Genomic DNA, 71,358 nt, shown 5'->3' on the forward strand with positions numbered 1-71,358 from the left:
TACGCATAAAAGGTGGAACATCAATGGGTTGACTGACTGCAGGTGGAACCACTACATTTTCCATGACTGCCTCACCTGCCCCATCACCATCCTCACTCTCATAATTGCTTCGTGGTTAGCTTCGAAGTCCTCTTTGCTATCACTATTCGTTCATTCGTACACTTCAACTCTATCATCTTCTATGTCTGAGTCATGTTGAATCTCATCTGTAGCTATATGTTCAAATTCAATATACAACTTAATCTTCGGCTGTTGCACCTGAGTTTGCTGGTGAATATAAAATATATGCTACATACTATATATTAGACCGCCAAATACGATAATGGGATTCTTGTATAAAATATTGCTCACCTTCTTTAAGATATCACTCTCTTTGCTTTGACAAAGATTGCACTGTACCTTTGTAAACGTCGTAGTGCAAGGATTCACAAACAAAATCGGATTCTCACACACAAAAGTCACCCTCATATTTATTTCGTATAATCTTACTATTGTAATATACGAGTATATTGCGGTACCCTCTATGATACCACTAACACACTAAAACAACTCTCCTAACAATAAAGTAAAATGGCAAATAAACTTTATATTTATAGACAGACCACTCAACACAAGTCACATGTTGAAATTACATCAAATTAATACATGACACGTGCCCAACACGCCCTATGCGTGCTAGATGAGAGCTTGCCATTGTTTAACACGCGTCCTGCTTGCTAGTGCAACACACTATTTGGGTGTTGGACATACTTCCCCTGCAGCTTTCACCCACTTACAATTACACAAAATTGACCCATTTTTAGTAAAAACATACTCAATATTTCCATACGTAAAAAAATAGCCTAAAAACAACCTAAGTTTGAAATTGAAGAGTAGTACATAGCTAGAAATGACAAATTCAAAGTTTGGGTTTCTCTTCCAAGCTCTGCAGTCACATGACAAAATAGAATTTTGAATTTCAGGATTGGAAAGAATTTGGAATTTTCAATTGGATTTTCTTCTTTTTTGTGCACGTGCTATGCTTACTGAAAATTTACGTTTGATTTTCCTGCACTAAAATACGTAGGAGGACCTTTTATCAATACTCAACGATGAGATACCACAGAGCTAATTTGATTTTCTTTTGGACTTGACCACAGAGCTAATTGAACCGTGGAAATGGTCGTTCTTGAAAGAGAATGACATAATAACCTTTTTTTAGTTGCTTTTCCTTCATTGAGTCAGAGCGACAAAAATGAAATACTGATTTGCATGATGGGCTTTTTTTCTTTGGATCTCATACTGGGCTAAATTATACACTAGGTTATTGCTAAAAAAATTTTCATAAGTTGTTTGTTCGGTTTTACCGATGCACCGAAATTTTGTGCAATAATAGAATCCGCAACAATAAGAAAAAGTGGATGGGTGGGGCCAGGGGCTTAGATGGAGAAGGAAGAGAGAGAACGTGGGTGGGGTAGAAGTAATGAAGTATGCGTTGGGCATAGTTGGTGCCCGTACCATACCTTCAAGAATGAACGGCACACGACACCACACTTGAAAACAAAATATCCCGCCCTTCCATTATTACCATCCTATCCTCCTCCCATTCATTTTCTCCAATAAAAATCTCAAATCTTCTCTTCTCAATTCTCATTCACTCACTCACTCACTCACTCACTCTATCTCGTTCCTAATTCACCAAACCTAAATCTCTCTCTCAGAGAAGTAACCGCCACAGCAATGAGAGAGATCTTGCACGTGCAGGGAGGTCAATGTGGGAACCAAATCGGCTCCAAGTTCTGGGAGGTGATCTGCGACGAGCACGGCATCGATCCTACTGGAAAGTACAACGGCCAAGCCTCCTCCGATATCCAGCTCGAGAGGATCAATGTCTACTACAATGAAGCTTCTGGTGGAAGGTACGTTCCCAGGGCTGTGCTCATGGATCTTGAGCCTGGTACCATGGACAGCATCAGATCTGGTCCATACGGTAAGATCTTTCGACCTGATAACTTCGTCTTTGGCCAGTCCGGTGCCGGAAACAACTGGGCGAAAGGTCACTACACCGAAGGTGCTGAGTTGATTGACGCCGTTCTCGACGTCGTTCGCAAAGAGGCCGAGAACTGCGACTGCTTGCAAGGTACTTTCATTTCCTTCGCTGTGCTTCTCTGCTTTTAGCTCAGTTTCTCTGTCTTTTGTTTGAACGATCTTCACTATTAAGCTCCCTTGAATGTGATTCGTTTTGAGTAATGTGTGTGATACGATGTCCTTTTAGATTTGTTAAATTTCGATGTAGATATTTCTAGCCATTGTTATCGATGGATTTGCTTGATGTGAAAGTTTCATTTTATCAGTATAGTAATGCTCGAGAATTGATCTGGTAAGTTCTAACCGAGACTGTGAAATTCGACTACTAAGTTTGACTTAATCCGCAAAGAAATCGCTGAATTACTTATACGCCATAAACCATATTTCCTAGGTGTATTAATCATTTGTACTTGTTTGACAGAATGATAGAACACTTCTAAGAGATCCGATTCTCTTTTGTAGAATAAATTATTTTTGGCATTAATGAATACTATGGGGATCTTGATAAATGGACACCATGAATCGAAAGTAATTGCATCACAAATGACATCTCACTCGGCTTGTTTTCTGGATTGTTTATTCTCTATGTTATCCGTAGATCTATCACAAGAAAAGAAAAAGAAACAGAGCGAATAATAGTAGGTCCAGAACTGTTAGCATCAGTTTTTTTTTTTTTTTTTCCTGACATCTTTCCACTACAATAATTGGTACTCAATCATTTTTCTCAAGTTGGTGAGGCTGAGTTGTTAACATGGCCTCAGTTGTCAGGACTCGTAACAAGGGATGACCAGGGAGGGATCACATTATCTTTTTATGCTAGTGCATGGTTTGTTTCTTCTTCCATTAGTCTATTACCACTACTACAGTTTTTTTGTTCCATTGTCGAAAGAGGGTTCTTTTGTGTAAATAAACCATGGAACTAAGTTGGATGAATAATTAAATTAAAAGGAGTATGAAACAAACTGATCTGCCTCCGAAAAGAGTTAGAATTGAAATCCACTTGGAACTACATGATAAAGAGTTTATACTATGTCGAATGTGGAGATGTGGCTCAAACTCCGAACCTACTGCTAGAGATTCGTTATTCGAATTTTAATATTTTAATTTTGTTTGAGATTTCAGTATTTTTTTTGAACTTATGGATATCTGTTGCCCTTTATTCTAAATATAATATTTGATTTTATCAGGTTTTCAAGTTTGCCACTCGCTAGGAGGAGGCACTGGTTCTGGCATGGGAACACTTCTGATCTCGAAGATTAGGGAGGAATACCCAGATAGAATGATGCTCACATTCTCTGTTTTTCCATCTCCAAAGGTCTCAGACACTGTTGTGGAGCCATACAATGCAACTTTATCGATACACCAGTTGGTGGAAAATGCAGACGAATGCATGGTTCTTGATAATGAAGCACTTTATGACATTTGCTTCAGGACCTTGAAGCTCAGTACGCCAAGCTGTAAGTATTATCTCATCTGTTCCATATGCTTTAAAAGATTATGCATATAACCAAACAATAATAACCTCTGTTAATTTCTTTTCCTTCGTGGTGTACCTACAGTTGGTGATCTGAACCATCTGATTTCTGCAACTATGAGTGGGGTAACGTGCTGCTTAAGGTTCCCTGGTCAACTGAATTCTGACCTCAGGAAGCTGGCAGTCAATCTGATCCCATTCCCACGTCTTCACTTCTTCATGGTGGGGTTTGCGCCTCTCACATCTCGTGGGTCGCAGCAGTATGTCTCCCTCACTGTTCCAGAACTGACTCAGCAGATGTGGGACGCCAAAAATATGATGTGTGCTGCTGATCCTCGACATGGCCGTTACCTGACGGCTTCAGCAATGTTCAGGGGAAAGATGAGCACGAAAGAGGTGGATGAGCAAATGATCAATGTGCAGAACAAGAACTCGTCGTACTTCGTGGAATGGATTCCCAACAATGTGAAGTCCAGTGTGTGTGATATTCCACCCAAGAATCTGAAGATGTCGTCCACCTTTATTGGAAACTCGACATCAATTCAAGAGATGTTCAGGAGGGTCAGTGAGCAGTTCACGGCAATGTTCAGGCGCAAGGCTTTCTTGCACTGGTACACTGGGGAAGGAATGGACGAGATGGAGTTCACCGAAGCAGAGAGTAACATGAATGATCTAGTTGCGGAGTACCAGCAATACCAGGATGCAACAGCCGAGGATGAGGAGGAGGAGCTCTATGAAGATGATGGTGAAGAGGCCTATAACGAGTAGAATCAAGAATGTTTGCTACCTAAGAGATCATGTCTCCATTGTAGCCACCTAAATCAATATACAAAGCTTTACCGCTCATCGTATATCTACTGCCATATGCAATTCTGTATCTCCTTATATTTTTGCTGATTTACTCGTTCAAATGTATTACATTTCTGGCCTGTCAAACAAAGACAATAGTTTATTCATATATACTTCTATTTCGATTTAATAATATCAAGCATGCAAGTTCATTAGTTTGGTATCATTCCAATTCACATTGCATTTAGTAAACTTGTGGGATTCTGTCATCCTAAAATTGAAAGAAAAGCCACTCCCATGGTCTAGAGGAAGCCAAACTTGTACTTAGAAGTTAGAACCTCTCACCAGGCCAAAAGATGGGTATCCTTTATTTGTTGCTGTTCCATATTAAGATGTACAGTTTGGTGATGCTTGTGGGTCGCTAAAACATAACCGATTTAAAGATCGATATTCTACAAACAAATAGGTGAAAAACACCAGGTGAAACTACTGATTTGTTGGGCTGTTAATCATTAATTTTTTGAATTAAGAAATCATGCCCTAAAGTCTTGGATCCGTGTTTGTTAATAGTGGTTATTTAATAGAGTAATTAATAACAAGAAAATAGATATTTATAGTAAGAATTAGTAGGTTAATTAGCTGAAGCAGTAAAGGGTTGTATGAGTTTGTTAGTGAGTGGGAATACATATGCAAGTAACGTATAGTGTAAAATGTGAGTACTCATTGGTGATATGAATAGAGTGTTCATGGATCAGATTTGATTCGCATATCTGCAGTATTTATCTGAATTTGATTTAAAAATTGCGGATATCGATCCGATTCGTACACTAATAGGATCGGATTGCGAATTTTATGTAGGTATTTGCATATCTGACTTGTGTATCCGCAAAAATAAATAAATAAATAAGTAAATATTCTTTTTTTGTTTTATTTCATCTAATAATTATCATATATATTATATTATTTTATTTTTATTATTTAAAAAAAATATGTTTAACAATATTTTAAAAGTAAACATGTTTAAAAAGGTAAAAAAAATTATTTTTATTAATATTTTTTAATAAAAATAAACTTTTTAAAATATTTATATATTTTGCGGATATATCCGATATTCAATCCGCAAATGTGCGGATCAGATCCAAGCTTAAAAGTCGGGGATATTGGATCCGATGATTTTAGTGTGGATCGGATCGAGATTTATGCCAAATCCGATTCGATCCGATCCGCGTTCACCCCTAGATATAATGTTACTTGTTTAAGGTTTTGTTCTATCCATAGAAGTTTGACCGAGTTATAACATCTCCTCGCCAACCGCTGACGGATCCTTTGAGGAGCTATATGTCAACCTGAATGAGCACGATGAGATGGAACGTCTATAGAAGGCATTCTAACGCTCAAGTCAACATATCAGAATATCAAAAAAGAAAAGCTTAAGATATTAGAGTATTGTTCCAAATTGACCTGCCTTGCTTAGTATCACCTTCCTTGCTTATATAGGAGAGGGATTGAGTTTAATTGATGGAGTTCAGCATACTTTTCTGATTCTCGGTAGAATCTGTTACTGTGAATATTGCTATTTCACGTTTGGATTACTGTCTCGTTTATTTTGACTTAGTCTATATAGGTTCGTTATATCCGAGTTTGTTGCGTTTGTGGCAGAGGTGATAGGGATAGTGGCCAAATTATAATGTCCATATCATAGTTCCCAAGCTTAACTTGTTCCGATGTAAGGAGGTAGGTCGAGCTTTGTATACCTCGGCTACTTGTATAGCGTGTGTTGAGGGTATAAGCCCCTAAGCGCGACCGGTCATTGCTCATGGGGAATCAGAACAATTTTTTATTTCTCTCTCTTAATTAAAGTGGAGACGTTTCTTTTATCCACGATGAGTTAATGTATGTGACATGTGGTGTAAATTTCTATGTTCTCCTATCCTAATTAAAGTGGAGACATTTTTTCTATCCACGACGAGTTAATGTATGTGACATGTGGCGCAAATTTTGATGTTCTCCTATCTGTTAGATGAAAAGTATTGTGATAATTTTAAGTCAATGGCATGGATTTAATACAATGGTGAGCTAGAAGTGTAACTGTTTGGATTTTTGATTTGATGTCTTAATGGTCCTTTCGAACTTTCCCCAAGTTTTTATTTGTGGTTTTAGTGAGGTAATAGTTTTGTAATATTGGTGAAAAATATGAGTTAGAAAGGTAAGTTTTCTTTTCTCCTTTTTCGAGGGTTACCTGAAACTAGATTGTTTTTGGGCCTGAACGTGAGGTTCAAAGTCTTTTTGGGCATCGTTTGATTTTCGTTGATGTCGAGGTGTCGCTGTCTAAGTTTCTCGTGAGAAGGTGGGGGTGATACTTGCAAGGGATTCTAATACTTAAGTTAGTAAGAGTTTTAGACATGTTTTTAGTAGATTGGGTCCTGAATATACCTGAAGATGTTAGTGTATTTATAATAGAATAGATAACTACCTTTTAGTGTAGTTTCACCTTTGATGGTGGATAACCATTCTTTTTTTTCTTGGAACGTTGTTGACATCTCCTTTCTAAATGAGTGAGAGATATTTTAGGAGTTAGTTACTTATCTAGATAAGTAGGGTTGAACTGCTGTCGTCACGCTCGACCTATATGAAGTCAAATGGTTGTAGAGGAGGCCAGCTCTCTTGGGTGGACTTTGATTCATTTTGGGCCTGGCTATGCTTTTGGGTCAGGGTATGAACAGTGTCACTGCTTGAATCCGAGCTTGACAAGGTTGGCCTCAAGCATTTGTAGATCATGTTGCTTCCTTATGCGCTTAATAGATCGTGTCGGACACACCGACTTTTTGGGGACTAAGTCGGATACTCTATGTGTTTTTGTGAAAATTTTGAAACGTAATGTCTTTTTATTGTCTTTGTACGTTACTTCTGCAGTTACCTTGGTAACCATGTGTGCTATAAATGAGGGGGTAAAAAATTACTCCTTTGTCCCTAGCATCTTATAAATACCAAAATTCTTTCTCTTTCTTCATTTTTTATTCTTACCTTGGCATGGATTGAAATTAACCCTGATAAATGTAGAGCGGTCCTGAAAATGAAGAGTCCGACCTGTTTAAAGGAAGTTCAGCAGCTGAACGGCCGACTTGCAGCTCTGTCTAGGTTTTTAGCAGGATTAGCATTAAGATCCTTAGCACTTTTTGCCCTACTGAGAAAAGGATGCCAGTTCGAATGGACTTCTGAATGTGAAGAAGCCTTTCAGAAGTTCAAAAGGTTTCTAAGCATTAATACGGGAAGATGAGGTCGGGCAGCATCCTGTCTACTTCACAAGTAAGGTACTATAAGGCCTTGAACTAAGGTATCAAAAACTCGAGAAGTTCGCATCCGCCTTAGTCGTAGCATCTAGAAGGCTTCGGCCTTATTTTCAAACTCATACTATAAGAGTTCGGACGAACCAACCCATGAAGCAAATCCTTTAGAAAACGGATGTTGCGAGCATAATGGTTCAATGGCCTATAGAGTTATCCAAATTCGACTTGAAATACGAAAATCGGACAGCTATCAAAGCCCAATGCCTCACCGACTTCATGGCCGAATACGCAGGAGATCAATAGGAGGCCTTCACAACCTGGGAATTATACGTGGATGGCTCCTCCAACAAAGTCGGAAGTGGTGCAGGCATAATACTGGTTAATCAAGAAGGAACTCAAATAGAAGTCTCCTTGAAATTTGAATTTCCGGCCTCCAATAATCAGGCAGAATATGAAGCCCTTGATTACTGGGCTAAAGCTAGCCAAAGAAGTCAGAGTGACCAAAGTAGTAGCCTTCAGTGACTTTCAAGTCGTGATTTCTCAGATTAATGGAGAGTACTAGGCAAAAGATCCCAACATGAAGAGGTACTTGGAAAGAACACTCGAGCTTCTTAGGCAGTTCCTCGAAACGGAAGTCAGACACATAACAAGGGAGCTCAACAGCAGAGCCGATGCCTTTCCAAACTGGGAAGTACCAAGCCGGGAGGAAATAATAGAAGTCTGATATAAGAAACTCTCCAGGAACCTTCGGTCACAAAGGCAGATAACAGGCTGGACATCTTGCCAGTCTCCGGCCTAGTCCTCGGATGAATGACACCTCTGATTGAATACTTAAAATTTGACATCCTTCCCGAAGAACAAAAGGAGGCTCAAAAACTTATAAGGGAGGCTCAGAACTATACCTTGGTGCAAAATGTCCTTTATAGAAGAGGGATATCTAAACCATTGCTGAAGTGCGTCCCAACCTCTAAGACGGCAGAAGTCTTGGAAGAAATACACAATGGCATCTGCGGAAACCATCTCGGAGCTAGATCCCTAGCTAGGAAAGTAATCCGAGCCGGGTTCTTTTGGCTAACCCTACAAAGAGATGACATCGACTTTGTGAAAAAGTGTCAACCTTGTCAGATGCATGCAAATTTCCACGTCGCTCCCCCAGAAGAGCTCATTAGTGTGACTTCTCCATGGCCATTTGCAAAGTGGGGACTGAACCTACTCAGACCTTTCCCTCAAACGCCAGGAAAAGTAAAGTTTCTCATTGTGGGAGTAGATTACTTCACTAAGTGGATAGAAGCAGAGCCATTAGCTACTATTACGGCACAGAGAAGTCGAAAATTTTTGTATAGAAATATTACTACCCGATTTGGAGTCCCACACTCCATCCCAACTGATAATGGTACACAATTTACTGACTCTACATTCAGAAACTTGATGGCTAGCATGAAAATCAAGCATCAATTCACCTTGGTCGAGCATCCCCAAGCAAATGGACAAGCAGAGGCAGGCAATAAAATTATATTAGTAGGGTTAAGGAAAAGGCTTCAAGAAGCAAATGGAGCTTGGGCTGAAGAGCTTTCTCAGGTATTATAGGCCTACCGAACCACACCTCATTCAACTATTGGCAAAACACCTTTCCGACTTGCTTACGGCATCGAAGCCATGATCCCCATAGAGGTCAATGAGCAAAGCCTAGGGGTGAGATTTTACAATGAGGTCGGAAACGTCCAAGCACACAAAGAGGAGCTTGAATTGCTCCCAGAAATCCGAGAACAAGCCTAGATAAGAGAAGCAACGATAAAACAAAGGATGGCAACAAGGTACAACCAAAAGGTCATTCGAAGAAGCTTCGCCTCAGACGACTTAGTGCTCATCTGAAATGACATCGGAGTGAACAAGTCGGGAGAAGGAAAACTCGCTGCAAAATGGAAAGGACCCTACAAGATAGTTGAGGTCTTTGGAAAGGCTACTATAAAGTGTCCGATCTAGGAGGATCCGAGCTTCCAAGGTCATGGCACGCTTGCAATATGAAGAGATATTACAGCTAGAAGCGAACCTCGCTCCTTGATGTACTCTTTTTCCTGACTTCATGGTTTTTTCCCAAAAAGGGTTTTCCTGGATGGGGTTTTAATGAGGCATCAAAGCGAGGGCTAGTGGCAAAAAATTCAATCCTTTAGTAGCAAAATCACCCTTGTAAAGCCACAGTGCATTAGTAATAATATCTCTCTTCTAACTCTTTATCTTTCTCTTTAGAAATTCCATTATTACTCTATGATACGCACTGACTTAAGCTCGAAAAAGTACGAAAATTCGTTGACCAACCTAACATAGTTGGCTAGATAAAGCGACGAAGTACAGGTCGGTGTAAAGAGGTTATAAAATTCGATCATAAATAGCACATAAACAATATAGCTAACGACTTATAAGTCGGAAAGCCCAAGTAAAATAAAATGCATCACAAGAATAACCTAAGTCATGAAAACAATTCAATAAATTAAGTAAAATTGAACGTATAAGGTCCAAATAATGGAAGCTAAGAGATTCGAAGATTCTTTAAGAATTCAAAGGAAAAAGGATTCCTTGGAGAAACTTTTATCAAAATCACTCAAGAAAAAGTTTTCTCAAAAACTTTATTGAGCAGCGAAAACATTGTCCTCAGACAAACGTCTGAGCCTTCTCAAAAGCTTTACAAAACTAAAGCAGAAAAAGGTTTTACAAAAAGCTTCGACTACTCAACAAAGTTTTATCCTATAATAAAAAGAAGCTTCATAATAAACAAACTGTTGTTAAAAGACCCTATAAAAAGGACCAAGTGTCAAGGAACCACCAGCAAAATATACAAACAAATATAAAGAGTTCATAAAAAGGACCCACAAGTCGGGCCTTTAAAAATATCATCACTTGGGACCAAGAAGGGGGTTTGAATCATCGGCAGGAGAAGAGGTCGGTTCGGCCGCAGAAGTTGGAGGGGTCAGTGGGATCTCTTCAGCAACAGGAGCTGAAATCACCTCGGGAGCCGCAGAAGAAGACGTCATATCTACCTCACGGGGAGGGGATTCAATGATGCATTGCCCCACCGTCTTCAGCTCGGAATCAGTCTCGGGACGAGGAGGAAATACTATCTCACCATTAATGACCACCTTGTCGGGATGAAGAGGTGACAGGTCCAAGTCGGGAGCAATAACTCTGACCTGCTCCTTTAGGACCCTAAACACCTCTTCAGTCCCTTCAACAATAGAATCCTCTAAATCCTGATATCCCTCCCGAAGCTTCTCCACCTCCTTTTTCAAATCAATATTGGCCGAAAAGATCCTAACATAGTTCTGTTCAACCTTTTCCTTCAGACCCTCAGCCATTACACACTGGCCCATTAAATTTTTCTCCCTCTCCCGGGTCTGGGCGAGCTCTTCCTTCAGCCAGTCATTCTCCTCCTGCAACCTTTTTTCCTCCTCCTGATACATGACAATCCTCCCTTGAATATTTTCTAAAGATTGTTGAGTAGCACTCAAGGGAGTCTTGTTAAAAATATCAAGGAGGGAGGTGCAGACCCCAGCAGTCCGAATTCCTCCTCGGATTAAGATTTGAAGATGATTTCGGATAGCAGCATCATCCATAGGAAATTGTTTGTATGGAAGGATGTGCTTCCTAGTAAATTTTGGCCCGTCAAAGCCGGCGTCCCCGACACTAGAGGCACCGGTTTTCGAGGTCTTGCGTTTTCTCTTCTCAGGTTCCGAGGAGTAATGAACTGGGGGAGTAGGGGCATGAGGAGGAAGAGGAGGGAAAGGTATTTATGAGATACCAGGGGCATAATCGTAAAACGGTTCAATCATTAAAAGAACGCGCCGTTACCAATGTAACTGCCCCCCACATATAAATCCAAAAGCCAAACGGACGCGACGGTTGATTAGACGCGACGATTGAAAATTCAAAATCACTTCGGTGTCAAAACTAAAATCACGTCAGTTTTCCGACTTGAAAAGAAATATCGACTTAAGCGTCCCCGAGTTTAATTAATACTCGAATCCAACTCATAACTAAGATATCAGACTCGAGTAGGGCCACTGTTTAGACCCTGGTCTAAAACATAAGCCAGGCCCAATCAGGCTAAGAGGTCCAATCCAAAAAGATTGGCCTTCATCGTGTATCTGACCTCCACTAAGAAGTCGGGGTCGACACCTATAAGCAGTCAACACTTATCCAAGTGAATAACTGCTTTCTTAAATCTTTCACCCACTTCTAGAAGAGAGATCCCAACAACCCTAAGATAAAGGGACGGTTATCCACCATCAGAAATGAAACTACTTCAGCAGTGGTCATTGGTTCCTTCCCTATAAATACACTGACACTCTCAGGTAAACTTAAGTTCCAATACATTCAAAACCTGCTTAACCCCTTGCTAACTTAGACATCGGAGTGTGTTTGCAGGTACCACCCCCCATTCCTCAAAGCATACAACTCGACGGAAGCTCCCAAGCAGTAACAGCTCGGAAACCACCCACCTTCAACGTTTGGGCCTTTCATTCAAGTCCAATCATCCGGTTCTAGGTAAGCCTCGGAACAGTAGTGGATGATGGTGATGATGGTGGCTGAAAATGATATTGAGGAGAGAGGAGAGTTGGTCTAGTGGTGTTCTAGTTCATAAAGAGAAAGAGAGGAGAAAAGAGAAGAGGGGGCGATTTGTCTGATTAAATTGTTGCCTGACACATGTTGACTTAACAATCCACGTAGGTAAGATCCGTTAGCTCTAGACGGAGACATTACAGAAGGAACAGAAGGTCTTATGGAGTTAATCATTAACTTTTCTTAAGGAGCGGAAAAAAGTTTCGTAAACTTATTAGGAATGAAGTGAGGTTTCACTCTAAAAATAAAATTAAAAAACATCAAAATTAGCTCATAATCAATTGGTTCGCGTTCTAGTCAAACTTTCAAGTAATCATCAAATCATGTATTTGATGAACAACCAAAGATAGTTTTGGCAATTGACCGTATAGACTAATAATTAGTTACTAGAAACCCTTCCAATAAGGGAAAGGCTACATAAAACTATCAATTTGGCAATTGACAGTTAAGAAATCCTTCCAATATGAATGCTTCTACGAAGTCATAGATAACATCATCCACTTGAATACCTTACAAGTCTGAGATTAACCTAATCAATGGTGGTACAACTATGTAAGAATTGGATAAAATTCAACTAGAGCACAATTAATTTGTTTTCAATTTCTTAGCCTTAGAAGACAAAATATAGTCATCATCAGAGTCATCCTCAGAGCTTGCATCCTCAGCTTTCCGCTTCTTGGACTGCTTCCTTGTGGAGTTTGGGGTCTTCTTCTTAGCAGAAGGTACAGGGGAGGTTGGGCTTTTCTTCTTGACCGTGACGGATCGTGTGCTTCCCTTTGCTGGTACAGCTTTAACCGGAGAAGTGAGCTTCTGCTGCACAGCTTTCTTTTGCTTCTTTTCAAATATTTTCATTGCCACCTCTTTAGGAAGTAAGCCTGACTCCATCAACCTGCAGTTATATTCAATAAGAAATAAACAATTTGAATCCAAGATTCCAGATTAAAATGCAACACCAAACTCTTCAACATTACGCTAGGTCAAGTTCGCAGTAAGAGAGGGGGGGGGGGTTTGAAAGATAGTGATCAGTTCAACTGGATGGAAACTGTTGATATTGCAACTTTAAGGAACATTCTATGAATCTATGGAATCATTAATCTCTAGCAGGCAATAGCAAAAGAAAAACCAGATACACAAATGCCAATTTGCAGATGCATTAGCAGACATCCTACAACCAATTACTGGTTCTGGGTTCACAAATTAAAGGGGCAGTGCATGTTTATAAGTTTAGTTAAAATTAAACATACACGTCCTCCAAAATTTGACACGATTCAACCTGATCTAGAACACTACTAAGACAACCTTAAGATACTATGCTTTAAGGTCAGTATTCAAAGTTAGTTCATCACAATGACCCTTTATGAAGGATGCATGATTACTCAAGCACAATACTGGAGGGGGAAAGACAAGGAAAGCCTACCTCTTACCTTTTAAAATGGATTATCAATGGAACTGAAATTTATATTTCGTATAAAATATAAAATTATAACAATATTAAAGAGCATGGTGCTACTAATACAAACTCCAGTTGGTTGGCAAGGGTCTTGTATCTATCCTAATCTCGTATCACTTGATGACGCTGCAATTTTATAGGAATTCAGGCAAATGAGGCCCTAAATGAACTTGAAATTTCAGGAGTCTGAGACATTGCTATATATTCCAAATATAAATTGTGACAAAAATTTTAAAATTAGAAGCATTCTATGTATTTCTTGCATACACAGACACAGTTGATTCGTCAATTTCCTTTTCAACTCTATACCAATCTGTTGCTTAAAGGCAAAACTACACTATCAGTAGTGTCTCAAAGTTGCATATAAACAGTAATCTCCCACCCTTGACAAATCATGGTAAGGAAAGAAAAACTCACCAGACTTGTGACATTTCGCTTGTGGGAACTTGCTCATATAAACTCTCATAGAAAATCCTGAGAGGATCTTTCTGAAATTTCACAAGGAAACAAACACAACACACTGATTATACAAAACTGGAAAAGCTATAAGGAATAGGAGAATAAAGCATATATGTATAATGTATATAATTGTATATCTACCTCCTCAGGTGGATCTCGTTTCTGGCCAGGTAAATCATACACCTTTTTCTCTTTCTGCTTCTTCTTCTGTTGCTGCTGTGAAGCAGAAGAAGCAGCAGCATCTTCCCCTTTCTTCTTTGTCTTCTTAGTTTCTTCCTCCTTCACCTTCTTCCTTTTCTTCACTACTTCCTTCATCCCCAAAACAGTACACATTTTAAGAGAGTAAACAAAAATAAAAGAAGCAAAAATGGCCACATAAATTGTAGGAAGAAAGCTTCAATATTGAGAAACCTTGGAATTGTTGGAAGCTCTTTTGGCAATGGGCACGTCGTCGTCGTCGGAGTACTCTTCCTTCTTGGGTTTGGAGCGAGACACAGCAGCGGAAGGCTTAGGCTTGAGGGGTTTGAAAGAAGAATCATTGTCAGAATCTTCTTTCTTCACATTTTGAAGCTTGGAGGTTGTGGCTTTTTTGGAAGACGAAGAACTCTTATTGTTGCTGTGGTTGGCGTCCTCTTTCTTCCCCGGCTTCGATTCTTCAGACGGCATTCTTCCGGTGATGGTGGCAGCAGCGCCACACTTTCCCTTGAGCAATCGCAGCAGAGTTGGGGTTTCGAGCTCCAAAACTTTGCGTTTTGAATTTGTTTGACTTTGACTTATTACTGAATATAATTGGGCCCCTAACAAGGCCCACCATTTGACCCATCACACTTGGGGACTAGGTTTTTTTTTTTTTTTTTGAAAAAGAATGCAGAAGCATATTTAATCTATTTTATTATATAAAAATCGGATTTCTTCGCTCAACGACGGAGCTGACGTAACATGCTTTTGAAAATGTTTTCTGATTTATTTTTTTTAATTCTGTAAAACAAATCAATTATAACTAATTAATGATATCAATTAATTAATTTGATTAGACATTCAAATTTCATAATTAATTATATTAATTAATTAATTTAGTTAATTATATTAATTATTTGATTTGATTTGATTGGAGTAAATATCAAATTATTTTAGTAAATAATAAATATAATAACGAAATATATGAATTAATTTTATTAGTTTTTTTTGTCAATGTCATCTATTTATACGAAATCATAATGTGTTTTTTACTCTTTTCTTCTCTTTTTTTCTCTTTCTTTCTCTCTCTCTCTCTTGTGTTTAGGGTATAATTTTTGTAATTTATTTAATTTTTATTTCTTTTATCACTACTTATATATTTTATTTTTTTATAAATTTTAAAGATTTTTGTCTATTTTAGTTGCTCATTATTAGGCGCATATTTTTTTCAGTATTTAATTAACAAAAGAAATGTGTCTTTTTTAAGGTATTTTTAAATAATCTTACTATAATTTTGTTTTGTAATATTCTCTTTTATCATGTGTACTTCATGTGTTTAAGGAGTTGACTTAAAATTATAATATGATATATAAAATTATAGTATGATTTACAGTATGCTAAAATATTAGGACATTATCGTATAGATATTTTTGAATTTGTCCATTAAATTCAATCAAATAGGATCTTGAAAATTATGCAATTATGTAATTATTTATTTTTTCATATAATTATTGTATTAGTCATTTACATTAGTGAGATTATTTTTATTATTAATATTTATAAATATACTATTATCTGTATAATTAATTGAATCATCTTATTCGTTTAAGTTTAATTCTATTGAATTAATTATTCGAAGTGTAATCGCTATTTCTATTTTTAAAGATTTTTTAAATATTATTTTAAAAATTATAATAACATGATAATAGTTAAAAAAGGACAGATAGAACAAAAAATTTTTTAATGTGAAAATAGGGCAAAAAAATAAATTTATTTAATAACTTCTTCAAAATATATATGTTTCTTCTTTATAGATAATTATTATAAGGCATCAAAAACTCTAACAATTATTAAGAATAAATAATCGTTATAAAAACAATGCCAATTTAAATGATATACAAATAAATCATGCCAAACATAACATACAATTTAAAAGGGTTACTTATGAAAAAATATAATTTATAATATGTATTTTTTTACTATTTATTTCAAAAAAAATCTTAATTACTTGTGTGTGTGTGTAATTTACTTTTTTTTTATAAAATTCTACTTGTGATACTAATTCTTCTAATATGTGTGTGTGTAATTTACTTTTTTTTTTTTTATAAAATTCTACTTTGTGATGCTAATTCTTCTGATATGTTTTACTTTTTTTTTTTAATAAAATTCTACTTGTGATGCTAATTCTTCTAATGATGTAAATGCGGATAATTATATTTTTACTTTTTGATATAATCGATATATTATTAATAATGAATAATAATTAACCCCTTATATTTTCAATCAAAGCATTTTGACGATAGTTTTTATTTATTGATGTTAATGGTTGGTTGTTTCTTTAAAGTAAAATGCATTATAATTTTAGGTTATTTCATAATTAACAATAATGCTTGATTAATTTTTTAAAAATAAATTACATTATGATTTTATGTTATTTCACAATACATAATTACCGTTCATAATTCTAAATTACTCTAAATTTTCTATTTTCTATGGTTAGTAGTTAATCCTAAATTAAAAAGATTATGTTGAATTGTTGAATAGTCCAAGTATAATTGAGGTAGTTAATTTAGTTTATTTGTTTATTAATATATTTGATGGAAAGCATGAATGATAAATAAGACAAGAAAATAATTAAAAAAATAAAATATTAGTAATTACTTAAAATAAATAAAAAATAAGTTATAGTGTATTATTTTATTTAAATTATTAATAATTAGAAGAATAGAAGGTCAGTAATTATTTTAAATAGACATTTAATTCAGTTTTATGGTACTAATTTATTTGAATTGTTAATAAAATTTTATAATTTTTAATTTATATCTATTCAATTTATGTATTTTATTTTATTTTACTTTAACAAAAAATTAAAACGTATCTTTTTAATTATTTTTTAGAAAGTATAGTGAAATGGGTTATATTAATTATAATTAATTATTTATAATTAAACTAATTGATTGTGTTAATTTGTAAGATGAATAATACATAATAAATAGTGTGAAATTAATTATAATAAGTTAATAATTAATAAAAAAAAACTTTTTTTATTGTCTTTTGATAACTACACATTTTTATTTATTCACTTTTTCTTTATCTCTTCTTTTCATATTTATTTCTTTTAATTTATTGAACCAAATCAAGTATACTAATTATTTGTATTAACTAATTAAGTATATTTTTTATGGACACTGTTAAATGTGTCCTTAGAGCATAGGCTAAAAATATTATTAAAAAATATATTTTATAAAAATTATAAAAAAATAAATATTTTTAAAATGTGTCCTTAAGAGACAAATTAACTAAATTATTTTTTAATTTAATGTGTTTGATTTATTCAACTGTATTAATTATAACTAATTAATTATATTTAATTTGATTTTATTAGAATAAATAATATTCTATCATTTAATATTTTATTTGATTCATTAAATTACATCAATCATAACTAATCAAATATTTAATTTAATTAGAATAGATATTAAATTATTTAAAATTTTGTTTGATTCATTAAACCACATAAATATTAAATAATTTAATAAATAATATATAAGGCAATGAAATAAATGAATTTATTTAATTTAATTTATTGTCATATATATAATAAAATGAGTATTAATTAATTGATAATTAAATAAAATGAGTATTAATTATTGAAAAGGTAACGAATTTATACTTTGTATTAATTAATAGATACTTAAATAAATTATTTAAAATGGTCACATATATTTTTTAATTGTTCTCTTATTAGTACGATCTAGTAAATAAAATGGGTATTAATCGTTGTAGTGAATGAATATTTATTATTTTTAAATGAATTCATTTAATTTATTTAAAAATATTGAAGGATTCCAATTCTATATGCTACCATTTTATTTTGTTATTAATGTATATATACTCCTATATTACATATTCTATTATTCTCATATTCTCAGATAATATTTTTAAATTTTCTTTAGTTTAATTTATTATTTTTAATCATCAGAATTTATTATTTTTAGTAATTATTTTTAGACATCAATTCAGTTTCTTTAATTCAATAATTCAACAATATATTTTAATTATATGTAATTAGAATGTTCTTTCTATCCCTTTTTTCTTTTTATTTTGTGCTTCGGGTGTAATGTTTGTAATTTTTTTATTTTTATTTTTTCTATCTTAATTTTACTAAATATTTTTATAATTTTTTATATCAATTTAATTTTTTTATGTATTTTGATTAATAGAATTATTTTTGTTAAAGATATTTTTAATTTGTTATAATATTTTTATAAAAGTTGATTAATAGTTTTTTCTTGAAATTTGTTTAATGAGATCGTATTTTAGAATGTATTTTATACTTTTTTTCTCTTTTTTTGGTACTTCCATTATAATCTTTGTAATTTCTTTATTTTGCCAAAATTTTCTATGATTTTATTTTATATATTATTTTAATGTATTTTGATTAATAGTTTTTAAGGGTGTTACTATTTTATAAAAATGATATAACTTGAATTTTGGTTATCTAGAAATTTACTAAGTGGCTAGAGTAGTTTCACGTCATGAACCAACAAATGCTAGCAATTAGAATGATAAAAAAGACTAGCCAATCTAGGATTAAATAGGGATCAGTAAAATTTTTATAAGTAAAAACATGTCCACGTAAAATAGACTAGAATGTGGCATAAGTACTCTCTTCAAAGAATCCATTAAATTCACGTGAATATAAATTGCTGATTTATCCTTTTATATATATTCATTTCTTAGATTTGGTAATCCTAATTTCTGTCTCCAATTTAAACTCTTTTTTTCTTTCTAGACTCATCCTTAGCCTTGGTTTTGTATCTACTCTTCCTCTAACTCACTTTTTCTGCCTCTTAAGTTCGTCATTATGTTGCTCAGTTTCGCTCTAAAATATTATATTATGTTATTATGTTGGAAGATGTTTTTATATTTTTTTAAATATTATTTTTTATAATGAATATATTATGAGTTGTGTTAAATTATATTGAATTGATTATTTTATTATTATTATTATATTATAGTTTTTTTTTTGTTATTTTTTTCAAAAATTTTCAAAGAATATCCATAAATAATTGTGGGTATTTGCATTCGCTAAGGGGATAATTAAATAGGGGGACTTGCAACGAAGATGGAGAGCGAACGGGGTTTTTTTTTTTTTTTAAATGGGAGCGAAGGACGGGAAAAGGGGTCCGCCGCCGTGCCCACACGAGTATCTATTACTATATCTAACTAACAACGAAAATTCAATTTGAGTCTATTTGAGATAGGACACGTGAACTTTATCTGCATCGGGTTTTAAGACAATCGAAAATATTTGGTAACCAAAGAAAATCAGCCAAAAACAACAATAACTTGCCTTATTTAGCATTTATTAATTGTTGCGACAATTAATTAATGCTAAATAAGGCAAATTTTGGCTGTTTTAATTTTTTGTTTACCTAGTATTACCCTAAGACAATGAACCTAATTCGGATGATTTAGGATCCTAACAATAGACCTAGGTTGATCTTACTCACTTAACTTAATATTTTGAGTCATTACTATAATAAATACTATACTATTAAATATGATTATATTTAGTATATATAAAAGTTAAGTATACTTACAATAGATTTTATAATCAAACTAAAAAAAATTCTAATTATCATTTTTTTAATTTTAAATATTATTTACTATCTTATTGAAAAAGTGAATAATAATAATCACTCACATAATTAAAATAGATCCTCCTAATATATACATGGCACTACATATATCAAGGATTATTATATGTGATAAATTATATCTTTATTTTTCTAAAGATAATTTATTTGTAAATTAACTAATCTTTATAATATATGATCTATTGTATAATTTTTCTTCTCTTAATATGAATAAATTGATGAATTTAATATATAAAATATCATTTATATTATTTAATATACGAAATAAGTAATTTAAGCCATTATCTATGACAATAAATATAATAGTACAAATACCTACATATTTATTAGTATTAAAAAATATACAAATAATATAAACATGATTTTTTGGTAGAAAAACAATAAAAGTTATTAATTAAGTTAATTACATAATAAAAAATTATGAATAATTTTTTAAATAATAATAAAAAATAAGATCACTATTTTCACATATTACAAAATTTATAAAAAAAAATTTAAACAATAAATCAATCCTCAATAAATTATATATTAGCTCTGTTAAAAAAATTAAATGATATATTAGATATTATTATTTGTGTACTAATATAAATATATATATATATATATATATATATATATATATATATTATCAATTATTAAGTTATAATTAATTTCTAACTCAATTTTTGGTAATTAAAATTTAAATGATTGAAATTATTAAATGCTGAATATTTTGCAGCTAACTAATTTTGTTTTTGTTATTAAAATTTTAAAAAAGGTGAGTTGTTAATCAATTTTGAATTCAAATTTAAATTTAAATTTATGTAAAAAAATATTTTGAATTTTTTTCACTAACCAGAATTAATTTTGAAATAGAAACTTATTTTGTATATCATATTATAAAATAGTATAGTTATTCATTTTTTCTTTAATGGCAATTATTGTCAAATAAAATGATATAAAAATGGAGAAAAATATATTCTAATCTAGAAATAATAATTCATTTTTTATTAGAATAAATTATATATTGAATAACAAAAGTTATTATAGTTTTTTTTACACAAATTAATATACTCAACCACGGTGTTTTGGTAATATTACCAAAAAATATTAATCAATCTAATAGCTTTTGTAATGACATAAGTTTATAAGTTTAAAAGCTTGAAAATCATGTCATAAAATATAAAATTTTAACCAGTAATAACGTTGATCATATTGTTTGACTTCCTGAATGAATATCATACTAATAAATAAAACTGTCACAGTTAAATTTTAACAAAGGCAAATCTCCATAAGTATTGCTATCGTCAATGAGTATTGTTCTACTTTCAAGACAAATACTATTTTCTTTCACTGTATTTTCCAATTCGACAGGTCGAGAACTAATCCTCCACGGATTGAAACTCCATTTATTGAGGGTCTGTCGTATTGTTACATACACAAGGTGGAATTCAAAACTCTAATACTTACTTAGGTAGACGAGTAAGATAATCACTCAATTAATCCAAAACAGTTAAGATAAATACTAATTATTTTTAATATTTTTAACATTAAAAATAATTAAACTTTGATTTTAATTATAACTTTATAAAATATTTATAATAATAATTATTATATATATTTTTTGTTTAATCTCTTTTAATAAAAAAATTTATATATTTTTATTAATTATCCCGTACAATGTGCGGGGGACTGTACGGGAACATGCACTAGGTAATTTAATATTTTAAATTTTTTTGTAGTAACTACATAACTACTGATGAATGATGATCATTCGTTATCATGACTCTAGTTTAATTGAAAATATAGATAATTAATATTTTTATTTTTATTTTTATTTTTATTTTTTTATATTTGAACTAACATTAAATAATTTTTTATTTTTTACTAAAATGATTGATCTTTTAATATTCTCTGATTTAATTTGGCCAAAAAGAATTATGAGTATGAGTATGAACAAAGTGTGCTTATTATTCTTCTTCTAAAATAGACGGGTACAAGTTGTTTGGTATCAATCCTGGGTGGCGAATGATATAACTCGGTGGGCAATTGGGCATAAAAGCTCAAAGGAGAAAAAAAAGTTAAAAAATAAAAGAGATGGTTCGGGTTTGAAGTGGAGATAGAATCAAGAATCTGATCGAGTCAGTACCATCTCGGAATCTATTCTAAAGCCAACATAAATCAGAGAGTGACACACAAAGACAACCTTTTTTTCTTTTCTCTTTTGCCCTGCATTATAAATTCCAACTAGAGAGACTTAGGAGTTAAGAGAAAAAAATGGTGTGGCCATTGAAGGAGAGAAGGGGTCCAGCATGGAAGCAAGGGTGGACAATGAACACATTGTCATCCATATCGGCGCCTCCATTTCAACTAGTAGCCATAGTTGCCATTGTGATGTTTTTGCTATTACTCCCTTCTTACATTAAATTGAGGACAACCATGCAAACAGCCACCATCAACCTCAACTTTCTCCTCTTGTTTCTTCCACTTCTCTTAATACTCGTTGCACATTCCATATCTAAGCATGGCTCGCGCCTCGTCCTTCCGGCCCCTGTCTCGTCCCTTGCTCGAGCCATGGGGCGAACTTCGTCAGCAGGAACCGGAGGAGGGTCGCCGTGGGGCGTGGCCGCGCTGGTGGTGTTGCTCTTGGTTTTGGCCTTCTTCCGCTCCAATTTCAGGTCTATGTGGTCGCCACTGGTTTGGAGATCCTACTAATTGGTAATATCTTACATATGTTACTTTACTTATATAGTAATTGTATTGTATTGTATTGTATTTTATACACAAATGTTACTTATTCCTCAATCCTCATTCCATCCATAATTTTGTTTTGTTTTGTTTTGTTTTTTTTTAATGTTCATGTATTGGTAATCGTCAGTTTAGTTAATGGTACGGTGTTTCTCGGACCAGCTTTCAATTATGATTAAGCCTGGCTTAGCTAGAACTGATATGGACCATACCCAAACCAAAGGATGATTGATGGAAGTTTTCGTTTTCTGGTTTTCAAATAGGTTGATTAGCTGAAAGTTGATAGTTGAGTTTTATTAGATAATAAATTAATTAAAAATATATTAGATAATTTAATGATTTTTAACTAACAACTTTACATATAAATAATTGTATATAAATTTTTACCTTTTAAATAAGAGAGAATTTTATAATTAAGATCACTTTAAATAGGAGTTGTATTTGTAATGATACACATGCAAAATTTCAAATTTTTAATTCAATTTTTGAAATTTTTTATTTTTATTTTAAATTTCGTTCCACAAATTAGGTATATATGATTTTCGTCAGATTAAAGTATCGTTTTTGTCCCTAATATTTGTGATAAGTTTTTGTTATTAGTGATCTGTTAACAGAATTAATAGAGAAATAAAATTGAGATGATTTTAAAATGTTAAAAATTTAAAATAGAACGAAAAATTTTTAGGGACTAAAATGATATACTACTGTTACGGTAGGTAACCGGAGATTAATGGGCTGGATGGCGCTGGTCGGCCCAATCGTCTGAGGGAGGAAGCCTTTGTCAGGGTCTGCGCCTTGGGGGCCTCCGTCCGACTTGTTTGTATGAGTGAATGGGGGGTGGTACCTGCAAAGACACTCCGATGCCTAAGTCAGCAAAGGGGTTAGCAGGTCTAGAGAGTATTGGAACTTAGAGATACCTGAGGGGTGTCAGTGTACTTATAGTGGTGAGCCAATAACCACCGTTGGAGTAGTGCCACTTTTCTAGGGTGTTAACCGTCCCTTTATCTTAGGGAAGTTAAGATATTGCTTCGTGAAGTGGTTAGAGAGATTCTAGGGGCAGTTACTCATTCAAATGAGTGCCTATCTGCTAGTTAATCCTCGTTCCCGACTTCTTTAGAGCAAGTCGTGACTAGTTCCGACTTCGTGGCGGCTAATCTGGCGAAAGGTGAGGCCAACCCTTTGGGTTGGGCATTTTTATTTGGATCCTGGGCCTTATTCGTTGGGCCATGGTATGAACAGTGCCCCTACTCGAGCCCAATTTCTCTTTAAGATTTGGGTTCGAGTATACTACTCGGGGTTGTAGCCGACTTGTTGGGGGACCGACGTGATCTTCCGAAACCGACGTGACTTTTGTGACCTTTTGGTTATGACAGTTACGTCTAATCAAGCGTCGTGTCCGTTAGGGATGTGCGTAGGGATTGATGGTCTTGGTAACGGTGCATTTTCATTAATGACTGCCCCGTTTTTACCATTGTGCCCCCAACGTACTTATAAATACTTTCCCTCTCTTTCATTGTTTCGTTTCTGCGATTTTTCAAATTTTTCCTTTCATTCGTTCGTGCTGTGTTGTTGCATCTTCGAAGGCTTTTCGTTTCCTTCTACCCTCGTTTTCGGATAAAGGTTAGTTCTTTTTGTAACGTGCTTTTCTATTTGCATGCCTTCATTTTGTAGATAGGTTGGTTTGTAGACTTCAGTTCCGTACTTCCTCCTTTAGGGACCGTGTTTTTTATTTTCCTTTTCTTTTTCCCTTGTAGGTTTTTTGCTACCTTTTTAAGAAAAAGAAATCGCTTCCGTAGATATCCTTTCTCAATGGGTTGATGTCACGGTCCTAGGGGAGGAACCCTCGGTTGGTACTGAGTTTATCACCAACCTTCGCACTCATCACAGAATTTGTACTTCTGAGGATGACGAGCCGAAGTATGAATTGGTAGTCCCGGGTCCTGAAGACTGGGTTTGTTTTGGGAGAGTCAATGAGGCGGCCCCTCATTTTTTCTTTATGTATGAGTGTATGATCACCCGTTTGGGTGTTTTTCTCCCTTTTTCAAACTTTGAGATATCTGTTTTGCATCACTGCCGAGTTGCCCCTACCCAGTTTCACCCCAATTCTTGGGGTTTTTTGAAAATTTATCAATTTGTTAGCCAGGCTCTGGAGTTTCCAACTTCTTTAAAGATTTTTTTCTATCTTTTTCATATGACCAAACCCTTTAGTGGGCTAAACAATAAGCAACAGTGGGTGTCCTTCCGAGCCATACAAGGTCGGAGGGTTTTTACCCTTTTTGACGAGTCCTTCCATGACTTCAAAAATTATTTTTTCAAAGTACAAGTTGTAGAGGGTCACCATCCCTTCTTTCTGGATGATAATTCTTCTCCCCGATTTCCTTTATACTGGCTGGAGGCTTCCCCCTGCGAGAAATATGGTTTGGATGACCTGGATGAGGTAGAAGCAGCCATTGTGGGGTTCCTCCGAGAAGTGTGGGGGAGGGCCCCATACTTGGACACAAAAAAGTTTCTCCAGGGGTCTCCGACCTTTGTCCAGGCGCAGCTAGGTAGTTTTTATTTGTTTGTTAGATTTTCGACTTGTCTGACTGACTTATCCGACTTGTCTGATTTGTCTGTTATTGTCCTTTCAGAGATGGCAAAGGCAAATGCTCAGGAGTCTTACCAAAGGGTCCAGAAGGCTAAAGCAAGATCTCGTGCCAGGACTGGTGGTGTTAGGGCGGTTATCTCTCCTCCTCCTCCTCCTCGGAACGTTGGGACTCCCTCTCAGCCCATCGTAATTTCTTCTTCAACTTTCTCTCAGCCACCCCCCTCTGCTCGACCTTCTTCTGAACCAGAGAACAAGAAGCGCAAGACCTTAGAGTCTGGCTCTTCTGGTGAGGTGAAGGCGGATGCTCTTGCATTTGTCCGAAAGAACATCTATCCTAATGTTCGTATAAGTATGGATGATGTTTCTGTTCGGCGCCATGATGAATGGATTTTTTGATGGTTTAGAATTTCACAAATGAATTCTCGTTGCAAGTATAGTTTCTAAACCAAACAATAATCCTTTCATACAAAAGATTGTTTGTCACAAGTAACAAACCCCTAAAATTAATAACCGAAGTATTCAAACCTCGGGTCGTTCTCCCTAGGAATTGTAATGAAGTGTTTTGTTATTGGTTGTGAGTTATTTTTGGGGTTTTAATAAGAAACATGAAAGATAAATGGCAAGAAAGTAAACTAAGGCCTAAAAAGGTCTTGGCAAGGGTTGGTGGTCAAGGATCTCTATCCTAATCACTAACCACAATATGAGAATTGGCAAGGATTAATCTCATTAAATCATCCTCTAACTAGTAGTAAAGGAAAGTCAAATGAGCTATGCCAATCCTAGTCCATAAGTCCTAACTCTCCACTAATTCAATTAGTGAGAACTAGAGTCAATGGATCCCAATCATCAATTACTTGGACATTAGTAACTCAAGAGTTCCTAAGTTACCTTTCCAAGCCAAGAACATAAAATTCTACTCTAAAATCCAACCAAGCATTTCATCAAACACTTGGAAGGCATAAAAGGAAAGCATAGTAAAATTGCAAGAAAAGTAAATCTACACTACTCAATTTGCAAGGAATTAAACAACAACAAATCAAATGAACACAATTATTATGATTTACCTTGAATTGAATTGAAAGAGAAAAGAAGGAACAAAAGTAGATCTACAACAAAATGCAAGAACAACATAAAGGAAATTACAACAAAGGAATAGAAGAAGATTGAATGTAGCAACAAAGAATTGAGAGATAGAAGTGGAAGAAAGCAAAGATTAAAACCTAGATCTAAAAACTAAACCTAATTCTAATTCTAGAGAGAAGTGAGAGCTTCTCTCTCTAGAAACTAACTCTCACTACTAAACTAAGCTAAAACTAAACTAATGGTAACTAACTTCTAAAGTATGAAAAGTATGAAAAGTATCTTGATTCCCCTTCAATCCTTGGCTTAAATAGCATCAGAAATGAGTTGGATTGGGCCCACAAGGCTTCTAAAATCGCTGGCCACGTTTTGTTTTAAGTGAACCAGGTGGCAGCAACGGCGCGTGCGCGTACTATGCGCGTACGCATCACCATGCGCGGTTCAACCATAGCAAATCTTATATCATTTCGAAGCCCTAGATGTTAGCTTTCCAACGCAACTAGAACCACATCATTTGGACCTCTATAGCTCAAGTTATGGTCGTTTAAGTGCGAAGAGGTCGGCTTGACAACTTTTGCAATTCCCTCATTTCTTCATGAGTTCTCCATTTTTACATGCTTTTCCTTCATTCCCTTGATCCAATCCTTGCCTCCTAAATCTGAAATCACTTGGCAAACACATCAAGGCATCTAATGGAATCAAAGGTAAATCAAGATTAAACAATTAAGGACCTAAAAAGCATGTTTTCACTCTTAAGCACAATTAAAGGAGAATATGTAAAACCATGCTAATTCATTGAATAAATGTGAGTAAAAGGTGATAAAATCCCCTAAATCAAGCACAAGATAAACCCTACAAATGGGGTTTGTCACGCCACCTTACCACTCTGGTTGAGGAGAGCCTTAAGGCGGCGGGGGTTTGTGGCAAACTCTTAGATATTTTCGAGAAGGCTCCTCTCAGCTCTTTAGGGATGACCTCGAGGGTCGAAGAGCTGGAAGGTAGGCTTCTCATATATCAGGAGCATGAGGGGAAGTTGAAGGAGGAAGTCGCCAGGCTGAGGAAGGAGAGAGATAACCTCCGGGAGAGGGAGATGAAGTTGCAAGCCCAATGCAACATGGAGGTCGGTTTGAGGAAGACAGCACATGATAGCTATCAAAGTTTGTTTGATGATCTTGTGTCTGTGAAGAATGATCTGCTGAATTCTCGGAAGGCATACGCCGAGTTGGAGGACTCTATTGCTGATGGCGCTGAGGAGGCTTGGAGGATCTTTAGGGAGCAGGTCGGAGTCATTGCTCCTGACTTGGACCTCTCTCCTTTAGATCCCGATAAGGTTGTCATTGATGGTGCCATTGTGGATCCACCTGTCCCCGAGATTATTTCCGAGTCGGATTTGAAGACTCGGGGGCAAAGGATTATAGAGTCTCCTCCTCGCCCTAAGGATGCCCCGAGTTCCTCCACAGTTCCTCTAACTTCCTCTTCGTCTCCTATGGATGCCTCTCTTCCCGGTCCTGGTGGCGCTCCTTCTTCCTCTGGTGGTGGTGACCTGTCTACTCCTCTTGCAAAAAAGTGATTTGTTGGCTATTTGGGGCCCGGCTTGTGGGTCCCCTCTTTTTAAACTCTTTATTTGTTTTGGTAGTATTTGAACAATTTTTTTTTGGCCTTTTAAGGCCGTAAACAAAACGTTTTTATAATACCCTTTTTGATAAGGGTTTAAGTTAAAAAATAAATGCCCTTTTTTGGATAAGGGTTTAAGTTACCTTGTGTGTGCATGCTTTTCTGATTTCGAATTTCCCTTTGATCTTTTCTAAAAAACCTTTTCTTTGGCTTTCGTCTGCCTTTCTGAACCTTTCTGTTTCAAGGTTCTTTAGGACAGCCTTTTAATCTTTTCTTGGATTTTTTTCTATCTCTCTTTTGTTATTCCTAGTACCCAATTTCGTTTCATTGAGTTTTTATGACTTAGGTTATTTTCACGATTCATTTCTGTTTTACTCGGTTTCTCATTCCGACTTATGAGTCGGGATGTTTCCGAGTTTATCATGATCAACTTCTATAACCTCTTTACGCCGACTTGTACCTCGTCGTTTTATCCTGACGACCATCTAGGTCGGTTCATGGGATTTTCACGTTTTGTCGAGCTTAAGTCGGCGCGTTTCGTAGAAAGGAATGGAAAACAATAGAAAAGGAATTTATAAGAGATATTTGTAAGATGAAAAGATCTTTATTAATTGGGGGGGGGTACTTCATTGCTACTAAGGGTTTTTGACAGTCTATTTCCCCTAGCCCCTACTATGATGCCTCGTTAAAAACCCTTCTTCAGAAAAAACCCTTTGGTTCTGGGGAAAAAATCATGAAGTTGGGAAAAGAGTACATCAGGGAGTAGAGTTCGCTTTTAGCTATAGTACCTTTTCATATTACAAGCATGCCATGACCTTGGTAACTCGGTGCCATCCAAGTCGGTCACTTTATAATAGCCTTTTCCTAAGATCTCATTGATTTTGTATGGTCCCTTCCAATTTGCAGCGAGCTTTCCTTCTCCTGATTTGTTGACTCCAATGTCATTTCTGATCAGGACCAAGTCGCTTAAGGTGAATGTTCTTTGGATGACATTTTTGTTGTATCTTGTAGCCATCCTTTGCTTCAATGCTGCTTCTCTTATCTGGGCTTCTTCTCAGACTTCGGGGAGCAAGTCGAGCTCCTCTTTGTGCCCCTGTATATTCCCGATCTCGTCATGGAGAATCACTCTTGGGCTTTGCTCGCTGACTTCTATTGGGATCATGGCTTCTACCCCATAAACTAGTCGGAAGGGAGTTTCTCCAGTGGCGGATTGGGGTGTCGTCCTGTAGGCCCATAGCACTTGGGGGAGCTCTTCGGCCCAAGCTCCTTTTGTGTAATCTCTTCTTTAGCCCTGCCAGTATGACTTTGTTGGCCGCCTTGACTTGCCCATTGGCTTGCGGGTGCTCCACCGAGGTGAACTGGTGTTTGATTTTCATACTGGCTACTAGGCTTCTAAAGGTAGAGTCGGTGAACTGGGTTCCATTATCTGTAGTAATGGAATAAGGTATCCCATATCTTGTGATGATATTTTTGTAGAGGAACCTCCGACTTCTTTGCGCGGTGATTGTGGCCAATGGCTCTGCTTCTATCCACTTTGTGAAATAATCTATTCCCACGATTAAGTACCTGACTTGTCCTGGTGCCTGAGGAAAAGGACCTAACAAATCCATCCCCCATTTTGCAAAGGGCCATGGAGAAGTGATACTAATGAGCTCTTCTGGGGGAGCCACGTGGAAATTTGCATGCATCTGACATGGTTGGCACTTTTTCACAAATTATGTGGCATCTTTCTGTAAGGTTGGCCAGTAGAATCCAGCTCGGATCACTTTCCTGGCTAATGACCTGGCTCCGAGATGGTTTCCACAGATCCCGCTATGCACTTCCTCTAATACCTCAGTGGTTCTTGAGGTCGGTACGCATTTTAACAATGGTGTTGATATCCCTCTTCTATAGAGAATATTTTTCACCAAGGTATAGTGTTGGGCTTCCCTTCGGATTTTCTTTGCCTCTTTCTCCTCCTTGGGGAGGATGTCGAATTTTAGAAATTCGACTAAGGGGTTCATCCATCCGAGGTGTAATCCGACCACTTCGAAGACTTCTTGTTTGTCTTCTGTTTTTACCACTGAGGGTTCCTGGAGAGTTTCTTGGATCAAGCTTCTGTTATTCCCTCCTGGCTTGGTACTTGCTAACTTGGATAGGGCGTCTGCCCTGCTATTTAGATCCCGAGTTATGTGTTTGACCTCGGTTTCTGCAAAGCGCCCAAGGTGTTCCAGAGTTTTTTCCAAGTACCTCTTCATGTTTGGGTCTTTTGCCTGATACTCTCCACTTATTTGGGAGGTCACCACTTGAGAGTCGCTGTATATCATCACCTTCGTAGCACCGACTTCTTCTGCCAGCTTCAATCCTGCAATCAAGGCTTCATACTCTGTCTGATTATTTGAAGCTGGGAATTCAAACTTGAGGGAAACCTCTATCTGGGTTCCCCTTTCATCTACCAATATTATGCCTGCACCACTTCCTGTTTTGTTGGAGGATCCATCTACATAGAGTATTCTGCAATGAAGTCGGCGAGGCACTGGGCTTTAATCGCCGTCCGAGTTTCATACTTCAAGTCGAACTCGGAGAGCTCTATTGCCCATTGAACCATTCTTCCCGCAACATCCGTCTTTTGGAGGATTTGTCTCATGGGTTGGTTCGTGCGGACTCTTATTGTGTGAGCTTGAAAGTAAGGCCGTAGCCTTCGTGAGGCTACTACTAAGGAGTATGCAAACTTCTCTAGTTTGTGGTACCTTAGCTCAGGGCCTTGTAGAACTTTACTGATGAAGTATACTGGGTGCTGACCGGCCTCGTCTTCTCTTATCAGGGCCGATGAGATGGCCTTGTCTGCTACTGATAAGTATAGGACGAGGTCTTCTCCAGCTATAGGTCGTGTCAAAATAGGAGGTTGGCTCAAAAATTTTTTGAACTCCTGGAACGCCTCCTCGCATTCAGGAGTCCATTCAAACTGGTGTCCCTTTCTCAGTAGGGAGAACAGTGGAAGGGATCTTAGTGCTGATCCTGCCAAAAATCTGGAGAGAGCTGCTAGTCGGCCATTCAGCTGTTGGACCTCTCTCAAACAAGTCAGACTTTTCATCTCCAGGATAGCTCTGCACTTGTCGGGATTGGCTTCTATCCCTCTTTGTGTTAGTATGAATCCTAGAAATTTTCCTGCCTCCACCGTGAAGGCGCACTTTGCGGGATTTAGTCTCATCCCGTGCGACCTTATGGTGTCAAAGACTTGTGAAATGTCAGGCAAGAGGTCGACTTCTTTCTTGGTCTTTACCAGCATATCGTCAACGTATACTTCCATTAGGCTCCCTTGGTGAGAGGCAAACACCTTATTCATCAGCCTTTGATATGTGGCCCCTGCATTTTTCAGCCCAAATGGCATGACCACGTAGCAAAAATTAGCTCTGGGCGTGATGAATGATGTTTTTTCCTGGTCCGGCTCATACATCGGGATTTGGTTATATCCCGAGTAGGCGTCCATGAACGACAAGTATTGATATCCCGAGCTGGAGTCCACTATGGTGTTAATACTTGGCAGTGGATAAGGGTCCTTGGGACATGCCTTATTTAGGTCGGTGTAGTCGACACACATTCTCCATTTACCATTTTATTTTTTGACTAGCACTACATTCGCCAGCCATGTTGGGTATTTGACTTCTCTAATGAAACCGGCTTCTAGGAGCGCTTGTACTTGCTCCTTTACTATTAAGGCTCGCTTTGGGCCGAGCTTGCGTCTTCTTTGTTGTACAGGTCGTGACCCCGGGTAAACCGAGAGTTTATGGGACATGAGCTCGGGATCTATCCCAGGCATGTCGGAGGCCTTCCAGGCGAAGAGATCGGAGTTATCTCTTAGGAGCTTAGTCAACCCTTGTTTTAGGGTTTCCCCTAGGTTGGCCCCTATGTGAGTATTTTTTCCCTCCTCTTTGCCGACCTGTATCTCCTCAGTTTTTCCTCCTGGTTGTGGACGCAGCTCCTCTCTAACCTTTGCACCTCCGAGCTCTACTGTATGAACTTCTCAGCTTTTTCCTCTCAGGTTTAGGCTTTCATTGTAGCATTTCCTTGCCAACTTCTGATCTCCCCTTACCGTTGCTATCCCCGCTGAAGTCGAGAATTTCATACAAAGGTGAGGGGTGGATACCACTGCTCCGAGTCGATTAAGGGTAGTCCTGCCAATTAAAGCATTATATGCTGACCCTACATCGATGACTATGAAGTCTATGCTCAGAGTTTTTGATTTTTCCCCTTTTCCGAAGGTGGTGTGGAGAGGCAAAAACCCTAGTTGCTTTATTGGCGTGTCGCCTAGTCTATATAAGGTGTCGGGGTAGGCTCTTAATTCTTTCTCATCCAACCCTAGTTTGTCGAAAGCGGGCTTAAAAAGAATGTCCGCTGAGCTTTCTTGGTCTACTAGGGTTTTGTGGAGATGAGCATTTGCTAGGATCATAGTTATTACCACTGGATCATCGTGTCCCGGCATTATTCCTTGCCCATCTTCATTTGTGAATGAAATGGTGGGGAGGTCAGATGACTCTCCTCCGACCTGGTATACTCTTTTGAGATGTCTTTTGCGAGAGGATTTGGTGAGTCCCCCTCCCGCGAATCCTCCTGAGATCATATGAATATGTCTCTCCGGAGTCTGCGGTGGTGGGTCTCTTCTATCCATATCGTCTCGCTTTCTCTTCCCATGACTGTCCGAGCTTTCTATGAGATATCTGTCGAGCCGACCTTCCCTAGCCAGCTTTTCTATCACATTTTTAAGGTCGTAGCAGTCGTTTGTGGAGTGACCATATATTTTATGGTACTCACAGTAGTCGCTGCGGCTCCCCCCTTTTTTATTTTTAATGGGTCTGGGGGGTGGTAGCCTTTCAGTATTACAAATCTCTCTGTATACGTCCACTATAGAGACCTTTAGAGGAGTATAAGAGTGATATTTTCTTGGTCTATCGAGGCCGAGTTCTTCTTTCTTTTTGGTTTCCCTCTCTCTTTCTTTTGTTGAGGGAGGGTGCCCAGGTCGCCAACTCAGGTCTCTTAACTTAGCATTTTCCTCCATATTGATGTACTTTTCAGCTCTTTCCTGTACATCACTTAGAGAGATGGGATGTCTTTTGGATATGGACTGTGAGAAGGGACTTTCTCTGAGCCCATTGACTAGCCCCATTATGACTGCCTCGGTGGGCAGGTCTTGAATCTCTAAACATGCTTTGTTGAACCTTTCCATATAGGCTCGTAGGGATTCTCCGACCTCCTGCTTTATTCCCAGGAGGCTTGGTGCATGTTTAACTTTGTCTTTCTGGATAGAGAACCTCATCAAGAATTTCCTTGAGAGGTCTTCAAAACTGGTGACCGACCTCGGGGGAGACTGTCGAGCCACTTCATCGCTGCTTTTGACAAGGTTGTCGGAAAAGCTTTGCATCGCGTAGCATCGGAAGCGTCAGCCAGATACATCCGACTTTTAAAGTTGCTCAGATGGTGCTTTGGATCAGTGGTTCCGTCGTAGAGGTCCATATCGGGGCTTCTAAAGTTTCTCGGAACTTTTGCCCTCATTATGTCCTCAATAAAAGGATCTTCCCCTCCTAAGGGGGACTCTTCTCTACTATCACGGGAGTTCCGACCTTTGAGGGAGGATTCTAGCTTTAAGAGTTTTTCCTCTAACTCCTTTCGTCTATCCATCTCCTCTCTTAGGCGCTTTTCTATCTCCTTTTGTCGCTCCCGTTCCTGTTCTAGCTGTTCCAAACGATTTTGGTGAATATGGACTAACCCCATGAGCTCAGTTGAATGGGATTGTCCGTCCTTCTCTGACTCACGGCCTTCTGAGAAATTCACCTTCGGGGTTTTGACTCCGGAGGTTCCTTCTTTGTGTTGATCGTTGGTTTCCTGTTGGAGGGTTAGGTCTGCGTCACTATTTTTGGTGTCCAGATTCTCTTGTTCAGAATCTGTTTCCACATGACCCTCCTCAGGAGATCCGTCCGCCATCACTGGTTGATCTCTCGGGTCCCCGGCAACGGCGCCAATGTTACGGTAGGTAACCGGAGATTAATAGGCTGGATGGCGCTGGTCGGCCCAATCGTCTAAGGGAGGAAGCCTTTGTCAGGGTCTGTGCCTTGGGGGCCTCCGTCCGACTTGTTTGTATGAGTGAATGGGGGGTGGTACCTGCAAAGACACTCCGATGCCTAAGTCAGCAAAGGGGTTAGCAGGTCTAGAGAGTATTGGAACTTAGAGATACCTGAGGGGTGTCAGTGTACTTATAGTGGTGAGACAATAACCACCGTTGGAGTAGTGCCACCTTTCTAGGGTGTTAACCGTCCCTTTATCTTAGGGAAGTTAAGATATTGCTTCGTGAAGTGGTTAGAGAGATTCTAGGGGCAGTTACTCATTCAAATGAGTGCCTATCTGCCAGTTAATCCTCGTTCCCGACTTCTTTAGAGCAAGTCGTGACTAGTTCCGACTTCGTGGCGGCTAATCTGGCGAAAGGTGAGGCCAACCCTTTGGGTTGGGCCTTTTTATTTGGATCCTGGGCCTTATTCGTTGGGCCAGGGTATGAACAACTACTAAGAAGAATTACTAAATCAATTAAAATGATAGTGAATTTTAACGGAATGAATTGCATTACGAATTCAATATTTTTACTTATACTAGTAGAATGGTTAGTAAATAAACTTTTGAAAAAAAAAAAGCATGGTATATATATAATAAAGTATAAATGATATCTTCTTGTTTCTGATATATCGAACTCTTTTAATATTTAATTTAATTAAACTTTATTTTAACTTTTAAATAAATTTTAATTTTTTTTCAATAATTTCAATTTGTTAACATAGATAATTATTTAATTTATTTTTTAATTTTATTTTTAATAGGGTTAAGTATGGTTTTGGTCCCAAAGGTTTTCCGCCAGAATCGAAACCGTCCCTCGTCTAATTTTCGATTTAGAATCATCCTTAACGTTTTTTTTTGTATTAAAATCGTCCTTTTAAATAAAATTTTTAATTTAATTCCTAAACTACCCCTATTTTAATAAAAAAAATAAAAAAATAAAAAAACGTGTTTTGGGGGAGAGGGCAAAGGAAACGCGTTGGGGGTGGGGGGGGGGGGGGGGGGAACCCGTTGGGGTGGGGTAGGGGAAAGAAAACACGGGAGAGAGGGGAGGAGTCCATCGCCGTAGCTGCCGCCACCATCGCCGGTTCTGCTTGGGTTAAATTTGTGTTGATTTGTTGATTTTCTATTTCTCTGTTATTCTTGGAGGTGGAGGTAGAGGTGGAGGTGGGGGGTGGGAGGAAGGTGAGACGGGGAGGGGGAGGGGACGCAGGGTGGGGGTGGGGGTTGGGGGAAGGGGAGGCGGAGAGGGGGAGGGGGAAGGGGGAAGGGGGACGGCGGCGATGTTGGTGGTGGTGCTGCTGCTGGTGCTGGTGGTGGTGTTGGTGGTGCTGTTGGTGGAGGTTGTGGCGGTGGTGTTGGTGTTGGTGGTGGGGGTGGTAGAGGAGGTAACTGTGTTGGTAGTGGTGAGGGTATTTTTGTCCAAAAAAAAAATAAAAAGGACGATTTTAATACGAAAAAAAACATTAAGGATGATTCTAAATCGAAAATTAGATTAGGGACGGTTTCGATTGAGGCTGAAAACCTTTGGGATCAAAACCATACTTAACCCTTTTTAATAAGAAAAATTTAGTTAAAATAATAATAATGTGATTAAGAGTGAAATTAAAAAATAAATATATTTAGAATAAAATTAATGTGATTAAGACTGAAATTAAAAAATAAATATATTTAGAATAAAAATAAGATGATTAAGAATAATTTATTTAGATGAAATTAAAAAAGTAATTGAATAATTATTTACTGTAAAAAATTAATATTATTGAAGGATAAAATAAAAATAAAAATTTAACTAAATTAAACATTAAAAAATTTCAATATATTAAATATAAAAAAAAGTATAATTTATACTTTATTTCAATATAACATGCCATTCTTTTTTTTTCTAAAAAAAATTTATTTACTAATCATTTTACAAATATTTTATTATGAAAAAAAATCTTAAATTCGTAATATAATTTATTTTGTTAAAATTTATTTTTATTTTACTTGATTTGGTAATTTTTCTATAAATAACATATCATTTTTGTCTCTAATATTTTTATTTTATTTAAATTCTTAATGTTTTAAAATCATTTTAATTTTATCACACTGTTAATTCTATTAATAGATTACTGTCGATATGATAATATTAAAATAATTTTAAAATGTAAAAAACTGAAATAGAATAATTTAAAACTTAAGAATAACTTTAGAATGTATTCTAAATATTAGAGACAAAAAGTGTTTTTTGATTATCTACAATATTTTTTAATTTGACCGAGTAAAGACTATTGGGAACAAAAACTTAACTTTACTCTTTTTGTTATAACTCTTGTCTTTTGAGCCCGCTTTGCCGTATGAAAATAAAAATGGGCCGTATTTGTGAGTGAGTGGGTATCGAAAGCAATGGGCTCTAATCTGAGGATAAGGTGAGTAGACGTGGCATTTCGTTGTAATTTTGTATGGTTGACCGAATCTCGGATAAACAGGAATTAAAAGGAAGTCAATAAAATCTTTAAATTCTATAAATACGAGTCAATAGGAGATGTTAAAATTCTGGTTATGAAATACTATTTAATGATGATAGCAAATATCTAAAAATGGTCTATAATTAATTCAATTTCGCTAAATAATTAATAGGGAGTCTAATCAATAATAAATTAACAAATATTCTTAAATTATATTTTATTTTTTAAATTGTTATTAATTAATATTTTTTTAAATTTTATTTTTTAAAAAATATATAATTAATAATTATTAATTATAATTATTTAAAATTAACTAATTAAAAATTATTTATTTATATTTTTTTAATTACTTACGTTAGAATTTTGACAAAAAATTTTAAATTAATTCTTAAAAAAATATTTTTGTATAAAGATAATAATTAAATAATGATAAAATAATATTTTATAATAAATATTTAAAAAAATTAAAAATAAAAATTTAAAAACAATTAATTTTACATAAAATTAATAATTAAAAATTATTAAATAATTTAAATAATTTAATTAAATTTTTATCTAACCATTTTCAAATTGTTAAGTTCATGTGAAATTTGGCTGCCGTGAGTTTTCGCCTAGAAAGAAAAGACAAAATAAGAGTGTAGTTGAGCAACCCACCCCACCCGTCGCGTTTTTCATGTTAAGAAACATGCAGGTGTATCCGAAATTCCACGTGTCCCACAAACTCCAAAGTAGTACTCCAACAACACCCACTGAAATCTGAATGCCTTAATTCCAAACCCATTTTCATTTTGCAAAGTTCATCAGCTTCTATTGTCTCAATTATTCAGAAGGAATGAAGGGAAACAACAAGAGGCCTATATACGCCGTGACCACATGGGTTCGGCGCCAGCCCCCAAAAACGAAGGCCTTTCTCGCCCTTCTTTCCGCCATTGCCGCCCTTGTCTTCCTCAGGATGGTAGTCAACGACCACGACAACCTCTTCGTCGCCGCCGAGGCTGTTCATGCTCTGGGAATCTCCCTCCTCATCTACAAGCTCACCAAGGATAAAACTTGTGCTGGTACCCTTTCTTATCATATTGGGGCTTCCTTATCAAATTGATTTCCTTTTTATTCTTGTTGAGTCAAATGTTGTCATTGTGATTTTAGGAAAAGCAATAATATTTCTTAGAATAGTGTGTGTTTTGAATATTTGTAGGACTGTCACTGAAGTCGCAGGAACTGACGGCTTTGTTTCTAGCTGTTAGACTGTACTGCAGTTTTGTGATGGAATATGATATACACACAATTCTGGATCTGGCAACACTGGTAACCACCCTTTGGGTTATCTATATGATCCGCTTCAAACTCAAATCCACTTATATGGATGATAAGGATAATCTCGCGATATATTTGGTTGTAAGTATGCTTTTTCATTGTGTGTTAATATAATATTGGATAAAGTATAATTTTTGTTTCTAAAGATTGACAAAAGTTTAAAAATATCTCAAAATTTTATTTTGTTTCAATTTTGTCTCAAAAGTTTTCTATTTGCATCAAATATACCATCAACGGCTAAATTTTCAAAAAATTTAAGATCAATCTAACAATAATGCATGAAATTATGTTTGATTTACTTATATTGAAAGTTGTTATAAAATTGTTGAAATTGTCTTAAATTTTTTAAAAAATTAGCAGTAAGAAGTATATTTGATGCAAATAAAAACCTTTTGAGACAAAATTGAAACAAAATAAAATTTAGGAGTATTTTTAAAACTTCAAAAACAAAAAGTATACTTTACCCTATAATATATCTCATTTCTTATATTCAGTAACAATAATTGCTCAGAGTAGCATAAGTACGAAACTGTCATTGTTTGAATAATGCTTGTTCTATGATTACCTGAGTGCTCTGAGTGGCGAAATGCAGGTGGCACCTTGTGCAGTGGTGTCCTTCTTTATCCATCCAACAACCCGGAATTCTATCGTTAACAGGATTCTCTGGGCCTTCTGTGTTTATCTTGAAGCCGTCTCTGTTCTACCACAGCTTCGGGTTATGCAGAATACTAAGGTCTCCTACAAAATATATTTATGCCTTTTACTTCTTCCTTTGCATGTCATTCTTTATAACTCTAATTAATTCCTCAATTTAACTTTCAGATTGTTGAACCAATCACAGCACATTATGTTTTTGCACTTGGAGTAGCAAGGTTCTTGAGTTGTGCACATTGGGTCCTCCAGGTTCGGTCAAACTAACATGTCTCTAACTTTGTATCACCTAAATCGTGGAACGAAAAAGTGATAAAATAATGAGTTAATCACCTTTGAATTCGTAACTTTTATCATGTGCAAGTTCTCCTATCTTGAGTTAAAGGTGATTAAACTCTCACTTTCGCACTTTACCAATTTCGGATCACTTTAGAGGAACTTGTTCTTGTTCTATTCTGGAAATACTTAAAAGGCATTATGATCAGATTATTAACTGATGCTAAGAATTTTCATATCCAAGACCTAAGGGTAAGCATATTTAATCAGAAACCCTTGGTCTAGTGACCTATATATGATTATGCATATCTTCCTCAGGTAATCGATACACGCGGACGCCTACTAGTTGTTTTGGGTTATGGATTGTGGCCTTCAATGGTGCTTATATCTGAAATTGTCCAAACTTTTATCCTAGCAGACTTTTGCTACTACTATGTCAAGAGGTGCATAATATAAACTCCCATCAATTGAACAACCTACATCTTAATTTTTATGCTCTTGTTTAAATTCCTGATCCTTTGTGTTTTCTTTCGGTGCAGCATTATTGGGGGACAACTTGTTGTTCGGCTTCCATCAGGAGTAGTTTAAAACTAAAACAAATTGTCATTAAGATCCCTAAAAGAAGCTTTTTATGTGGGTCTGTAAAACATGTAACCTAAATAAACTTAATTTAGTACTTATCAGTAATTGACTCAAATTGATGTGTGCATGCCTAGCTAGCTATAATGACAAGTCAATTTGCCTGGGAATATTATTATATAATTAATAAAGAGAAAGCATGCATTTAAAAAAGTCGTTATCAACTTGAGCTGGATGTAAACAACAGGGACCTTTGATAAAAATAAAATGCTATGTATAAAAAAAACAACAGCTATCATATATTTATATATATTGTTTTATATATTTTTATTTTAATATATATTTTATACAGATATATAGATAGCTGGCTGTTTTAATACGAATAGTTGATTTCATATGATTGTGTTCTTATGTGCATTGCATCAGTTCCTGTTTCAGGGAATCTGAAAATTAATAGTTTTATACATTGAAATGTTGTATAATTTTATTTGTTTTTGAAAGATAATTGATAAAATGGCATGCAAACGGAGAGAGTACAGTAGAAAGAAAAGTTAAAAAGAATAATGTGACATAAACTATAGTTTGATCTTGCTACAGAATGCATGAACTGTGATCCAAATATATCACCATCGATCTACGAAAGCCTAACACTACGGAGGGCACTTGGTAATGTGTTTGGTTGTTAGGATAATAATTCAGCAATCGTAATTTTCCATGTATCCGAAAGACCGAACCCACCCTTCATCCTTTACTATTTCCCCTGCCCCAAAACACAATAATAATGCAACTTGCTCCTATAATTTGACTCTCCTTGGGTCGGCCATATTCAATTATTATTCATATATTTTAACATTGGGTTTGAAAACACTGATTCCCTTGGAATAATGAGGATTACCATTGCGAGAACGGAAGAAACCAATTGCTAATTTATGTATTAAGCAAATTAAATAGTGAGTAGGGTTTTTGTCGCTTGGTCTTACGAAACCCTTTTCCCTACAAACTCATATACTTGCATGATCTCTCAATATCTCGCATCTCTTTTCCTTATAATAAGCACCGTCACAATTATGAAATATTATTAGGCAATTCTATCTATCGATCACTGAAAAATTTTATTTGAATGATATCCTAATCTTTTTTTATAAAAAAATAATACTTACACTACATGTTTTGTGTATTTTTTTAAGAGAAGTATTAGAGAGATATTAGAATTTATTGTTTTTGGTTAATGTTTAAAAATATGAATAAAGTATATGTATTGTTAGATTACTAAATTAAAAGAACTAAACTAAAGAAATTGAGTTAATAGTTAAGCGATGGCCAAAAATAATAAATTCTGATAGTTCATAGTATTTTTTTAAAATATTTTTCTTTTTATAAATTTTATTTTTTTAACTTATTAATATTTTTAATTCAAAAATATATATATAAGCGATGTATATAACATTTTTTTAATATAATTCTTGATTTAGTCATGATAACTAAGTTAAATTCAAGATGTATCTCGAACAAACCATCATTTTAATCTATAAGTTCGTAATGGATAAAACAACATTATAGTCTCCATTGTATTCATTAATCTTCACACCAATAACTAAGATTCAAAATGTTAATTCACCAATCAATTTTGTTAGGGAGATAACGAAAAATCTAAATAATGTGAATAATTGATCCAATACAAGAAAAAAAAAAAATAAGAAAACTTCCTAAATTACCTAAGCCAAAAATTTCAAACAGTTATTTCAAAAATTAACCATTCCAATCCTAATTTACCAAAGAAACTTATCCAAATACCCTCTTTTTCCCCTCTCCCCCCAACTGTTTGTTACATCCTCATCAATCATCTCACCTCTCCGACGTTAGAAGCTCTCTTACCGGTTATCATTGTCCATCTCTGTAGCCCTTCTCCCATCATCGTCGCGGGATCATCATCAAATAACCATTCACGTAGTTATTAAAATAATCATCTGGCTGCCTAGTGAAATGATCATCCAACATTTGTTAATTGTATATACTTAAAATCAAACAAAATAATCATCTACATATCTAGTGAATTGAACATCTAGCACATTTGTAGGGTGGAGAGAGTCGACAGCGACGCATGGAGGCAAGGGAGGAGATCCAGCGATGGAGCAGCCATGCAATGACAACTTCGGCCAGATAATTGTAATTTGGTTTAATTACAAATTTTTATTTTTAAAATTTTAAAATCTAAAATTAAAAATAATTAATTCATAATTTGATTTATAATTTTTATTTTAATTTTTTTATTTTATTATTCATATTATTTAGTATTCTCATTATCTCCTTATATTTTTTCTTCACCAATTATAAGATATATTTTTAAGAATGTGTAAAGTATGTTTTTATCTTTTTCTCCAAAAATCCAAAGTATACTATGCCTTCAAACATGAAGAACAAAGTTCGATTCCTTCAAGAGCTAAAATATACTTCTAATACAATATTATATACAAAAATACTATGTGTCTAAAGAAAATCAGTCCACTAACATCTATTGTACAATATATATTGTTTAATTTATTTTCAACGTATATTTAGTATTTCAATATATATTTTAATTTATACGGATGAGTGACTTAGTGGCCGTTTTGTTATGTACTCCTAACTTGGTTATGTTGTATAATATATATACAAACAACATGATTTAAAGTCAATTATCTTAACCATAATAATAATAGAGCATTCTTTTGTTTACGGCCTTCTCTTTTTAACTATAAATAGAACTCTTTGTTTTCCATTATTCTGCGAACTTGTGAAGGAGAGAATATATATATATATATATATCTACTTTTTAACAACCATAATAAGTCATGGCTCTCTCTAAGCTTCTAGCTGCTTCCCTTATTGTGTCTTTGCTCCTCCTCCATCTTGGGGAAGCTTATGAATCGGTAATTAAAGATTATTATATTTATACTTTCTTTTTGCCTTCTTAATTTCTACATTATAATTAATATCATTTCACTATGATTATACTCTCTTTTACTTTTTGATTCCTAACATGTAGCAGGAGGCACCCCAGCAGACAATTGAGGATTCTGTTAATAATAAGAAGATAGGTACGATAAATTTAAGTTTAATTTTAAATTTAAAAGGCGAAGGCTAATTATTATTAAGCCAGGTTTAAGGGAATAAAAAATGATATATAATAGCTTGATGGTTACATGGATCAGATTGCAGTGGAGCATGCAGTGTGAGATGCAGCAAAGCATCTCGTCAAAGGATGTGCAAGAGAGCGTGCGGAACATGCTGCCAAAGATGCAACTGCGTACCACCGGGCACTTCCGGCAACCAAAAACTGTGTCCCTGTTATTACAACCAAACCACCCACGGTGGCAGGCGCAAGTGCCCTTAAACCTTCTTAGCAGCTTCCATGCAAATTAAATCATCTCAACTGCCTCCAAATTAAATATGAAGACAAGTAATTAAGGATGATAATAATCGGATATACCCCTTTAAACTTTTAATAAGATAAACGTATATGAGATTTAATCAATAAGTTCTTGACTAATAATTAATTGCTATCTATGTTGTTTGTGTTTGCTAATTGCTATTATATATGTATGAGAGGTCATGAAATGATGTGGTCACGAGACCAGCGTCCTGTAACATAATAAGCTGTGTTTTGATTTCAATAATGCGTGTTGAATCCTTGTGAGTGTTTGTTTCGGAGTTAAAATAAAGTTCATCTTATGTATTTTATTGTCTTTTCTTGTAATTTTCATTTATGTATGTTATGATGTATGTTTCTATTATTTTTTATTTTTTCTTGACCATCTATAATAATGGATAATGATGGGTATATATTAAAATTAGTTATTAATATAACATATATTTTAAATTTAAAATATATATTGAAAATAATTTAAACAATAAATATATTTATATATAAATATATGATAATTTATTTTAATTAGTAGTTGATTTTAGTGTATAAATAATATTGTTATCATCAATAATACTATTCAAAAATAAGAAAAACAATAATTAATTAATTTCAGTACCAGAAGACTAATAAATTATTGAATAATACTTGTTGGTCAACAAAGTGATATCGATAATGAAGCATTCAATCGAAGAAGTTCGTTGATAATCGTCTCGACAAAAGTAAGATTCGTTAAGAGAATTAGTAAACATTGTGTACAAGACGGTTATCAAATCTGCATTTAACGGGAAAAGTTACTTTTTGCAGTGCTCTAAAGTCGACACATGGCAAATCAGGATTGGTTAAAGATGTTTATAAACAACATAATGAACAACAAATAAGGGGTCAAAAAATTCTCACTCAAAAATACACTTATTCTCTCACACATCCTAACGACTTTCTATGACCTGTTTAAGTTAGTTTTCTGTGTAGGTTTCGTTCTATATTTCTTTTATGTTCTTGTCAATTCTACACTATTTTTTTTTATGTAAAGTCATCTCTGTTTTAGTTGTAATTTATCAAGTTATCTTTCTTTGTAATTTATAACCTTTACTCTGAAGTTATGTGAAGTGTTATTTATGTTAAATTTATCAAATAGATTCAATTTTTTTTCTTACTTGTTATTGATTTTGCAAAGTTTTTTTCTTTGTCTTCTTCATTGACAAAGTAAAGACTTTGACACAAATAAGACTGATACTTACAAAAGGAGTAGATTTTGCTTCTAGATATTTGATTTTGAACCATTCTAGATGTTTGCAATTGTCAAGTTGATCATTGGTTTCGATTGCTAAATATCTGCATAACAAATTGGCACACCTGGTAGGACAGTTTATTTGTGTGTCAAAATTTATGCATGCTTTGGTTTTTTGGTCAAGCAAACGTCGATGTATCTCAAAAACTTTATACTAAAAGAGACTTGACAACTGATTTAGCTAACAATATAAATAAAAATAGTTCTTTCTATAATAATTTTGTCAAATTTTCTTCAAATTGTATTTATGGTCTTGAACCTCTGGGTTTTGAAAAAGCCTCAAGATGATGACCATATCGAAAAATGTTTCGAATCTCAAGATTCACTTGAGGAAAATAATCTAGGAAATAATGAGGTTAAGAGGCCAACATATGTTAGCAAAAACATTGGCCCTGATTTTCGAGAAAAACTAATTGCGTTTTTGAATAAATACAAATATTGTTTTGCTTGGGATTATGATGAAATGTCTGGCCTCGATCGCTCTTTAGTCAAACATCGTTTACCTTTAAAAGTCAAATTCATTTGCATAGCTCGTTACGTCAATTGGGTGTCGAACATTATTCTAGTAATGAAAAAGAATAGGAAGTTACGTGTTTACATTGACTTTTGTGACTTAAATAATGCAAAAGATGAATATCACATTCCCGTTGTAGATGAGTTGGTTGATTCTACAAATAGACTTTTCATTGTTGAAGATTTTTCCAAAACGACTTTTCGATATCTTGGTGCTTTAGGTACTTATAAATGGGTAATGATGCTTTTTGGTTTGAAGAATGCAAGGATAACTTACCAACGAGTTATGAATGCTATTTTCCATGAATATACTGGGAAATTTATGGAGGTTTATATCGACGATGTCATGGTGAAATTTATCTCCATCGATCAACATCTCGATCATTTAAATAAAGCATTTAACACTATGAGATGTAAATGATTAAAGACAAATCCTTTAAAATGTGCTTTTAGTGTATCAACTGGTTATTTTTTAGGTTTTGTCATGCAAAAGAAGGGTACTGCAATCTATCAAAACAAAACCAAAACGACTTTTAGAATTGCCATCGCCCAAGTCGAAGAAAGATGTTCAATCCTTTTTGGAAAAAGTGAATTTTCTACATCGATTCATTTCCAAACTATTTGGTCAAACTCGTATTTTTGCTCCTATAGTGAAGCTCAAAGATGAATATGCATATATTTGGACACAGGCACATCAGCATGGCTTTGATTCAACCAAAACCTATTTGACTCATGCCCCCGTGATGGCCACAGTTCAACCAAATGAACCTTTAAAACTATACATTGCTGCTTTCTGACAACATTATTGGTTACATGTTTTCCCAAGATGATGACAATGGTAATGAATGAGCCATTTACTATTTTAGCAGAGTTTTGACAAGTATTGAATCTTGTTATACATCGGTCGAGAAGTTGTGTTTGTCACTATATTAAGCTTGCACTAAACTCAAATGTTATATGGCAGCTAAAACTGTCAAGATAATTTTTACAACTGACCTTGCCAAATATATACTATCTTATCCAATTATGCATGGTCGAATTGGTAAACAGATGCTTGCTTTACTGAATATGATTTACAGTATGTACCTGCTAAGGCTATTAAAGGATAGGTCATTGTAGATTTCTTGGTTGATTGACCAAACAATCTGAATGACTAGGAAGCAAATTATATTGAGGTTAAGCCATGCAAGTTATTCTTTGATGGGTGCTAATCATGCCACATGGTAGATGAAGGTTGTTGGTGGTTTTACTCCAAAAGCACAACATAGCCCCTATCATCCAATGATGTGTTGATGGGTAAAATTGAAAAAGTCTCATGAGGTCGTAGAGTCCTCAATAGTGCCAAGAATCCTTTTTGTGGGGTTTTATCCTTTTATACCAAGTAAGGAAGTTCACATTTTTAAAAGCAATCTTTGGGTTATTGCGAAAAGGTCGAGCATGGTCGACAAATGAGGCAACATACAAGTCATTCTTTATCAGAATATCTTGCCCTTCATTGCAAGAAAAATAGTGGAAAACACCTTTTGCTTGCTCCGGAGAGTTCAAGGGGCTTAGAAAAATAGTGAAGTTCATTTTTGATAGAAAAATAGAATAAAATCTTCTCATCATTAATAGTGTCGATTGGATCTTCGATGATGATGCCAAATTCCTTCTATAATATTTTCAGGTTAGTTTTGTCAGAAGATTCTTCAACTTTCTCTTTACATTTGCTTTTGGCTGGGGAAGGCTTAGATAGGGTGGAAGAAGCCATTTCTACAATACATGTGTGGAAACATGGTAACTAAAAGAGACTTTTAACCTAAAATTAGCTAAGGAAGACGAATAGTTACGCACGATCATAGAAATAAAAAAAACAAAAATGGGATTTTTGCATTGGCATTTTTGTTACTCACAAATAATAAAATTTTAATCAATTGATAAGAGAAATTTAAAGATTTGAAATCATTTCATGCTAATAGGTGTATCAGTAGCTGTTAATAATTGGTTGCAAGGGAAGTAGTAAATGGAATGAAAGGAAAGGAAAAGAAGAAATAGCATGCAGGAGATTTGTAAAAATGTGAGGGAGTGTACCAAAAGAATGCAGAAAAGAGTAAAATCGAAAGATTGAAGTCAGGAAACAGTAATAATAGTGACGAAAGTTAGGCACAGTGATAAGCAGAGGTAACCAATGAAAGAGGCAAGCGTTTTTTGTTAGCAGAAATAGAATTTAAAAAATGAAGGGTTAGAAGAAGAAGAAGTTTGGTTTTATATATGTGTCTTGGAAAATGAAATTTAAGAAATAAAAAAGGCACAAAAAGATTGATGGGATGTGAGGGGACGTGGGAACATTTAATGGAGTTACAATGATGATGGCAATTACTTGGGAAGTGAAATAGTATCATGAATTTATTTAAAAATAAAATTAATTATTGTGGCAAAGGATCGATCATACTCTATTGAAATAAAACCTCGACAGTGATGATGATCCTAGGGTGCAATTTATTGGTTGACAAAGTGATATCGGTAATGAGTCGTTCGACTGAAAAAGTTCAATGATGATTGTTTCAATAAAGATAGGGAATTGGTGAACGTTGTGTGCAAGATGGTTATTAGTTCTGCATTTGGTGAAAACAGTTACTTTTTGTAGTACTCCAGAGTTGACACATGGCAAACTAAGATTGGTTGAGGATGTTTTTAAATATTTTAATGAAATACGAGGGGTTGAAAAATTCTCACTCTAAAACACACTTTCTCACAAATCCCAATGATTTTTTGTGACTTGTTTAAGTTAGTTTTTTGCATAGGTTTCATATCACATTTCCTTTATGTTCTTGTCAATTATGCACTCTTTGTTTTTTTATGTAAAGCCATTTTCCTTTTCTTTTTATTGTAATTTATCAAATTATCTTCTTTTGTAATTTGTAACCTTTAATCTGAAGTTTTGTGAAGTATTAATTATGTTAAATTTATCAAGTAAATTCAATTTTTTTTTTTACTTTTTATTGATTTTCCAAAGTTATTTTCTTCTTCTTCTTTTTTATTGACAAAGTAAAGACTTTGATGCACATAAGATTGATACTCACAAGAGGAGTATGTTTCGCTCCCAAATATTAAATTTCGAACCATTCTAAATGTTTGCAATCGTCAAGTTGGTCATAACTTTCAATTGCTAAATATCTGCATAACAATTCTACTCTAAATTTGTCTTTAATAATTTTTAGAGTAATTATTCAAATTAGTCGTTTAATTTTTTAAAATTAGACACTTTGATCTTTCAGATTTTAAAATACACAAAATAGTTTTAAATGTTTACTTCTGTTAGACAATAAAGTTTCTTTCTATTAAGCACTAACGGTGACTATTGATGTGGAATGTTAACTCACACACGTGAACATTAAATGTCCACATGTGCGAGCTGGAAAATCAATCCCTAGGGTGAAGTATAAAACATTCACTAAAAGATTTAAAAAATCTCAGAGTTTTCCTAAAAATTTTTAAAAATTCCAAAATAATTCGTTTGAATGTTTTTATTTTTTTATTAATCAAAATAATAAAATATTATTGAAAATATATAATAAATATAGACTACAAAAAATAACAAAATATGTACTAAAAAATAATTTTATTTATTAACACTAAAATGTCATAAAAAATAAAATTATTTAATCATTAATCTATAATACCTACATCGAGATAATATAGAAGTCTTAATAATAACAACTAAATCTAAAAGGTTATTTCATTATCAAGACTATTATTTAAGCTTTTAAGATGTTGACACTAAATAAACTTAGAAAATATTCCTAAGTGATGACCTAATTGCTAACTTTGGTAGCACAAACAACTTTAATTACAAGCCTATTTTGTTCAACATTACAACTAGTAAATTTAAAAATTTTCTAAAAAATATTAACAGAACATTTGGATTTGCCAAGATATTTCTTCTTCAAGTATTGCAAAATATTACGAGTTTCACATTAGAATTTTATGAACCATCCACGTTGACCTTGTGATTGAGCAAAACTTACAAATTTAACTTTATAGATGACTTGGTTCGTATTATATGCAAGTCCCAAAGTGTTGTCTTCCTAACCATTTGCATAAATATTTTTAATTATTTGTGTGGAAAATTTAATGTTAAATAAGAGTTCTCCTATCTCTTCAAAGAACATACACTACAAAAAAGTTGGATTAAAATGACACTAATTTTATGACGATTTTACATAAGTCCCATTATTTTTTATAATTTAACAATTTTAGTCTCTGTCATAATGTTGATAATTTTTGTGGCGGTTTTAGTTTATCATGGCGGTTTATAACCGCCACTATAATTCCTTTTGTCTTTTAACTCGGAGTGTCATTGCATATGAGAGACTGAGAGTGATTAGTGTTGTTACATATATGGGTGACAAATTAAACGGGGAAGCCCGCCTTGCCAAAAGCCTGCCATCTGGCGGACTGGCCCGCCCCGCCTAGTGAGACGGTCTTGAATTCCTCTACCACCTCGCCTAACGGCGGGCTAGCAGGTTGGTGGGCCAAGTCTACCAAAATTTTCGTTTTTAATATTTATAAATCACTAAATATTAAATAATATATATAATGTCACAACTATTTTAATAAATTTATAATTTCTAAAGATATAAAATTTATAATTTCTAAATTCACAAACATTAAAATCTTTTTAATTATAAATGTGTAATAAACATAATCATAAACCAAATATTTTGAAACAAAATAATAAAACTAACATTGTTCAAACTAAAACAAACATTGTCTAAAACATATAATTAAACATCTTCAAGTTTATAATCAATCAAACATAAAATATAATCCAAAATATAACATAGAACATTTTCAATTATCATCATCATCCTCTTGTAAATCAATAATATCATAGAAATTTGTAAAAAAATGGCCCTGATAAAAAAAAATGTCTGGCCTGCTGGGAAGCCCACCCTGCTCTGCCAAAGCCCACAGATTAGGGGGTGTGGGTTAGGCAAGCTTTTTAAGTTTCATGATTTCAAATTTCCAACCTAGCCCGCCTTTTTTGGCGGGTTACACGGGCCAGTTCGGCGGATTTCGGTCCGTTTGCCACCCCTATTTACATATCAAAAGGTGTGGGTAATGTGAATGATAGACTCTAATCTCTTGTTGTCTTTCATCTCCTGTTGCTGTCATTCATCTCCTCACTACTGTTCATTCCCTTGTTTCAACTCATCTTCGTGTTGGTACCTTCATTGAGCTTCTATGATCTGGTTCTCGATCTGGCTTGGATCTGAAGGTTTGTCGCTAGCGCTTATTTCACCACCGTCGTTCTTCTCCTTGCCACCCCTGATCCCTTTGCCATCACAAGCAACACCGTGTCACTACTTTCAAGGAGCTTTTATGATTTGGATCTAGCTTTGATCGTAAGTAAGTTAGTCACCACCGCTCATCTCCTTCCTTTATTTATTGTAACATCCTAATTATCCTAAGCCTTACCTCATGCCATAAAGCAAGGTTAATCAGAGGTCACGACAATCCTAAGACTTATACATAAATATATATAGAAGGAATAATAATTCTAGAAGCCCGATGAAGGAATATGCTCAAAAACAGAGTTACAAAAGCGCAACACGTTCATACAAAGCTAAAAACTTAAGCCACAAGATAAAGTTAAAAGATAACAAAATATAAGTATATAAGAAGATATAATAGTCATACGGAACTAGCAGCAGCCCGCGAAGTTTAAGCCGACTAGTATATACAGGCATACAGAGTTTTGAAAGTTAAAACATCATATACAGAATATCTCTCTCAAAACAAGCCTCTAGGGCAAATATAAATACAAAAGTGAGAGAACAATTCAAAATAACCAAAAGACTCCAAAACATGATAAAGGTCTTCCGCTCTGTCACCATCAAGCAACTCACCGAGGTGGGTTGCGACCTGCATCTGAAAAATAACAACAAAGTATGGAATGAGAACCGGAGGTTTTTAGTATGGTAATAGTGTCCAGTAATGTAAGATATAAAACCCCGGGATGCTAGAGGCAATCCTAGAGCTTTATATCAATCATAAGATTCAACTTAAAGCATAACTAAAATTAAAACCATAACTTTAAATCCTTTATGAAACAGGGTAACTATCCTAAGGGATTTCTAACTATCAGTTCACCGCTGTCCACAGCCTTCACCAGCCTAACCGCCATGCGATTCCATCGCCACCGCCTTCTGAACCTCCTCAATCCCAGTAGAAAACACATGTAATAACAATGCAAGTAAAGCACAAGTATAGCATGTATATCAAGAAATTCAAGAAGCAATTAATTATGTTATACAATTAGGCAAGCAATTCAAGTTGGCAAAGCAAACAAACAGATAGAAGATGTACATGATGAATGCTTGTCCTATTTGGCTGTGATATCACATTGTTGGTTCAACTGCCAACCCAACACATCCCCATGGAGATGTCGTCTTTCGGTCTCAAAATGGGAACTCCTGAGATATCGTGCCTGGAACACGGTTTAGGATATAGTGCCTGCACACTCTAGTGATTCTGAAAGGATGCGAGCGGGATACTCTTGCCACGGACCTCACATCTCAACGTAAGCGGGACTAACCACAGCCCTTACGCCGCCGCCGCGACCTCGACTGGTGGGATTAACCTACCGTCCCTGCCAGGCGCATATCGTCTCACTAATCTCAGTATAAAACAATTAGTGATTTTCAGAAATCATTTTCAAACTCAGTGCACTCCAAGTCCTAAACTCGTCTCAAAGCATCATCAAATCCAACTCCACAATTTCATCAGACCAGTAGTCTTTACAGTACCCTATCACTTCTTTCAACTAATCCACCCTCAGTACTCCAGAATCCTAAGTCTCCGTTTTCTAAATTCATATAGAAATTTACTAAAATAATTCACTAACTTATCTTTAGTAATATTAGAGCCTAAATATTAGACAATACTCTTAATTAGGCTTTGAAGGAATTTTAGAAAGTAAGAGAACCTTTGAAAATAGAAAAAAATCATGTTTTAGCAAAACAGGGGTCTCGCGTACTCAATCCCTTGCCTCGCCTACACATGCTGTTGAAAAAGGGGTGGTCGCGTACGCAACTCCCTGCTCGCGTACACGAGATGCCCAATCCGAATGGGTTGCTCGCGTCGCGTATTACAGTTCGCGTACGCAAGGGTTCATTTTTGAATAGCTCGTGTATGCATGTAGTACCTCGTGTACGTGAAATGCCCAACCCGAATGGGTTGGTTGTGTCGCGTGCACCATGTCGCGTACGCAACTCTCACCAGGCTCAGAAAAATTTCAAAGTTGCAGAATTCAGTTTTTGGCACCAAACTTTAAACAGTCATAAATCCCTCTATAAAAAATCTATTTTCATAAACTTTATATCAATTTAAAGATCTTTAAATGAACTTTTAATTAAGATAAATTTCAATAAATTTTGAAGATTGAGTCTCAAGTTATGATCCGTCAAAGTTCACGAAAAAGTCTGTTTTTACCAAAAGTTAACAAGATCCTTAACTTCCAAAATTCACAACCAAAACCAAATATCCTACACCTAAAACAGTTCCAATGGACCTAAATAATGTCTATATACCTTCTAATTTATTTCACAACCTATTGACATGCAATCTCACCAATTTCATCCAAAAATTCTCATTTACCTTCCTCCAATTCACAATTAATCCACACAAGGCATTATATCACCATTTCTAACATTTATTAATATCAATAAGCTTCACAACCATTATCAATACTCAAAATCATCAATTTCAACCTCTATTTCAACAATCAACAACAACTTCTAAGTTCAACACCATAATTCATCAAAATCAACAACCCTATCATACATTATCAAATTCAACAATTTCCAACAATCAATTCAATCCTATCCTAAAGTCCACTAGTCTAAGTGTCCAAAAATATTATATATTATAGAGGAAACTAAAACCATACCTTGGCCGATTTTCAATATGCACAAAATACCACTTTGAGTCCAAACAAGCTTTCAATTACTAACAAATAACCAATCTCACCTTCAAAGCTCCAAATCAACTCCAACAATTGCAAGAACTCAACTAAAACCATATCAATTACCACAAATCAATCTATTGTTACCAAAATCACAATTTCACAAGGCAAAGAGTTTCTTTACCTTTTCCAATGGTGTTTGGGGGCACAAACCACCAATAGTTCAACCTTAAATACCAGCTAATCAATCAAAACACAAAAACTCACTCAAAACCAAAACCTAAATTTTCAAATTTCTTTGGGCAGAAAACTGGGCAGAGATTTGCGAGAAACTTACCACAATACCTAGCTAGAAGTGACGGACTCGGCGAGAGCTTCGCGTAACCACAAATGGCACGCGAATCGGAGCACTGTAGCTCAAGTTATGGTTAATGAAGTTGAAGATGAATAGTATTTTGTGGAACCCTACTTCTCTTCTCTCAATTTCACGTTGCTGCTGCTGCTTGGTGTTAAAAGTGGCTGAAATGGCCACTTAAATGGCTTTATATATATTGGACTTGGGCTCGGTCTAACTCGTTAGCGTTTTTAGCCTGTTTGGCCCAACTTTGGGCCAAACCTTTAAAATTAGCGCCCAATTTTTAACTTTAATTTATTTTCTAACTTTTTCTACTGTTTTTATCATTTTCGCACAGTACCGGACAGACTTAAGCTAGTACTGCTGGTTAATTTACCGGCACGTATTTTTACGCAATTTTCCAAAGAAAATTACATTTTCTAACTCAAAAAAATCTACTGAGTCCAATGATCATATTTGTATTTTCTAATTAATAATCTAAATTTTTGGATCCTATTTTGAAGAAATTAATTTAATTTAATTAAACGGTTAATTAATCACGGTTCTTACATTCTTTCCACCAAATAAAAACTTTTGCCCTTAAAATTTAGTTCACCCATCATCACCATTACATGTTCCCTCAATTTAAATCTATCTCTCACCATTCCTCCATGTCAGCTCAAATTCCTATCTACATCCTTCATTTTTATTTATAATGCCCTATTTTAACCGAATTCAAGTCTATGTTGTACTTATCCTTCTCACTCTTAGCTTCCCTTAATTCAACCTCAATACCTCATCAGCATTTCAACTCAATATGTTCCAAATTCGCCTTTCAAATAAATCATTTTCTATTTCAATCTAAACCCAAAATAATCATGATCAATTATTGCAATCCTTATCTTTCAAACACGATAATTGCACTTACCTACCACCCAAATCTCAATCATTCACCTACCCTCGTGTCCACAACCTATCCCAAATTATTCTAATCTTACAGCCACAATTAAACTTAGCTTCTTAGAAATCCTTACTTACCTTAACCCACTAAACTCTTCAAGTATTCAAGCTTAAGATATGTCTAGTCACCCTTCTACTACCTCTATTTACAACTATCATGTGACATTATATTTCACAAGTTTCTGCTACGCCACTCTGATTTTCAACCACTAATTAATTAACTAATCCAATTATTCAATCAAGTCATACATCATTATCAGATTACAAAACCTAAGCTTACTTCTAAACTTTCTCAATTTGACCTAAATAGGGTTTACGCTCATCCTAAGACTAAGTCATAACTTAGGGCCTTATATCATCTCTATACCTAATTCAAGGTCTCCTTAAATCCTCCATCTCAATAATTGTATTACCTAGGACTTTAACAACAACTAGGATACTTACTCATGTTATTCATCTTTAAGTGCAACACTACAACTTGACGTACTAAACAACCAATGAATTTTCACCTATCATAACTAAACTCAAATTCCACTCATAGTCAAACCCAATAAAATTTCAAGCCTAAATTCATGCCCACTTATTTTTCTCATTTTCTACTTGCCTCTGCACTTAAATAATTCACCAGGTACCAAATGTTATATCAATCATCATAGAGTCTACATGTAAAAACCAAAATCAAACGTGGACATCTCTATGTGGTAGCTTAACTCAAAATCCTAGTCTTTTAGTAGTTTCATCCATTTCCATAGAGGTAGTTTCCTCCTCGCTCCACATCGTCAACATAGCACAATGCAGTAGACTCCAGATCAAGAGTCAAAGAATTCACTTCGTACGGCCTCAATCGTCATGACGCATAAACCACTACCTCCTAATGTTACATCAGAATGCACCCCAAGATTTCCAATAAAGCGTCATCGTAGATCCTAACTGGTTCACGGAGTTTCAGCAACACAAACATTGGCTCTGTAGTTAATCTTTCTTTCAAATTCTTGAGGAATTTTTCTCACAACTTGACATCCATACCAATGGGGCATCCTTGTGTGTCAGTTTAGTTATAGGTAACACCATTGGAAAAAACAAAGCTTCACAACTCCTCGTAATGTTGCACGCTCACAAGTTCATCCTTCCTGTTCAAAATTCGTATCCTAAGGAACTAATATATCGATGGTTGCATCTAAGGATTGCATGTGAGGTCAAAATGAGTCAAACTATCTGAAGGAATACCAAGCTCAAAAGAGAGCAAACAATTTCAAATGGTATTCGCAAGAAATTGAAAAGATACATTTTGTTGTGATCAGACAATGTTGTAGGAAATAAGAAAATGCACCAGAATGAGAATTAAAGTGCACCTCAAGAAAGAAATTCCAAATTAAGAATCTTTGGAAGAAACAATAAGGCACATTAAATCAAAATATGTCTCTGCTGATGGTTTATCTCAATAGTAATCTCCCTCACACTTGATTGGGTTGAAACGAGTTTAGGCTCACGTCAAGGGGTACGAGTTTCAGGCGAGGATACATGAAAGTAAGGGTTTAATTTAGGAAAACGTTCAAATTTATTATCAAGAAGGATCATTGAATAAAGTACTTCAACTCGGATTACAAAAGAAAGACAGATTGGGTCATACACATTTATGAGTAATCTCTCTCTTGTATTAGGTCTTCCATTGCCATCCTCCTCCACCTTTATCTGATGGTAACTGGATCTTAAATCAATTTAAAAAAAACACTCTAGATCCTTGCAACTGATCCATTAAGTCATCTATCTTCGGCAACGGATACTTGTTCTTCATAGTCACTTTGTTCAACCATCGGTAATCCATGCAGAGTCGCATTCACCGCCAAGAGTATATAACCCTCAGCTACAACTGTCCCTCCTTTCACGAAGTATTCGGCTACTTAATATCACCAACCTAATTCAAGTTGTTAAGATACTTCATCTTTCATAACTCTACCGCGTCAATGCTCTCTCATGCCTTCCGCTGCGCCACTCTAATTAGTTGTCACTAAGAATCCAAATTGCTTGGATGCGTCCACCAAAACTATGTTCTCCCATTGGTTCCTCCGATGCTAAGTTTGGCCAGCCCTAACGGCAATGTTCCATAAAATAAAATTAAGCTCAACTCTGGTCCTAAGCCTGACGTTTAATCTGATATTCCTAGTTTTAAATCCTTGTCCCATCATAAGTTAGTAAGGAGAGTCGGGTTACAACATCCTACAGTGTAATTAAAACTCGGTTATCATTCGTTACCTCAAAATGGAGATCATTAACCCCGTCGCTAAGACCGGTCCGCACCTTGGTCTTTCCTATAAGGACAACATATAGAGATATGCCCTGACAATCTGCAGTGGTAACATCCACTGAACCTAGCCATGCACGGCGCTTCCGGATGGTATCTCCCACACCTCGGGAACCTTAGCTCCTCTTGTTGAGCCCGCACCTACTTACCTCCCCCTCTTGCCTGGTGATATTGGTCATGGTTAGTCTCTCCAATATGCCCTTGACCTTGGGACCGGTGAGGGGTATCTACCCTTCTTGAAGTTCTGGCCTCTTGATGGAACATACTTTCCATGACCTCTGCTACTAGTACTACCATGATCATCTCTCACCAACGTTATCTCCTTGGCATAATCTTCAACAATTCTTTTCTTGTTCACCAATTTAGAGAATCTTCGAATCTCTAATAGAGTTACAGCACTCATAATGTTTTCCCTCAGACCTCCTTGGTACCTTATGCACTTCCAACCCTCATAGGACTCAGGGGCTCCTCGATATACCCTTGAGAACCCATAGAGCTCCTTGAACTTACTCGTATACTCGGCCACAGACATTGAACCTTGCTTCAGCTGCATAAGCTCTAACTCTGTGGCCTTTCTTACTGATTCAGGAAAATACTTCTTGTAGAAAGCAGTCCGAAATAGCTCCCACGGAATATCCATATTATGTAGTTGTAAAAATTGACACTCTCTCTGTCACCAATGCTGAGCTTCTCCTACTAATTAATAAGTCATATATTCCATGAACTGATTATTCAGGACATGTTAAGTTTGTAGTGCACACTCCACAGCTTTGAACCAGTCATCTGCTTTAGCAGGATTTGTTGTTCCCTTGAAAATTGGGGGGATCAACTTTCCAGAAAGCGATTAGTGCCATCAGGACACCATCCAAATTGGTCCCAGTCCCTCCTCCGTACCTAGTTCTAGCTGGCGTCCTATCCTTTCCACAGCTTGAATCGCGGCAGTAGCGTTCACTTGCATAGAGTTAGCCAAGTTAGTCATCGTGGCCATAAACCCGGCATGGTCGTTAGGGGGTTGATTATCCTTACAATCTCTTCGAGTACCTGTCTGGCCTTGTCTACGAGTCACCATTCAGGGTCCTATCGATACCAAACAATCGATATCAAGGTGATCAGTCTCAATATCAAAAGCCTAGTGCTTCAATTATCCCAAAAAGGCACTCACAAACAAGCATGCTATACATATATCAAGCAGATAACCTAAATAGCATGAAAGAAAAAAATGACCCAGAAGACAATGAAGCACAATCGATCCATCCCTCAGGCTCATGAGGATGAACTGCTCTGATACCACTAAATGTGACACCATAATTACCCTAAGTCTTACCTCATGCCGTAAAGCAAAGGTTAATTAGAGGTCACGACAATCCTAAGGCTTATACATAAATATGTATAGAAGGAATAATAATTCTGGAAATCGAATGAAGGAATATGCTCAAAAACAGAGTTACAAAAATGCAACACGTTCATACGAAGCTACAAACTTAAGGCACAAGATAAAGTTATAAGATAACAAAATATAAATATATAAGAGGATATAATAGTCATAAGGAACTAGCCGAAGCCCGTGGAGTTTAAGCCGACTAGTATATACAAACATACAGAGTTTTGAAAGTTAAAACAGCATATACAGAATATCTCTCTCAAAGCAAGTCTCTAGGGCAAATATAAATACAAAAGTGAGAGAACAATTCAAAATAACCAAAAGACTCCAAAACATGATAAAGGTCCTTTGCTCTGTCACCATCAGGCAACTCACCGAGGTAGGTTGTGACCTACATCTGAAAAATAACAAAAAAATATAGAATGAGAACCAGAGGTTTTTAGTATGGTAACAGTGCCCAGTAATGTAAGATATAAGACCTCAGGACGCTAGAGGAAATCCTAGAGCTTCATATGAATCATAAGATTCAACTTAAAGCATAACTAAAATTAAGACCATAACTTTAAATCCTTTATGAAATGGGGTAACTATCCTAAGGGATTTCTATCTATCAGTTCACCGCTGTCCCACAGTCTTCACCAGTCTAACCACCATGCGATCCCATCGCCACCGCCTTCCGAACCTCCTCACTCCCAGTAGAAAACACAAGTAATAATAATGCAAGTAAACCACAAGTATAACATGTATATCAAGAAATTCAAGAAGCAATTAATCATGTTATACAATTAAGCAAGCAATTCAAGTCGGCAAAGCAAACAAATAGATAGAAGATGCACATGATGAATGCCTGTCCTATTTGGCTGTGATATCACATTGTCGATTCAACTGCCAACCTGACACATCCCCATGGAGATGTCGCCTTTTGGTCTCAGAATGGGAACCCCCAAGATATCGTGTACAGAACACGGTCCAGGATATAGTGCCTGCACACTCTAGTGATTCCAAAAGGATGCGAGCGGGATACTCTTGCCACGGACCTCACATCTCAACGTAAGCGGGACTAACCACAGCCCTTCCGCTGCCGCCGCGACCTCAACAGGCGGGATTAACCTACCATCCCTGCCAGGTGCATAGCGTCTCAATAATCTCAGTATAAAATAATCAGTGGTTTTCAGAAATCATTTTCAGTACTCAGTCCACTCTGAGTCCTAGACTCGTCTCAAAGCATCATCAAATCCACAACTCCACAATTTCATCATACCAGTCGTCTTTACAGTACCATATCACTTCTCTCAACTAATCCACCATCAATACTCCAGAATCCTAAGTCTTCATTTTCTAAATTCACATAGAAATTCACTAAAATAATTCACTAACTTATCTTTAGTAATATTAGAGCCTAAATATTAGACAATACTCTTAATTAGCCTTTGAAGGACTTTTAGAAAGTAGGAGAACCTTTGAAAACAGAGAAAAATCATGTTTCAGTAAAACAGGGGTCTCACGTACGCAAGCCCCTGCCTCGCGACGCATGCTATTGAAAAAGGGGTGGTCGCGTACGCAACTCTCTGCTCGCGTATGCAAGATGCCCAATCCGAATGGGTTTCTCGTGTCGCGTATTACAGTTCGCGTACGCAAGGGTTCATTTTTGAATAGCTCGTATACCCATGCAATACCTCACGTATGCGAAATGTCCAACCCGAATGGGTTGGTCGCGTCGCGTGCACCATGTTGCGTACGCAACTCTCACCAAACCCAGAAAAATTTCAAAGTTGCAAAATTCAGTTTTTGGCACCAAACTTTAAACAGTCATAACTCCCTCTACAAAAATTCATTTTCATTAAACTTTATATCAATTTAAAGATCTTTAAATGAAATTTTAATTAATACAAATTTTAACAAATTTTGAAAACTGAGGCTCAAGTTATGATCCGTCAAAATTCACCAAAAACTGATTTTTACCAAAGTTAACAAGGTTCTAAACTTCCAAAATTCACAACCAAAACCAAATATCCTACACCTAAAACAGTTCCAATGGACCTAAATAATATCTATATACCTTCCAGTTTATTCCACAACCTATTGACATGCAATCCCACCAATTTCATCCAAAAATTCTCATTTACTTCCTCCAATTCACAATTAATCCACACAAGGCATTATATCACCATTTCCAACATTTATTAATATCAATAAGTTTCACAACTATTATCAACACTCATAATCATCAATTTCAACCTCTATTTCAACAATCAACAACAACTTCTAAGTTCAACACCATAATTCATCAAAATCAACAACACCATCATACATTATCAAATTCAACAATTTCCAACAATCAATTCAATCCTATCCTAAAGTCCGCTAGTCTAAGTGTCCAGAAATATTATATATTACATAGAGAAAACCGAAACCATACCTTGACCGATTTTCAATATGCACAAAATACCACTTTGAGTCTAAACAAGCTTTCAATCACCAACAAATCACCAATCTCACTTTCAAAGCACCAAATCAACTCCAACAATTGCAAGAACTCAACTAAAACTATATCAACTACCACAAATCAACATAGAGTTATCAAAATCACAATTTCACAAGGCAAAGAGTTTCCTTACCTTTTCCGATGGTGTTTGAGGCACAAACCACCAATATCCCAACCTTAAATACCACATAATCAATCAAAACACAAAACTCACTCAAATCCAAAACCTAAATTTTTGAATTTCTTAGGGCAAAAAACTGGGCACAGATTTATAAGAAGCTTACCACAATACCTAGCTAGAAGTGACGGGTTCGGCGAGAGCTTCGCATAGCCGTAAACAGCATGAGAATCGGAGCACTGTAGCTCAAGTTATGGTTGAATGAAGTTGAAGATGAATAGTATTTTGTGGAACCTACCTCTCTTCTCTCAATTTCACGTTGCTGCTGCTGCTTGGTGTTAAAAGTGGCTGAAATGGTCACTTAAATGGCTTTATATATGTTGGGTTTGGGCCCAACTTTAGCCTGGTCCAACTCGTTAGCGTTTTTGGCTCGTTTATCCTAATTTTGGGCCAAAACTTTAAAATTAGCATTCGATTTTTAACTTTAATTTATTTTCTAACTTTTTCTACTGTTTTTATCATTTTTGCACAATACTAGACAGACTTAAGCCGGTATTGCCGGTTAATTTATCGGTACGTATTTTTACGCAATTTTCCGAAAAAAATTACATTTTCCAACTCAAAAAAATCTACTGAGTCAAATTATCATATTTATATTTTCTAATTAATATTCTAAATTTTTGGATCGTATTTTGGGCAATTAATTTAATTTAATTAAACGGTCAATTAATCACGGTTCTTACATTTATCACCTTGCCACAGTAAGCAACGCCGTTGTTATTGCCATCATCGAGCTTTTAATAGATAAAAATAAGGGGTAAGTATTTTTTTGGTCCCTAAAGTTTAGGGTCAAAATCAAATTCATCTCCGATGTTATTTTTTATCTAAAATTGTGCCAAATATTTTATTTAGTATTAAAATCGTCTTTTTTAATAAAATTTTTAATTTTATTACTAAATTATCCCTACCTTAAAAAAAAGAAAGAAAACGGGGCGGAGAAGGAAAAGGGGAAAGGATGGGGGGAGGGGGAGAGAAAGGAAAAGGGTAAAAGAAGAGGGGGAAGAGGGGAAGGGAAAGAGGGGAGGGGAGGGGAAGATGAGTGGAAAGAAGAAGAGGGGGAAGGGGGGACGGCGCCGGCGAAGCTTGGAGCCGCCGTTGCCGTCGGGAATCAGACCCAGAGGGAGAGGGTGCTCGCGAGGGAGAGAGGAGACACGAGCCAGGGAATCGCGCTCCGCCACTGTCGTCGCTACTACTGACCTTGCTACCACTTTGCGTCCTCGCCGCCACTTCGCGTCCTCGCCGCTGCACCTCGCCGATTTGGCTTCTACTTCTGCTTCTGATTTTGTTTCTGCATCTGCATCTGCATCTGCTTCTTCTGCTTTTGCGTCTGTGTTTGCTTTTTCTTCTGCTTTATTTCTGTTTTGCTTCTGCTTCTACTTCTGAATTTGATTTGTTATTTTTCTGATTTCATTATTGTTGTGTGTTGATTTTGTTGTTGAATTTGATATTGTTAGTTTTTGAATTTGAATAATGTGTTATTGTTGGTGTTCTTGAATTTGATTATTGGTATTTAGTGGGAGTAAGGGAGGTGGTGTTAGTGGTGGTAAAGGTGATGATGGTGAAGGGTATTTTTGCCCGTAAAAAGTCAAAAGGATGATTTTGATACCAAATAAAACGTTGGGGCGATTTTAAATCCAAAATAACATTGAGAACGAATTTGATTTTGATCCTAAAATTTAAGGACCAAACAATATTTATCCTTAAAAATAATGATTAAAATTGCCATTTTAAATGGCATAAAATTGCCATTTCAATTAGATAAAAATGATGGTTAAAATTGTGGTTTTAAAATGAGTAAAAATTACCTTTTTAACTATTAAAAATTGTGCTTTTAACTGCTATTTTAAATAATAAAAAATTACCATTTTATCGGATAAAAACAGCGATTTTGACCGCTATTTTAAATATAAAATATGCCATTTTATTGGATTAAAATGGAAATTTTAACCACCATTATGAAAAAATCGTCATTTTATCTAGTTAAAATGGTGGTTTCAATTGTCATTTTAAACATGGAGAAAACCGTCATTTTAAACCATAAAAATTATGGTAATTTTTCGAAAACTACCATAATATCCCAAATGTCGCCCAAAATTATAACGTTTTTTTGAAAATACTATTTTTGGGAATAAGAGCGGTTAAAATAGCCGTAATTATCCTAAAAAACTGCCGTTTTAACCAAAATTTTTTCTAGTGATAATTCATTTTCTTTTTCATCATTGAATAATGATAATGGAATATGATGTCTATAAATTAAAATGAATTAAATTAATATCTTGTATGGTGAAAAATAAATAGGATTCGTTTATTTTGTTTTTAAAAAAATATCTTTCTAAAAATAATTTATAATTTATTTTGAAAATATATAAAAAAATTTTGTATATAAATAATTAAATTTGAGATAAATAGGCCAAATATTTTAGAAACTAAAATTATTAATTTAAAAATAATTATATATAATAATTTGAAAGGACTAAAAATTTTAGAGATTAAAATTTATTAATTTATGATGCCATAAATATCCTCTCCACATGAAAACCACGCTTAAGTAACCGTAGTTCTACTAGAAAAGGATATTATGTTGGTTTTTTTATTTATATCTATTAAATATATGACCCTTTATGACATTAGCTTGTTGAAAATTGAAAAGAAAACGTACCAGTTAACGTTTTACTAATGGAGGAAGACTGTATTGTCTAATAGAAATAAATTAAACGTTAAGGATTATTTTGTGTATTTTAAAATTTGAGGGACTAAAGTGTCTGATTTTAAAAATTTTTAGAATTTATTTAAAAAATTACTCTAATTTTTATTTTTAATTAATTAATTTCTAAAAAAAGGATTAATAAATAATTTCTAATGTGTAAGAATAATATTCTTGGATGGATTAATTACATACATTCCAAAAATATAAGTTCGCAATGTTAATCAATGCTGCTATTGGATATCTAAATTAATTGCTAGCTATACTAGCGCCTATCTTCTATTTAGAGAAATGTTAAGTAAAGCCAGAACTTTGTGTGGATACCACCTTCACCTTTGTTTTCTCCTACAAAGAAGAGAGAGGAGAAGGGAAAACAAGAAACAGAGAGGAAAAAATGGAGCATATCCAAAATGATAGGTTCATAAGACACTTCCCTTCGGTTTATGGCCTTCTCTCTTTTGGTATAAATACAATGGGTTCTTGTCGTTTCTTCATTCCACGCACTTATCAATAATTATTTATTTATTATTCGAACTCTTATTTAATTTGGCATATACTTACTATATATAATAAAAATAAACCATGGCCCTCTCTAAGCTTCTAGCTGCTTCCCTTATTCTATCCTTTCTCCTCCTCCAACTTAGTGTCGACGCCGCTGATAAATCGGTATTAAACATTCATTGATTTTTTTTCTATATAATAACATGAAGTTAATTTCATATTATATATATGATCATATGTTTCGTGTTATACAGGAGGTACCAACAGTGGAGGGGGCTGTTCCCGGTCCAAAGATAGGTACGAATTGAATTATTAGTTAAATACGAAATATGCATATATGAAAGAGATAAAGTTAATAATAATTAAATTGATGATGAATTTAATCAGATTGCAAAGGGAAATGTGATTTTAGATGCAGCAAATCATCGCATCCAAATCTATGCAAGAGATCGTGCAACACATGCTGTCAAAGATGTAACTGCGTACCACCAGGCACTTCTGGAAACTATGAAACCTGCCCTTGCTATTACGCCCAAACCACCCATGGCGGCAAACGCAAGTGTCCATAGAACTACCTATATATATATATATATAGATGCATCCGAAACTGTAAATAATGTATAATGGGAGGGAGGGCAAACAAGATGTTGTTTCTTATTAATCGTATATTTATATTAAAAAGATAAAATTGTATTAAATTGCAATTGTATATAATACATTGATGATATATATAATATCTTACATTATGAATTTCGGTTAGCTTGTAGTTAAAGCTATCTAATTGACTGTTCATACAACCAATGTTCGAGGGCTATATATACAGAAACGGAGATTCAGAAGCCAGAAGGGTTCAGTGTGCAGTGTGTGTGTGTTTTTAAGATAAAATTGGTAGAATTTTATATTTACATGTCCTCCTATTTGTTAACATAAAAATTAATTTAAATAGTATTATTAATTACTAAATAATTGTTTATTTTAATTATCCGTGTTGACAGTTAATTAATTTCTGGAAGTCACTCAAATAAAGACGTCTAAAACGTCTTTTTTTAAAGATATTTTTTAATAATTAAAATTTAACACATATAATTAATTAAATCATGTTATTTTTGTCAAAATTAGGCCAGACAAATTAATTTGACCGAAAAAAATTGTGAATCAAATCTTGAATCAGTCTAAATTAATATTATTTTTTCATAGAAAATGACTACAATATCCTTATTATAGAAAATGACTAATATATATATATTGAAAATTCTAAATCCTAACTCTATTATAGCAGAGAAGGAAGAATTCTCAAAATTAATATATATAATAGGAGTATTTTAGTTATTTTCTGTAATAAGGATATTGTAGCCTTTTTTATAAAAAATTATATTAATTTAGATCAATTTAAGATTTGATTCACTATTGTTTCAGTCAAATTAATTTGTCTAGGCTAATTTTGACAAAAATAACACGGTTTAATCAATTATATATGTTAAATTTTAATTATTACAAAACATCTTTAAAAAAAGATGTTTTAAACGTCTTTATTTAAGTGGCTCCCTTTTTTAATTGGTTTTATTTCGATTGGTGATTCAAAAATTTAAAAGTTTTAAATTTAAATTAAAAAATTGGTTATAGCTAAAGGTATATTGAATACTAATTTAATGAAATTATATATATATATATATATATATATATATATATATATATATATATATATATGCTTTAGATATGTAAAAAAAATTGACAGAATATATATTTAACTAAAGAATGGATGAAATATAATGTAGACATGTAGCAGATTTACTTATCGAATGAGATAATAATTTTTTGTTGTTGATGTTGATATTGGAAGATAAATGTCTATACAATAGAGTCTATATTTTATATGGTGAACACTATGTATGAAGAGAAAATTTGAAATAAAAATATCGCATTTCACTCACTAAAGTGCAAAGTTAGATTTTGATTTTTTCTAGAATAAAATAAAAATTATTTCATTTTTAAATAAAAATAAATCTCACTTTATTTTTTTATATTCAATTTTTTTTAATGCCTAGTACAAATTTGTCATTTTCCTTGACAAATCTCATCATTTTCACAAGGTTTGTCGTATTCTTTGGCGAACTTTAGGTAATTCGTAAACTTCACTGTACTTTTTGGTGAACTTTAAGCAGGTTCACCCAAATATATAAACTCGTAATCTCTTTCTTCACTTTTCACTTTTTACTCTTCACTCTTCACTTTTATTCTTTCTTACTTTTTATTTTGACTCTTTTCAACTTTTTTATTTTTGCAATTCGTCAACTCCAGGTAATTTTGTTCTTCTATTTCTTTTAAGTTAATTTATTCTTATATTATTTTATAATGTTAATATATTTATTTAGTTAGAATGAATTGCATGTAAAAGCAATTGTTATAAAAATAATTATTTAGTTTAATAATTAGAACATATAGTTAGTTTAAATAGTATTCTATTGTTAGATAAAATAAATATTGTTATATTTAACTTAAGTCATATTATATTAGATATGTTAAACGATTATGTAGTTATAGTAGGAGATTAATAGATGTTAGTTAATGCAAAATTTTATTTAGATTAGTATTTTATTTGAATTAATTATGGTTTAGAATTAAATTATATATGACAGGTATTTGAATTTATTTCTAATATGTTTGATAAAAAGTTAGTTAATTTTAAATTAATTTATTCTAATTTATTTTTATTATAGTATAGTTTGATGGAACAAAACATGTTAGGCTACAAGGATATTCTTTATAGACGAGATCGGTTTGATCATATTGCTAGTAAACTTGATTGAGTGGCATACCTTACAATTTATGTTTTTTATATGTTTAAAATTTATCTTATTATTGTAACACCCTAACTACCAAAGCTCACGCTTCTGGCTGCGCAACTCTGATAGCTCGGACATTACGACGACTTTTATACTATTTAATACTAAAATATGAGCCTGTTTGAAACTTTAAACCGCAATGCCGCTCCCAAAAATACTTTCGTTATACAACATACATCCGTACATACAATACACTTTCAAAAACTCATAAAGATTACATCCATATATATATACATATACATATATAAATAATATTACAAGCATTACCCAATACAATTCCTATCCCTCTTACAGAATATATTAAGATAAAGGCGAGGGTACAATAAACCATAACTAAAACAAATCAGAGCATCACAACAACAATTAAATAAGCTCTTCGTAACTTCTGCGCCCATATCCTGAAAGGGGAAAAATGTAGGGGGTGAGAACATCATCCTCGAAAGGGTTCTCAGTAGAGGGTTTTTGGGAATTACCGTAATAGGATACGTGAAGATAAACCGTATCAGTGATTAATAACCGTCTTATGCCTCTTTTCAAAAACAACGGTTTACAATAAAAGTAAAGTCGAAAATCTTTTCTAAAAGAGGAACCGTTCAATTCTCAAAAACCCAAAAGTCTTTCAAAAAGGTTTAACCATGCTGAACCAAATAGCCTTTCACATTTTTCCAAATCAGAAACACAAAACCGAAACCAACCATCGGTCCATCTCAATCCAACCACGATCCTAGGCCCAAACAATCCAACAATCAACCAAATTACCACAATCCAACAGAGTCCCAATAGCAAACACAAATAGGAAGATGCAAGCACAAACAAATATTTATTGCAAGTAGAACAATTAGCAATTAATCACATAGGCACACCAAGTATAATATGCACACCCAAACAATGTCACATAGATGCATATGATGCATGTCTGTCCCTAGTGGCTGATGATATCATCTGTCGGTTATAGAGTCAACCCGACAAGTCCTGGTAGCTAACCATTGGACTGTCCCTCTGTCGCGCATCCCCAACTCGAGTTATACTCATCATAAACTTGATCATAATCATGATCCATATCCATCACCCTCACTGGTGAATATTTACGGGGGCGAGCTCATCCGGGCTTTCACAGTGCCCGGCCACACTTACGACATAGGGTCAAAAGAGCTTCGAGTCTCAACCTGGAGCACGTGGTGGCTAGCCACTGCTTCCTCCCAGGGAAACTCTTATCTCCGATAGTGGAAGTGCAACATTCACATTTATCAATGATTCAGCATAAACATGCAATCAATCTCATCCATGGATCAACATCCATCTCAGCCATCCGGCTCACGGTTCATTCCAGAACCAGCCAATATTCATATCATACACAGCCATTCCGGCTCACGGTTCAATCCAGAACCAATCAATATGTATAAACATACACAGCCATTTCGGCTCTTAACAAAACAGCACTTCCACATTCAAAATATCAAATTCATGAAATCGGCATTTAAGCCATAAATCATTTTCTCAATTCATTTCACTTTGAAATCAAGTTTCAACTCTTTTCAGCCTTGGCTTTAAAGATCTCATTTCTCAAATTATCTCAGGCTCATAAGCCGCTTTTACTCAAGGTAAATTCCCCTTTTAAAACAATGCCACTCTCGGCATCCTCTTTCCAAAACTTCCATAATCATGGCAAGTTAAAAGCCTCTTTGAGATATTCAAAATCACCCATCCAACAATGGGATTTTATAACAAAGGTTTCTCGGCAGAGTCCCAAGTCTTTAGGGGAGAATAACATAACTCATTTCGCCAAATTCATTTAAAATCATTAAAACATTGGCTTTCCGATTTGAGTAATAAAATAGGATCTAAGCCAAACCGAGTCATGTAATCATTTACTTCTTTCAAAGCCGTTTCCTTTACTTAGGCAAAACCAACTTCAATCCCCGTGATAAGTTCTAGAACGTTTCAACTGTTCAAAATTATTTTAGTCTTGCAAGAATTCAGAATTCAAAGAGTACTTAAAACCTTTCTCAAAACATTTCAAAATGAAACTTGTCATTAGACATTCAAGTTCTTTCAAAGTCATTGAAATCTCTTTAATTGAAACCTCCAAGTCAAATTCAAGGGCTTAAACCCTTTTCACATTCAAACAGCTTTAAAACACAAGTTTTATCTAAATAACTTTCTCCTGAAAGAGATACAATGCCTTTCTTAAGAAGCAAGACTAAGTTACAATTTCCATCTTTACTAACCCATTTCGAAAGCATGAATCATCCTTTTCTTGATAATTCAAATAAAATAGTAGAAGTCTTTAACTCATCATTTGCCAGACAACATTTCAATAAAGACTCGGATTTTATAGAAATTTCGGCAGCACCTCCCCTAAAACTTGGACTTTGCCACCCGGTTCGGGTCCAAACTAAATCGTTTCACAATCCTTTTCAACAGCCCAATTTCCAAAATCAGTTCAAGGCAAGCCAAAATCCAACAGTCATCTCAATTTCATATTTCAAGAAAACCGTTTCAACATCAAATCATTATCAGCCGAATAAACTCATTTCTAAAGCTTTAAAGAAAAGGTTCAGCAACAATCATTTATCAAAAGCCAGATCATTTAAAGCTAGCCAGGCTGAAATCAAGAGTGTATTCTATTTTACATATTCTCAAGAAAATCCATTCAACTCAAATCAATCCCCAACGGATTCAACTCGATCTCAAAGCTTTAAAAGAATCAATGTCAAAAGCATTTCGTTTCACAAAGCCACACAACAGTCGAGTTAAACTAACACCCATAATCATACAAAACAACCAAACCATACATAGGACTGATACAATCACCAAATACACATTCTCACATCAGTACCCATATGTAATAATTCCAATATACAAAATATAGTTTTCGGAAAGCGCCCCTACCTCAAAACGCAAATCCATAATCCAAACGCCTCACAGAGTCCTTTCCGCCTCAACCCGAACTGACGGCAACCAAAACCTCAGCTCCCAGTCACGTTCGCAATAACCATAGCAACAGAATACTCGTATTCATTAACCACGTTATCAAAACTCGTATTCATTAACCGTACACAACAGAATACTAACGCGAGGCTCTCGAAATAGGAATACTTACTGAAACTAAGAACGGCTGAACCGGACCGCAGTGCCCTCTGAACTGGTTGGACGGTGGCCCTGCGGCGACCCGACTCCAGCAACGGTGACTAAAACCAACATGCCGTAACAATAAAACTCCAGAATCTTACAAGAAACGAAAACCAAATTCGAAACCCTTACCGGCATTGGATCTCGACGGCGGCAGAGGCGTTTTCCGGCGACGGCAGCGGGAGTCTCAAGTGGCAGAGACGGCCAGAAGCTCCGGTGTGGTTCTGGCAGCCACAACCACTTCTCCGGCAGCCACAAACACAGAGGCGCAGCTCCCCTTTCCAACAGCGTCACCTGCGGCGGTGGCCGGTGCAGCAGTGACGTTTTTCGGCGGCAGAGGCTTACCGACGCACCCCATGAGCAGCGACAAGGTTCCCAACAGCAGCTGGGCTTCACGGTGGCAGAGTGGGCACGACTGGCAACGGCGCGTACGACGGCGACGCGGATGGACTCCGACGCGGTGGTTGGACCTCAGCTCGGTCTCAGATCTGTTCTCTCCTTCGCGCGTCTCCCTTGCTCTTAGCCTGGCTCGGCGACTCGCGGATGGACCGAATGACGGCGGTACGGGGACGGTGGTGCGACGACGAGACGGGGGTCGACGGCAGGGAGCGGCGGCACGTTCTCTCCTCTCTTTCCTTGCGTGACAGCCCTCAAGGCGTGGCACGACGACGCGGCAAGATGGGACGGCAGCGTTGAGCAGGACGGCGGCGCGATGGCGGGTTCGACGGTGACCATTTGAGCGGTGGCTTCCTCACTCTCCTCTGCCGCACTCAGCCTCTCTCTCTCTCTCTCTGCTTTAGCTTCTTTCTTTCATGGAAATCAAAGGAAACTGTGTATTGCCGCTGCTTGTTAGAAAGGAGGGCTGTAGCAGTTTGGGGAAACCGGGTCAGGGGAACCGGGTAGGGTTTTTAGGGTTAGGGTAAAATTGGGTTCAATGGTAATTTTGTAATTTCAAATAAAAGTAGAGGTAACATAGTAATTAGGAACAAATTTTAATCCAACAAAATTAATGTATAGAAATACTATTTGCTCCTCAATTTCACACTTTATTTTCAATAAAATGTCCAATCCAAAATTTAGAAATAATATAATTAATTTCTCTATTTTCCAAAACAGCAATATCAATATATTAAAATATTGATTATTTAGTCCATATCATATAAAATCCTTATTATTTCATAACTATCAACTTTATAATTTAAATATAGAAAATAACCCAATAATTATAAAATTGGATAATAATCATAACTCGTCTCAAATCCAATAAATCAAAAATTGCCTTAATTATCTCTGATAAAATAATTTCTAAAATTAAGGCTATAAATAACTATATGATTTGAGACTTGATCATAATAAGACTTCTCAAAAGTTCTGGGTCTTACAATTATTACTTGTGTCCTCCATTTTATCTGCCTCATTAATTTTTTTTTTGTTTGGGTCTCCAAATCTTGTGTATGAGAAAGAATTTACTACCGTGTCTGCCCAAGAAAATCAGGACACACCTTAGATGCGTTGGATTTGAGCATGTGGCATATATATTAGAGTGGGACCATGACTGGGCATTGTTCTCTGCTTTGATCGAGAGATGGTATCCTAAGTCTCATACTTTTCACCTGTCCTGTGGAGAGATGACTGTCACGTTGCAGGATGTGGCGTATCAGTTGGGACTCAACATAGATAGAAATCCAGTCAGCGGCTACATCGATGGGTGGGAGCAGTTTTATTGAAGACCTCTATCAGCAACTATTAGGTGTTGTACCGGGACCCAATGATAGACAGTCACCGAGCAAGTGGATTGTCAATCTCACATGGTTTCGTTATATTATTTGTGGGCAATTAGAGGCTCAACTAACAGAGAAGCGCCTGTTGTAGTACACAAGAGGACACATCATGCAAATCATTGGAGGCATTTTGTTTCCAAGCGCGTTTGACTCTCGCGTTCACATGAAGTGGCTACCTCTATTGGAAGACCTTAACTGATGTGAGAAGTTATCATGGGGTTCAGCTGCACTGGCGTGGCTGTTTCGCCAAATGTGCTGTGCCACAG

At 35.2% G+C, this 71,358-nt stretch overlaps 7 protein-coding genes across 9 annotated transcripts; 6 read left to right on the forward strand and 1 right to left on the reverse strand.

Annotated features, from left to right (window-relative positions):
* The first annotated feature begins 1,420 nt into the window (after window positions 1–1,420).
* Window positions 1,421–4,545, forward strand: LOC112767161 (tubulin beta chain). The gene is made up of 3 exons (XM_025813041.3): window positions 1,421–2,119; window positions 3,255–3,524; window positions 3,627–4,545. Exons 1-3 carry the CDS (start codon window positions 1,720–1,722, stop codon window positions 4,307–4,309), a joined length of 1,353 nt encoding a protein of 450 aa, XP_025668826.1. The 5' UTR covers window positions 1,421–1,719; the 3' UTR covers window positions 4,310–4,545.
* An 8,035-nt stretch (window positions 4,546–12,580) lies between these two features.
* On the reverse strand, window positions 12,581–14,906 carry LOC112766706 (uncharacterized). Its single transcript, XM_025812601.2, has 4 exons — window positions 14,552–14,906; window positions 14,282–14,449; window positions 14,099–14,169; window positions 12,581–13,120 (listed from the first exon to the last, which is right to left on the reverse strand). Exons 1-4 carry the CDS (start codon window positions 14,804–14,806, stop codon window positions 12,817–12,819), a joined length of 798 nt encoding a protein of 265 aa, XP_025668386.1. The 5' UTR covers window positions 14,807–14,906; the 3' UTR covers window positions 12,581–12,816.
* Window positions 14,907–22,236: 7,330 nt separating this feature from the next.
* On the forward strand, window positions 22,237–22,674 carry LOC112763634 (uncharacterized). Its single transcript, XM_025809257.1, has one exon. It carries the CDS (start codon window positions 22,237–22,239, stop codon window positions 22,672–22,674), a length of 438 nt encoding a protein of 145 aa, XP_025665042.1.
* A 754-nt stretch (window positions 22,675–23,428) lies between these two features.
* On the forward strand, window positions 23,429–34,646 carry LOC140181006 (uncharacterized). 2 transcript variants are annotated; one of them, XM_072223206.1, is made up of 2 exons: window positions 23,429–25,253; window positions 25,338–34,646. In XM_072223206.1, the coding sequence occupies exon 2, from the start codon at window positions 27,345–27,347 to the stop codon at window positions 27,942–27,944; it is 600 nt and encodes a 199-aa protein (XP_072079307.1). In that variant the 5' UTR covers window positions 23,429–25,253; window positions 25,338–27,344; the 3' UTR covers window positions 27,945–34,646. The 2 variants fall into 2 exon arrangements, with proteins under 2 accessions (XP_072079307.1, XP_072079306.1); XM_072223205.1 differs by having other exon boundaries at window positions 25,338–25,876.
* Window positions 34,647–37,117: 2,471 nt separating this feature from the next.
* Window positions 37,118–39,454, forward strand: LOC112765648 (uncharacterized). The gene is made up of 6 exons (XM_025811529.3): window positions 37,118–37,574; window positions 37,712–37,911; window positions 38,423–38,563; window positions 38,653–38,733; window positions 39,076–39,200; window positions 39,297–39,454. Exons 1-6 carry the CDS (start codon window positions 37,349–37,351, stop codon window positions 39,343–39,345), a joined length of 822 nt encoding a protein of 273 aa, XP_025667314.1. The 5' UTR covers window positions 37,118–37,348; the 3' UTR covers window positions 39,346–39,454.
* A 2,242-nt stretch (window positions 39,455–41,696) lies between these two features.
* LOC112765649 (snakin-2) lies at window positions 41,697–43,051 on the forward strand. 2 transcript variants are annotated; one of them, XM_025811530.2, is made up of 3 exons: window positions 41,697–42,245; window positions 42,362–42,413; window positions 42,528–43,051. In XM_025811530.2, the coding sequence occupies exons 1-3, from the start codon at window positions 42,168–42,170 to the stop codon at window positions 42,707–42,709; spliced, it is 312 nt and encodes a 103-aa protein (XP_025667315.1). In that variant the 5' UTR covers window positions 41,697–42,167; the 3' UTR covers window positions 42,710–43,051. The 2 variants fall into 2 exon arrangements, with proteins under 2 accessions (XP_025667315.1, XP_025667316.1); XM_025811531.2 differs by having other exon boundaries at window positions 42,014–42,245; window positions 42,365–42,413.
* A 20,094-nt stretch (window positions 43,052–63,145) lies between these two features.
* LOC112765548 (gibberellin-regulated protein 11) lies at window positions 63,146–64,086 on the forward strand. Its single transcript, XM_025811446.2, has 3 exons — window positions 63,146–63,501; window positions 63,591–63,633; window positions 63,724–64,086. Exons 1-3 carry the CDS (start codon window positions 63,418–63,420, stop codon window positions 63,903–63,905), a joined length of 309 nt encoding a protein of 102 aa, XP_025667231.1. The 5' UTR covers window positions 63,146–63,417; the 3' UTR covers window positions 63,906–64,086.
* The last annotated feature ends 7,272 nt before the right edge of the window (window positions 64,087–71,358 follow it).

Source organism: Arachis hypogaea, chromosome 17 (assembly GCF_003086295.3).
Source record: "Arachis hypogaea cultivar Tifrunner chromosome 17, arahy.Tifrunner.gnm2.J5K5, whole genome shotgun sequence".
NCBI lineage: Eukaryota > Viridiplantae > Streptophyta > Magnoliopsida > Fabales > Fabaceae > Arachis > Arachis hypogaea.

Excerpts from the sequence above, each read along its gene's own strand:
- LOC140181006 (XM_072223205.1), top strand. The coding sequence starts at position 24,704 with ATGTATGAGTGTATGATCACCCGTTTGGGTGTTTTTCTCCCTTTTTCA. Across the intron at positions 25,254-25,337 it reads CTTTGTCCAGGCGCAGCTAG|AGATGGCAAAGGCAAATGCT; the intron begins GTAGTTTTTATT and ends TTGTCCTTTCAG.
- LOC112765648 (XM_025811529.3), top strand. The coding sequence starts at position 37,349 with ATGAAGGGAAACAACAAGAGGCCTATATACGCCGTGACCACATGGGTT. Across the intron at positions 38,734-39,075 it reads GTGCACATTGGGTCCTCCAG|GTAATCGATACACGCGGACG; the intron begins GTTCGGTCAAAC and ends TATCTTCCTCAG. Across the intron at positions 39,201-39,296 it reads TGCTACTACTATGTCAAGAG|CATTATTGGGGGACAACTTG; the intron begins GTGCATAATATA and ends CTTTCGGTGCAG.
- LOC112765548 (XM_025811446.2), top strand. The coding sequence starts at position 63,418 with ATGGCCCTCTCTAAGCTTCTAGCTGCTTCCCTTATTCTATCCTTTCTC. Across the intron at positions 63,502-63,590 it reads TCGACGCCGCTGATAAATCG|GAGGTACCAACAGTGGAGGG; the intron begins GTATTAAACATT and ends CGTGTTATACAG. Across the intron at positions 63,634-63,723 it reads TGTTCCCGGTCCAAAGATAG|ATTGCAAAGGGAAATGTGAT; the intron begins GTACGAATTGAA and ends GAATTTAATCAG.
- LOC112767161 (XM_025813041.3), top strand. The coding sequence starts at position 1,720 with ATGAGAGAGATCTTGCACGTGCAGGGAGGTCAATGTGGGAACCAAATC. Across the intron at positions 2,120-3,254 it reads GAACTGCGACTGCTTGCAAG|GTTTTCAAGTTTGCCACTCG; the intron begins GTACTTTCATTT and ends TGATTTTATCAG. Across the intron at positions 3,525-3,626 it reads GAAGCTCAGTACGCCAAGCT|TTGGTGATCTGAACCATCTG; the intron begins GTAAGTATTATC and ends GTGTACCTACAG.
- LOC112763634 (XM_025809257.1), top strand. The coding sequence starts at position 22,237 with ATGGTGTGGCCATTGAAGGAGAGAAGGGGTCCAGCATGGAAGCAAGGG.
- LOC112765649 (XM_025811530.2), top strand. The coding sequence starts at position 42,168 with ATGGCTCTCTCTAAGCTTCTAGCTGCTTCCCTTATTGTGTCTTTGCTC. Across the intron at positions 42,246-42,361 it reads TTGGGGAAGCTTATGAATCG|CAGGAGGCACCCCAGCAGAC; the intron begins GTAATTAAAGAT and ends CCTAACATGTAG. Across the intron at positions 42,414-42,527 it reads TGTTAATAATAAGAAGATAG|ATTGCAGTGGAGCATGCAGT; the intron begins GTACGATAAATT and ends TACATGGATCAG.
- LOC112766706 (XM_025812601.2), bottom strand. The coding sequence starts at position 14,806 with ATGCCGTCTGAAGAATCGAAGCCGGGGAAGAAAGAGGACGCCAACCAC. Across the intron at positions 14,450-14,551 it reads GAGCTTCCAACAATTCCAAG|GAAGTAGTGAAGAAAAGGAA; the intron begins GTTTCTCAATAT and ends TTGGGGATGAAG. Across the intron at positions 14,170-14,281 it reads AACGAGATCCACCTGAGGAG|AAAGATCCTCTCAGGATTTT; the intron begins GTAGATATACAA and ends GTGAAATTTCAG.